Source organism: Hibiscus syriacus, unplaced genomic scaffold (genome assembly GCF_006381635.1).
Source record: "Hibiscus syriacus cultivar Baekdansim isolate YM2019G1 unplaced genomic scaffold, ASM638163v2 tig00111276_pilon, whole genome shotgun sequence".
In the NCBI taxonomy this organism is placed as follows: Eukaryota; Viridiplantae; Streptophyta; class Magnoliopsida; order Malvales; family Malvaceae; genus Hibiscus; species Hibiscus syriacus.
The window spans coordinates 175,100-236,268 of NW_024063043.1; the positions used below are offsets into that span (position 1 = coordinate 175,100).

The window sequence follows — 61,169 nt, forward strand, 5'->3', positions numbered from 1 at the left end:
AACATAAAATTGAAAGACAGCCAATCCTTGTTTGTCGTTTCCCAAATTTAAAGCCCGGCAAATCGACGCACGTAACTTGTCACATCGACGTATATGAGTTTTAGTCTGAACCGGACAAATCTATTTCAAATGGGAGGAGACCTGTTCTTGTTTTGATTCTTCACCTTTTTTTTTCTTTTGTGTTTTTTTTTATCTCGGTTCTGCCTGGTAGTTTCGTTCGCGAAAACCAACTTTACCACATCTAATTCTTGTCCTTATAAACACCGAATTTATATATAAAAAACGCATATCCTATACAGTCGTCTTCATTGGTTTAACGTGTGCAATTATGTCTGTCTGTTAGGCGATCTGCTTTTACGACTGCCCTTATTAAACAGATACCCGAAGTTTTTTTCCCATCTTGAATCTGTTTTTGGAATATTTCCAGGTATTTTTTTTGTTTGATGTGTTTTTTCTTCTTGTTATCAACTCAGGAGAACATGGACAATGGATGTGTTCTTACACAAAAAACATATTCGTGAAGCGGTTTTATTCTGCGACTGTTGAATCTGATTTGATTGCTTATCGTGTCTACTGTTATTGCATGTTTTTCAAGTTGATCTCTTCACCTGTTGTGAATTGGTTTGAGTCGAAATTTTGGAATAGTTTTAGATTGACTGAAGAGCACATGGTTTTTAACATATTGGACTTTGTTTTTATTCTGTCGTATTGACATATATATTCCTTCATTGATAAAGCTTGGACACTAGGATTTCTTCGAGGAAGAAAGAGTTTATTGAGCTGTTTGTTCAGCTCAAAAAGCAAGTATGGCGGAAGACTATAGTGTGCCACTGTTAAAGAAGAAGTACTACAAGGACTGCCCTGGATGTAAGGTTGATCTAATGAAGGAATCTCGGCATGGCATCCCATTTCGGGAACTATTTTCCATATGGATTGTTGTGCTATGCACCGGTAAGGATTCGAGTGCGAGTGTCGAATACGAATACACCCTTTTCCTTTGGTTTCCTTCATCTGTATTAGTCCTAATTTCATACCTTCAAATGTTTGCAGCTCTGCCCATATCATCTCTCTTCCATTCTTGTACTTCATGGTGAGTTAGGACAATTTCTTCTTTACGACTTTTCATCTTTTGTAACCATTGTGATGCTTATTCATGTAGTCTTCCTTTAATTGTTGTGTTTTCAGATTAGGGACTTCCACATTGCAAAAAGAGAGGAAGATATTGGCGCCTATGCTGGTTATGTAGGTGAGCTTATGTTCATTGCTGCATTCTTTTCAATCAAACACATGATCCTAACACAATACTCAAATTCTTTCAAGGCTCTGCATTCATGCTAGGAAGAGCTTAACATCGTACTATGGGGAATATTTTCCGATCGTTACGGCCGAAAGCCTGTTATAATCATGGGAACTATTTCAGTGTTAGTGAGAATTTCATCAAAGTTCATATTTCAAGTTGACATTTCTGGAGTAATTGTGAAAATTTCTCAAACTTCTCATCGCCATTGTATTGCAGAGTTATTTTCAACACTCTCTTTGGCCTTAGTGTAAACTTTTGGATGGCTGTAATACAAGATTTCTTCTAGGAAGTATGAATGGCTTACTTGGACCGATAAAGGTTCGTTTCGAACACAGCATGAATTCTGTTTTCGTTTGTTTCCGGATAACTATTTGATTACTTTGTTCACAATATCCAGGCATATGCAGTCGAAATTTTTCGAACGGAATACCAAGCCTTAGCCCTCTCAAGCGTAAGCCGTTAGCAACCTATATATGTTTTGGCTACGTGGATTTTACTTCAACATCAACTTAACAAGTACTAAAATTTTCAGGTTAGCACAGCTTGGGGCATAGGATTGATCTTTGGCCCTGCTCTGGGAGGTTATCTAGCTCAGGTACTTCTATTTAAGGCTTCCAATACAGTGTTATTCCTCGGACTTAAGATTGAGTGTCGATACGAATAGTGTCTGACACGGTTATATCAACTCTAAAGTATTCATTGAGGTTTTCTAATTTTTGTTATTCAGCCAGCTGAGAAGTATCCGAATATCTTTCCCAAAGGATCACTGTTTGAAAGGTAAGTGAATATATTCTGCTTATGAATCACTGTTAGATTTAAGAACTTTTCATGTTTTGTATTAGCATTTTCTCTGTTAGTTTTTAATATGTTGACATTCAATTGTTGCAGGTTTCCATATTTCTTACCATGCCTCACCATATCACTCTTTGCCTTGGCAGTAACCATCGCTACTTTCTGGCTTCCGGTACGTATTCTAATTGCTGACTCATATCCGGAAATGGTTACAAGGATATTATCTTGCAGACATGGAAATCATGAAAAAAATGAACATATCGTTTCTATTGCAGGAAACGCTTCACAAACACGAGGAGAAGGATAGATCATTGGACGACTCGTATGATGCTTTGGAAGCTGCAACTCATGATCTCAACACAAAAGAAATAACACAGAAAAGGAAGAGGGAAAAGAATCACTAGCCTCCTAAGGAACTGGCCTCTAATGTCATCTATCATAGTTTACTGTGTTTTCTCGCTTCATGATATGGCCTACTCAGAGGTACTAATCATATTCACTTGGATTCATACGAATATGTTGAAAAAGTAATCAATCTGATCGGAATATGTTGCCATTCATCTTCGTGCTGCAGATATTTTCATTATGGGCTGTTAGTCCTAGAAGGTTGGGAGGCTTGAGTTATTCAACCGAGGATGTGGACAAGTTCTTGCAATCACTGGTATTAATTTTGATCACGTTAATATCTGAACACATCTCTTGATCAACTCAATAGAATGGTATGATACGCTAGTAAATACACATATTAGATTGATAAACTCCTGAACATATACAGGTTTCAGCCTTCTCGTCTTTCAATTTTCGACATACCCGTATGTGGAGAGGATGCTAGGACCCGTATTGGTGGCTCGTATCGCAAGTGTAAATATCCGAAACCCTGTAACTTTGCCTTGTGTTTTATCCATTTGTTGGTTTATAATTTTCCCTAATGGTTACATGATTTGCTACTTGCAGCTCTTAAGCATACCTCTGTGCAAAGTTATTCTAGCATGGTCTTGATGTCCGGGTTCGCTCTCGGCTTGGCAATAAAACTGTGCATCCATCTTGAAGAACCTTTTTCAGTAAGTGAATCCTTTTAGTTAGGCATCTGTTATGCACTTGTATGCCTTTTGATAACCATCAAGTTTTTCCGACATGATTAGGTATCGATCATAACCGGATTATTCATTCTGCAAAATCAAGCCGTGGTAAGTCGTCGCTCCGGATTTTTCCTTCTTCTATAGAATTAGAAAACACCTCGTCTTAATACGATTTGAAAATGAAAACAAAAACAGAAACAACACCAGAGAGGAGCTGCCAATGGCATAGCCATGACTGCAATGTCTCTTTTCAAAGCAATCGGTCCTGCAGGAGGTGGTGCATTGTAAGTCTATATTTTATCCCGTATGTGCCTGCTACCAGGCCAGTACTCATCGTTTTCAGTTTCTATAATAGTCGATTTTCTACCTTTTTTCCCACAGGTTTCTTGGGCGGAAAAACGTCAGGATGCTTGGTTCTTCCAGGTATGATAATCAACATAGTTTTGCATCGTGGTTAGAACAGAATCGAAGCGAGTTGGATGAATGATTTTAGCATAGTATGAGATACAAGAAGTTTGAATCCTAGTATTGTAATACTTGCAGGTGTTCAGATGGTATTTTCATGTTGAAGTGGTTCAAGCAATCGGATGTTGATGACATTCGAACCATTCCTAGCTCAACCTCGGCAGTGAAGAAAAGTGATGGCAATCGCCGGGGGATATTTATCAAAAGGAAACGGCTTCAAATCTCGACCTACAAAACATTAAGCTTAATTCGATTTCTTCATTCTTTTTTCAAATATTTATGTCCGACATATATATTTAAACATAGATATGAAGAAGAAATTATAAATATATAAAAAAGAGTAGACCAATGTTGGACAAACACATTAGTATATGCTACTCGTCTTTAAATCCAAATAGCATAGCTTATAAATATAAAATTGCTGTGTGGCGTTTACTCATTTATTACTCCCTCTGATTTTGGCAAATTGCTAACATATAGAAGTTTTTGATGTTTCCTCATATATATATATATATATATATATATATATAGATTGAATAAAATTTAAATTCACTCTTTTCCCACTTGTTTCGTCCTGAACGGAAAAAAAAACAAATATTACGATAAAATATAAAATATCTAAAAAATAAGAAGTGCAATACAAAGACTTACCAAGAGATCACTCGTCTTAGTACTACTCTCGCTCAAAAACACTATACTGCAGAATTCTAATAGGATCCAATGTATTAGTGTTAATATGATGGCATCCATCATATTTTGCACCCTTAGTTTATTTAAAGGCTTTTCTTATCATTTTAGTTCAATTAACTCTTAAAATATTTAATTTTTTTTAAAATAAGTTGTACGTACCAATTTGAAAGGGGAAAAAATCCAATTCAAGTACCTGATAAACAAAACTTAATATAATGTACCGCATTGAACCTTCAACCAATTTCAGGTACCAAAATATACATATATCCTTAAAATATTAAGAAGTGCTAAATCAAACTTTTGTTCAGCCACGTCTACAATATCAATATCTATGGAAGGGTCGAATTACTCATCTTAAATTGAAAATTTAGAAGAGTTTGAACAAAAATAATGAACTTAAAGTTGGCCAAAAATGGGAACCGAACTTCGAGTTTAACATTCAAAACTTGAACTCAAAATCTAACTTAATCCACAACTCTATCCTCCAATGTCTAACTTTGAATGGCCATTAATGGTGGAATCTAATTCACAAGCTTACCTTCCTAAATCTCAGTTTGTTCTTCCTTTTGATAATTTGGAGAGTTCAAATTTTCGACAAGACAAGAAATAAAGGTAGAAAAATCAAACCTAAGGAAAACCGAGAATGATATGCAATTGCAGATACGAAAATCCATCAAAGAAGAGTAATGAGAATGAAAACAAGAAGAGCAGCAATGAAAGAGTACTTGAGAGCAGCTAAAAGAATAGCCCTGAATAAAAAAACAATTGCCACAGAACCTGAACACTGGCCCACGTCAGCAGACCGTCAATCCAAGGGCTACGATATATCAGGATCCGGATCCAGCAAATCACCCAGCCTGAAATTAAAAATGGACCGCCGATCGTCCTTCGAATCCCCATCACTTGCCTTTCTTCTGGTTTCTTGTTAGGTTGTTTGGTTAAATCATCGTTGTTGTTTCCATTTGAGCTAGAGGATGAATCGTGAAGGTCGAGGGTAGTGGAATGTGGATTTGAGGTTGGGAAATAAAGAAGAATATCTGAAAACGGAGTGTAGATTTGGAGAAGTTGAGGGGATTTGGGGATGTAAGCAAGAAACGAACCCTAACATTTCCTTCCCTGATTTTCTTTTCCCTAAATTTAATTTTGCAGGGAGATATATAAACGAAGCCAAATCATGTGTGGATTATAAAAATAAAGGCCCTCCAAGTTTAAAAAAAAAACCCAATGTCACCCTCTATTTTTTTTACACTTAAGTAACCTTTCAAGTAAAAAAATTAATATGACCCTTGACTAAAATTTTTCGTCATTGATTAATGATTTTGTTATTGTGTATTGACGGACACGTTAAACATACAATATTCTATTTTTTTCCTCTAAATATGACCCTTCAACCCAATAAAATAACTCAATGTGACCTTTGACCTATATTTAAGTTTTTATAATTGGGAAATTTGTATCATTCATCACTCAACGCTCTTCTCTCTTCTATTTTGGTCAATAAATTTTTATTAATATTTATGTATGATGTGACATTAGTATTTTTATTTTTATTAATATATAATTAATAATATTATTAAGTTAAAATTTTAAAATTATATTAAAAAATATTCCCAAAATTATAATTAAATTAAAGAATATACCCCACAGCTTTAAAATTATATTGGTGTATAATTAAATTAAATTTTCGCAGTTACAAAACATTAGAAATATGGTCGAGGGTCACATAGGATGTTGGTATGCTTAACGTGCCACATCAACACAAATAATGTAGTTGTTGGTCAACGATATAAAAGTTGGTCAAATGACGACATGAGTGTTTTTTTAATTTGGAGGGTCATTGGGTGTTAAAAAATAGGGACACATTGTTTTTTTAAACGTCGAGGGTCTCAGTAGGGTTATAATGAGACGAGACAGATCGCGAGCTACTCGAGATCGACTCGGTCAAGGCTCGATAATCGAAAAGCTCGTGAGTAACTCGAAAAATATAATTAGATTTTATTTTTTAAAAAATAAATATTAATAATAAACATTTATGTGTTGATTTTTTAAAAAAATACAATAAGGTTTTCAGTATTTAAGGTTCAGGTTCGAGTTTGAATTTGAGGATTCAATCTTGTTAAGTTTAAGATTTTTTTTTCTTTTTGAGCTGCTCATGAGCTTCAGTTCAGGATTTTGAGTTGAGTCGAGCTTAAAAATTTTAAGCTCGCGAGTTTCGAGTCGAGTCGAGCTCCATTTCAGAGTTTTCGAGTCGAGTCGAGCTCAACAATACTCGAGCTCGACTCGGCTTGTTTACACCCTAGGCCTCATGTACCCTATTGCCTTTTTTTATTCAATATAATTTTTAATTTAATTAACATTATTTTAATCATATATTAAAAATAAGAATAATAAATGTCACATCATAAATATTAATAAAAGTTAATGACCAAAATAAAGAGAGAATATAGTTAAGACTAATGAAGATATAATTTTCTAGTTAGAACGGTATTAAACATATGTTAAAGGGTCATATTGAGTTAGAGGGTCAGACTGAGAGAAAAAAATAAGATGTAACTTGTTTAACGTGCCATGTCAACACAAAATAACGGCGACGTGGGTCAACGACGATAAACGTTGGTTAAAGGACCATATTGAGTTTTTTTAACTTGAGGGACCACATTGAGTACAAAAAAGTGAAGACCTATATATTTTCAAAATAAAAAAAAACTTCGAGGACCTCATGTATCCTTTTGCTAAAATAATATAAAATAAAATGTAAAAACACACAAAACTTTCAAACAGAGTGGGTCGAACCCACGACCTCTAATACCGAAGTCAACTCGTTAATCAACTACGCAATGCGGTAATTTGTTCCAAAGGATAACATAAAATATATAAACCTTATAAAAATGTACTTTGACATCAGTTCTTACTTCTTCAAATTTCAATTATGGTTCACTAAGTTGAGTCACTGTGCTATGCAGTCAAGTCGAGTTGATTGCTTAAGAATTAAAAGGTTTTACAGAACTAGTTTTGTGAGGTTAATTTTTTTTTTCAAGTAATCTAAAATATGCGATGTATTGGTGGAGGATAGACTTCTTTTATAACATAAGCAGAAACACACCATTATAGGTCGGTTATATAGATTAACTTAGAACATTGTTTTCTTTATGTAACGTTTTATTAAAAGAATTAGAGAAACAATAATGTTCAGAAAAATTAAATTAATTAGTTCTATTAATTTTGTAGACACCCGTTTCTGTCCGGACTTAAAATAAATATTATTTATTATTATAATAATAAAATTAAATTATATTTTGCAGGCCTAATCTCAACCCAGTTACAAGCCACTAGGAGGCCAACCAATACTTGGAGCCCACAAAGATAACATCCAAGACCCAATTGCAAAACCCGAATCCGGATCCAACCCAAAGCCAGATCAACCCTTATTAGGGTTTCCAGAACTATCAATCGTCGCCTCTTAGGAGAACCATTCGATCTAGACCCATCCAACGGTCCAGATCAAGCCCAGGCCACCGATTCTCCACTACCACCGCTTTATCCACCAACCGACAAACACAACTAGATCCACAATGCAAACACAATAATTTGACTTTAATCATTTTAGAAAAAAAGCAGAAATAAAATAAAAAAATAGAGCAAGCAAAATGTAAAAAAAGCGGGTCTATAAATACCCGAACCATTTCTATAAGAAGGGGACTTTTTCTCCAATTCACGAAAAAGAAGTAAAAGCAAAGTTATTTTGAGGTATATTTTATTTTTTCGGTTTCGAAATATATATATATAATCTTTTTGCATGTAATAAAAAACGAGTCTAAAAAAAAGGTAGGGTAATAGCTTACCTGTGTCGGAGAAAGCCTTCATGGTGGTCGGAGTGAGGAGAAGTCGAAGTGTCAAGGCACATTTGGGGTAGTTTCTAGTGTTTTTTTTAATTTTTAGCCCTAAATAAGTATGGGGTAGATCTACGTTTAGGGTGATTTGGAGATTTCCATCACGTGCACGGCGGCCGGTAGGGCCAGTGGGAGATGCGTCTTAAGGGCTTGTAATCTCTTCATGTTTTTACGTTTTGATCCCTATAGGGACCAAAATTGATATTACACCAATTTAGGATGCATGTGTTAATTATTTGGTAAATTCACCATTTAGTCCTTTAAACTTAGTTGTGTTTTTACACTTTGGTCATTGGACCATTCGTTTTTAATTTATTTAATTTTATTATTCAGTTTGTGTTATTTTAATTTAGTCACTATTAATTTTTGATTTAGCCAATGTTATTTAATTTTGCATTTTGATCTTTGTTTAATTTTTATTTAGGTACTATCTTGTGTTTTCTTGCATTTTAGTCAATATAATTAGATTTTATTGCATTTTAGTCAACATAATTTTATGTTTCACCCACTTAAAGGACTTTTACCTTATTTTATTTTGAGCATTAATGTTTCAATACTTTTATTTTAGTAATGTTCTTACTTATTTGTTATTTTATTAGAATTCGACTTTGGTCATTATATTTTCAAATATTTTATTTTAGTCACTACTTTACATATGCTTTAATTATTATTTGGTCCTTTAACTCTCTATTTTTTCTATTTTAGTCCTTTAAGTTTTATTTTTACTATTTAATCCCTTAAGTTTATGTTTTACTATTTTACTCTTTAAGCTTATAAACGTCAATGTAAAAAGGATTTTTTTTAAATAATTAATTCAAAGTAAATTAACCCGTATTATTAAATGAATCATATTTTAACTTTATATTCAATTCATGATTTTCATCTTTTACGACAATATGTAAGCGACACAATACCAATTTTGGGCGTTGTGGGTGTGCTAATCATTTCCCACACGTAACCGATTCCCGAACCCGTTTTAATCAAATCTTTGTAAGCGCATACCAACTTTTGTCTTAAAAATGATTTTTCTTAAAATTATTTTAAAATACGTTTTTAAGTATTCGACCTACCTAGCTCAAATGCGATGGAGACCTTTCAATTTAATTCCTAATTAATTCCCAATCACCAATTTTTCTAAATAAAAGCCATCATCGTTTTTTAAACTAATATTTAATTGTTTTACGAAAAATGGTTATAACACATGTATACCATATTTATAGTAGCAGTCACTCTATTGATTCTCAAATTTCTTGTACTATACAAATCTAGACGACTTCACTTATTTAATTATTTGATTAAGTTAACGTGATTACAAAATAATATTTTTTATTTCAAATTTAATACTCCTGAACAAAAACTAACCATAAATCCTAAAGATACACAATCTCTAAATATTTACATAAAAATGAACCTAAGATCTCAAGCCTAGACTATCAATATAATATAAGTGGCATGGATGATTGAATAAAAAAAAATTAGTTGACCCTTATTTCTATATATAATGAGGTAAGGGAAGGTAGGATAGTAGGTTGCTCCTAACGCCGGATTGAGAGTAACTTTCGTAGGAGACCTCCAAATTATGAAATGTCCTCCGTGAGACTCGATCTCAAAATCCTAAGATTAAAACCATTATGTTCTATCAACTGAACTGGCATTTCGCATTGATGATTAAATGTTGGATATTAATTATATAAAACTAACTCAATCAGAGGGTTTTGTTGTTCCCTTGAAAACCGAAATGGGCATGAAAATCATAGAAAAGAAGAGGGGGCCCAACACGAAGGGCGTCAAATCCCGCAACAGCAATCCAATGAGGAGGCGTCCGTACAAGATGATTGATGATGTACAGCTGTGATTGTAGGTCCCACTTAACCCTACCATATCTCCCATCTAGGCAAAGACAAACCCCACTTCCCGAAAATCGATCTCCCTGGTCCCCTCCGCCTCTAATATTTTTATTTTGTTTTATAAAAACCAGACAAAATGTATATATTATTTCCGATCAAAATATCAATTACCGAACACATAAATATTCATAATAAAGATGCTGAGAAGTTGGTGAAGGAGTCAGTGATGGGAATGCATGTAGTAGTTTAGGAACTTGTCATGTCACGAAATGACACCACCAACATTTTTAGATTATAATAATAATAAAATTATAACCTATACAAAAAAATCTTGAGATTCTGTTCATGAATCACAGTATAGATTGTGACACCACCGGCCCTTGTGTTGACTTTGGTGTGCTTCACTCGAAAAGAAAATAACTAACGTAAAGCTATTTATTAAGATTTAATTACGTAGTACTTACCATTTACAATATAAAAAAAATATTGAAAAGTAATCAGAATATGAACATATCTAAAATCAATAGGGTAAATTATATGTGATACCACTAAATTATGATAAAAAATTAATATGATCATTGAACTTTCAATTGAATCAATCAGATCATCTAATTATTTAATTGATTCAATCAAATCACTGGTCGTTAATTTTTAACCGAGGTAATGACGTGTCCGTTAATCTTAATTGGCATAATTATATATTGGGTCCTTAATATTTACATATTCTATCAACTTAGTCACTATTTTAATTTAATTAAATAAATTTAACTATCCAATTAGAACATGACACGTGTCAATATATGATTGAAATGTTCTATTTATTAATTTAAAATTATTTAATTAAATAAATTTATATCCAATCAGGTGGTGACATGTGTCACCACCCAATGGAAGTGAAAATTAAAGCGACCAACATGCTCTCAAATGAATTCAAACTAGGGTTTTTTTGTGTGGGAGGATAGAAAATTATTTAATTAAATAATTTCAAATTCATAAATAAAACATTCTAATCATATATTGACACGTGTCATGTTCTAATTGGATATCCTTTAATTTTCATATCCATTGGGTGGTAACAGGTGTCACCATCTGATTGGATAGAAACTTATTTAATTAAATAATTTAAAATTCATAAATAAAACCTTCCAATCATATATTGACATGTGTCACGTTCTAATTGGATATTTAAATTTATTTAAATGAATTAAATAATGACTTAATTGATAGAATATGTAAATATTAAGGACCAAAAATATATAATTATGCCAATTAAATTAATTGACAGTCATCTCTGTTAAAATTAACGACGGGTGGTTTGATTGAATCAATTAAATAGTTAGGTGGTCTGATTGATTCAATTGAAAGTTCGGCGGTCACATTGATATTTTACCATAGTTTAATGATCTCCCGTAGTTATCCAAATAATAATGGAAGACAGCGAAATGATAGTATTAGAAAAGAAGAAGGCGTGGACCACCAGCGTCAATTTAATGTGGAAAACTCCATTGGACACCAATTTTAAATATAAAACAATTAATCTCTCGAAAAAAATAATATAAAACAATTAAAAGTTTATTTATCCATTTAAAATCCGAAAGCGTTAACTAATTTTCCGAATAGGTGTATATATATATATTTTGGGTGTGTAATGGATCGTTTAAGTGCTTAAATTGTTTAAGTGCTTAAATCGTTAATTGCGTTAATTTTTTTTCATAAGTACACGTGTATAATATGATAATTTAAAAAATTATTTTAAAATTATATATTTTAGAAAAAAAACATAAATTTTTGAAATAACTTCAAGACTTTTGAAATCTCCATTTCAACCCTAAACTCATGCTTAACGCATCCCTTTGCTGTCAGTAAAACTCCACCTAACCTTACCTCCCCGACGTCCAAAACCCTCATGAAATCATGATGGATCGAGGGCGAATTAACGTTTTTATACCCCGTTAACCCTAAGATGATAATCATGATCCCATGTGACCCGACATCGATGACAATTATGGGAAGTATGACTAAGAGGATGGAAGAGACTATGTCAACTGCAGTGGTTGTGGTCGAAAATGACGAAGGTGAAAAATTAAATTTATGATTTGAGATTTTGGAATTGTTTTATAAAATAAGAAAAATTAGTTTATTATATAAATGTCATAATATTTTTAATATTTTTTAAAAAATAAATTTTAAAATCACTAAATTGTGGTATGTGTCACTTAAGAGAAATTAAAGCCGTGAGTCTTGAGTACCTAAAATAATATTTGTAAGGTTAGATATCTAGATGAATTAAAAAGTAATTTAAATATTTTAGAAAATTTGATATAGTTTACCAATATTTGATATATAATCCATTTATATAAATTTAATATATAGTCCATTGTAATATAAACGCAAACATGTTTGGTCAGAAGACAATGTTGATGGACACCGCAACACACGTCAAATTTTGAGTTGTCCTATATCCATACGCTCGTGTAATGCTCCCACAAATTGCAAACCATCATTGGCTGGCGGTTTTACCCAAAAAAGCACAAAGAATAATAATTATACGTCAAACACTTATCGACCAAATTTTTAAATCTAACACCTATTACTTGCATAGACTTAAGGCGTGAATCATCAAAGCATTCGATTATATTTTTGTCTGAGTTAGTGTCACTCAGGTAAATCATTAATCACGATCCGCCCCTTTTATAAATACCACTCAATCGTTTGTCGTTCCCTCTAAATTACCACATACTTATCTCCTATAAATACAATTTCATACAACTCTCAAATCACCCAAAAAAATACTCCCATTCTTACTTATCATTCATCTAACAGTTTTAAGTGGGTATATAATTTTTTAGAATGTAAAATTATTTTATTATAATATAATTATTAAATAGTTTATTATTTATTATATTTTATTGTGCTCTATTTTTATGTTTGCAGTTATAAAATGGAATAGGATAACTATGTTTAAGTAGAATCATATCTCGAGTCATTTTACCGATACGATAACAATTTTAAATTGGGTTATGTTAATTATTGTGAATGTTTTATTAATAATAATATATTAAATAGTTTATTATTTTATTATATTTTATTGTGCTATATTTTTTATGTTTTGCAGTTATAAAATGGAATATGGATAACTATGTTTAAGTAGAAATCATATCTCGAGTCATTTTACCGATACGATAACAATTTTAAATTGTGTTATGTTAATTATTGTGAATGTTTTATTTAATATTTTTTAGTATTAATTTATATTTTAATTTGTATACTATTTAGTTAATTAGAGGAATAATCGTATATTAGATCCATTTATTCGTAACACTAAGTTAGAGATACTGAATCGTGTTTGGTCGCATTTAGCTAAGGTTGGATTCGATTACATAGCTAGATATGAAGGGCATTGTAACTTTGAATCCAACTTTATATCTACACTGGTTGAGAAGTGGAGACCGAAGGCTCATATCTCATCTACCGTATGTGGAGTGCACTATTACGATGAAGGATGTTTCCTTACATTTGGGTCTTCCGATAGATAAGGATGTAATTTTTTGAGTGGCGGATTGTGATTCACATTCATTGTGCGAGGAGTATCTTGGAGGTATCCCGCCTAATTTCAACGGTGGTCGAATATAATTATCATGGTTGACCACAAATTTTTGACAGTTGAGCGACAACTGTTCCAAGGAACAAACTAAAATATTTGCTCGGGCTTGCATATTACGACTCATATGAAGGATTTTGATACCCGAAAAAATCGCAACCAAGTGTGTCACCTAATAGATTTTCGAGTTGTCAGCTCATTCAGTTAGGGCTTTACGATTTTGAAATATTTATATAGAGAAATGTGTTGAGCAACTGATTATTAGAAAAATGATATTGGCAGATGTCTCATTCTTCTGCAGTCACGAGGGTAGTATCAGATGCCCTTTTTATGTCCGATCGTGAAAAACTCGTTAGTCTTCCCGTTATCGTTGAGGTAATTTCAATACTGAGTTCGTATATAAATATTTTTTGAGTATATAATAGATTTTTTTACACTTAATAGGTGATCATGTATAAGGAAAGATCATCGTGATATACCAGACGAATTGGAAGATTAGACTACTTATTGATCAAAAGGATGGTACATGGGTATGTCTTTAAATTTTATCACTTACCTTTAATTGTCGTTATATAATTAAAATATTATTTTGATAAGAATTATGTATAATTGTTTAGTTTCAATGGACTCATTATGCAACTGAATAAATGAGACATTGCATCTCACTTCACTTGAGTGGCACATTAGATGTATGGATTGTGGTGGTCCCTATGATATATTATGTTATTGTCGAGTGGCATTCCACTGATTGTGTGTTTCACCAATTTGGTTTCGTACAATCTATTATTGAAGCACATAGGAATCTTGACAAATTGCATAGCATTAATAGACGGGGCAAAAAAGGAGTAAAATGGGTGATGAAACACAGTGAGTGGGTAAAGATCTAGGAGGATCGACGTGAAAGTATTCCCTGTAAAGAATTGAATTATATGGATCATTATTCGATTTTGGATGACTATTATCAATGGTTCAATAAGAATAGGAAATTGTTCCTACTTTTGGAGGAAACACAAGGCGAGAGTATTCATCAGCATTGAGAAAAACATCCACCTTCATAGCATCATCGTCCCTTGACTTGTGAATGAAGAGCAAATGCTTCCGGTTCATGCTCAGATGCAACACCAAAACCATCACATAAACCATCGTCTACACTAGTTTATATTCCATAGTTGTTTCGGATGCCAATACAGTCGGGTCAAACGCTATCGCAACCATTTCAGATGCCACCACAGTTAGTTCATATGGCATCGCTGTAGGGTTTTATGACATATCATGACTGATATTATAGTTCCATACATGTAGATCCAACATGGACTTCATATGTTGTTTATCTGGCGGGTAATACTTCACCACAAACTCAGACACATCCGACCCAATTTCACAGTCATTGATGTCGATGTTTTCATAGTTTTGACGATTTTCTATGAGTCGTTGGATGGTTAGTCATACACCTTTATTGGACTCAAAGAATCCATTGTTTCTTTGATCCCAGCTCCGCGGTCTGAAATGACACAAAATTTACCTCGATACAACATGTAAGCATAAGTTTTTGATGAAAAAACCCAAAAATCTGTATCTTCTCATTTAACAATGGTAAACACAATTTGAAAAATTTTGAGATTACCATCTTAGATAACTGTCAATAGTATAACTTGCTTATATTTTCCACACAAGAGTGTCCCATCAATTTGGACCATAAACTTGCAATATTTCACAACATTAATGCACTGCTGGTAAGTCTAAAAAAGCTGGTAGAATTGACATCTACCGCTAAGAACTCGGTCATTGCGGTATGCATGATAAGTTTCAAAGTTGACTATTATCCCAAGATTCAGTCTGTGTACTACCCTAAACGAACTTCATATTTCATTTTAAGATAAATCTCACTCACTGTGAAGTTTTTTATGGCATTCTACTTTTCCTTGCATGTTTTCCTGTAGGAGACGATGTTCATATATCAAGACTGTATAGCTGAAATTAGTACCACAATAACAATATGAGAGCTTGCTTTGACCATGGGCATGATGACTTGGTAGATAATGTCGAGTCAAAGTTGGGATGGTCTTGGTTGATCCGTCTAGCACAACATGTATGAGGACATATTAGTTCACATATATTATTTTTTTCTTTTCTTCTTTGATACATGAACTATCTAGTTACATCCGTTATCATGTTAGACACAATAGTATACATACTTTTCGGTGGTGGATCGATCGACTTTGTAGTGAACAAAATTACAAATGTTTTAATTCTTAATTGTAATCATCACTTCTTCTTTCTATGGAAACTCTATTCCGATATATCACTCGCCATCATTGACTAATGAGTTAAATCCGTACTCACTAACATTAGACATATCCATAAATTCTGACCCATACATTACACCATAGTCATCTTCATACATGTGTGTTGAAGGTTCGATTTGTATCGTATTTATGGGAACTTCATCTGTATCATCATCATCGGAGTTTATGTTGAACTGCGGTGATTTTGGCTCAACAAATAGTCCAGGCTCAGCACCATATGTACCTGGCTCACGAAGATGTTCTTCTGGTGGAGATGAGAGTTCCTCTGTAATGTCGATATTTAGGTTGAACAAGCTTGTATTTGAATGCCTTCCTTTTGAACTTGAAGGCATCATGTCATACGAGTTTTAAACTGAGTATTGTGTCGCAGACATCTCTACATTAAGGTCTAAGAAGCTCGCATTTGAATGTCCCCCCATGGAACTTGAAGGCATCATGTCAAATGGGTACTGAATAGATTGTTGTGTCGAGGGCATCCCTATATTCAAGTAAAAAAAATTGACAGATGAATGCATTCCCCTTGAACTAGAAGCAGTGTTACCATACGGATTGCTCGTAGAGCCATCTCGATAGAGATCATAAGAAGTTGCTGATGAATTTCTCCCCATTGAACTTGATGGGATGATACGTACTAGGATGTGGATTTTCCATTAACGAGTTAAAATCATTACACATTACTTGAGTTGGGCTATCAACTTGATCACCTTGTTGAGACAATCTATAGTGGGAGCATATTGACATACCACGAACCGCAAACACTTCAACAAATGTCACATACATTTCTGTATCAGAGTCTGAATTTTGATTATAAGAATCAACCATCATAGCAACATCATCTTCAAAGGAGAGTTCAAACGTTGCATAAGTTAACAAATATACTGCAGTTGTAAATTTGTACTAAAGTAAGAATAATCTTTTAGTACTTCCAACATGAATCTTCCATTAAATTTTAATGATGAACTCCTCAAGTATGGTGTTTCTCTTGAATGATATTCTGACATAATGATTTGATGCGAAGACAACGCTGGTTTCATATTCTCGAATTTGTCCATTATAGTAGACTATAACTGAAATACGCCTCATTTTGAGATTTTAAAAGATTGAGAGTCTTATATATGTGAAAACAATAGTTGGAATACGCCAAATTAAATAAATAGTATACAAACTAAAATATAAATTAATTCTGAAAAATTTTAAAAAATACAGTAAATTAAATAACGTAATTTAATATTATTAATGTATCAGCAAAATATCTTGAGATTTGATATCGCCTTTCATTTTACAACTGCAAACAAATACTACGAAATATTTAATAAAAATTGGTCAAATAATTAAATATAAATAAATCTAATATAATAAAAATAATTTACTTTCTAAGAACTATAACAAAATCTACAAAGCTTGATATAAGGAATGATGTAAAAGTAATTTTGATGCGATTTGATGTTTATATTCGAGGGTATTTATAGGGGAGGGGAGTGTGAGTCACCGAACTTTAAAACTTGGGTAATAATGGAGTATCAAATAATTTAAGGTGAATAATAGAAGGCACGAATCACCATTCGTGTCTTCCGTCGTGTGTCAGCTTTACCACGAAGGAGCATATGGTGTTCCGCGATTTGTCGCGTGGTGCCAGCTCGGACGAAAACCCAGGGAAGGTGCTTTTGGTGATTCGTGCCTTCCGTCCAAGTCAGCAAATAGACTCATTATGCAACTGAATAAATGAGACATTGCATCTCACCTCACTTGAGTGACCCATTAGATGTATGGATTGTGATGATCCCTATGATATGTTATGCTATTTTCAAGTGGCATTCTATTGATCACATGTTCCACCATTTGGTTTCGTACAATCTATTATTGAAGCACATAGAAATCTCGACAAATTGTATAACATTGATAGACGGGGCAAAAATGAGTCAACTGGCTGATGAAGCACAACGAGTGGGTAATGATCTGGGAGGATCAACATGGACGTATTCTCTGTAAGGAACTAATTTATGTAGATCATTATTCGGTTTTAGATGATTATTATCAGTGGTTCAATACGAATGGGAAATCGTTCCTACTTTCTGAGGAAACACAAGGTGAAAGAATTCATCAGTGCCGAGAAAAACGTCCACCATCATAGCATCATTGTCCCTTGACTTGTGGATGAAGATCAGGTGTTTCCGGTTCATACTCAGATGCATCACCAAAACCATCACATAAACCATCGTCTACACCATTTCAAATGCCACCACATTCAGTTCACATGGTACAGTCGTGGGGTTTTATGATATATCCTAGCTGATATTATAGTTCCATACATGTAGATCCAGCATAGACTTCATACATTGTTTATTTGGAGGGTAATGCTTCACCACAAACTCAGACACGTCTGACCTAGTTTTCATTGTCATTGATGTCGATGTTTTCGCAGTTTTCATAATTTCTATGAGCCGTTGGAAGGTTAGTCATACAGATTTATTGGACTCAAATAATCTATTGAGTTAATCGATCGATGGAATTGGCCAAGAGGGGGTGAATTGGCAATTAAAATTTTGGTGGAAGCTTTTGCAGAAAATTGAAAAGATTTGCACATCAATTTAGAGTGGTTCGACTTTCTCAACCAAAGTCTACGTCCACAACCTTAGCTATCTACACTAAGGATTTTCCAACAAATTCACTAATTTGTTCTTTCTTTTGAGGCCAAAGATATAACCTTACAACTCCCTCAAGAATATACCCCAATTTTTGAGATCACTCTTTCTCAAAGAGAAGATTACAAATTTGCAAACTTACAAGGAAATCCTCAAAAGGTAGATTATTTGCACAATTCTAGAACAAGAAAATAACTAAAAAATGAATACAATTGAGTACAAGTAGTGTTCTTGAAGAAAAGAGAATATTGAATGAAAATAGGCTTGAAATGCTCAAACTTGAGGTTTGATGCTTCTCTTTGATTCTCTTGTCTTGTTTATTATTTTTCTGTTATGATCAATGGCTTCTAAGCTTGTTTAAATACACCTTCAAATGATTCTGAATGTTGGGGATGATTAGTGGAGTCAATAGAGTTGTTTAAGTGTGAAAATAATTAATTAGATCAGTTGGGAGCGTCAGTGCATCGATGCATACCCAAGGTGCATCGGTGCATCAAGTGTAAAATTCAAATATTTTGACCGTTAGACCCTTAGTGCATCGGTGCACTAAGAGTGCATCGATGCATAAAATGCATTCGATGTTTCAAAATAGCCAAAGTGCATCGATGCATAGCTGGTGCATCGATGCATCAAATGCATTCGATGTTTTCATAAAACTCTGAATGCATCGATGCATAGTATGTGCATCGGTGCATAAAATACATTCGATGTTCAATTTATTCCATGGTGCATCGATGCATGGATTGGTGCATCGGTACATCACTCTGAAAAATTGATTTTAGGCTTGATTTTGGTTCAAAATACTTTGTGAAAATTGTTTTAAAAATATATTAAGTATAAAACACAATTTTACACATTTAGTAAGGTTTGAATTTGATCTTGAAAAGACTTGGAGAAATTGATTTGATATTCGAATAATTGAGTCAAATATACTTATAAAATCATTTGTAAAATCTTAAAATTCATTTAACTTAATTTATTATATCGAAACATCAAAATATTTTAAACATAATCCATTATTGCTTTGATCTTAGCTCCGCAACCTGAAATGATAGAGATTTTTCCCCCGTGACAACATGTAAGTGTAAGTTTTTTAGGAAAAAAACCCAAGAATCTGTATCTTCTCATTCAACAAGGGCAAAAGCAACTTGAAGAATTTTGAGATTACCATATTAGATAACTGCCAATAGTAGAACTTATTTGCATTTTTCATACAAGAATGTCCCATCAATTTGGACCATGAGCTTGCAGTATTTCACAACATTAATGCACTATGGATAAAACTAAAAAAACTGGTAGAATTGGCATTGACTGCGAAGCACTCGATCATTGTGGTATGCATGATAAGTTTTGAAATTGACTTTTATCCCAAGATTTAGTATGTGAACTACCCTAAACGAACTTGGTAGCTCGTTGTAAGATAAATATCACTTACCGTGAAGTTTTGTATGTCATTATACTTTTCCTTCAATGCTTTCCTTTAGGAGATGGTGTACCTATATCAAGATTATATATCTGAAATCAGTGCCGCAATAAATATATGGGAGCTTGCTTTGACCATAAGAATGATAGCTTGGTAGATAATGTCAGATTTCAAGTTGGGATGGTTCTGGTTGATCCATCTAGCACAACATGTATGAGGATCAATTAGTTCTCATATATTATTTTTTCTCTTCCTATTTGATACATGGATCATCTAGTTGCATATGTTATCACGTTAGACACAATAGCAAACATACTTTTCAGTGGTGGATTGATCAACTCTATAGTGAACAGAATTACAAATTTTTAATTCTTAATTGCGATAATTACTTTTTCTTTCGACAAAAACTCCATTCTGATATATAACTCACCATCATTGACTGATGAATTAAATCCGTACTCACCAATATTAGGCATATTTATAAATTTTCGCTCATACATTGCACCATAGACAGCTTCATACATGTGTGTTGAAGGTTCGATTTATATCATATTTTTGGGAACTTCATCTACATCATCATCATCGGAGTTCATATTGAACTGTGATGACTCTGGCTCAATGAATAGTCCAGTCTCAGCACCATCTGCACCTGGCTCACGAAGAGGTTCTTCTGGTGGAGATAAGAGTTCCTCTGTGATGCCATTATTTAGGTTGAACAAGCTTGTATTTGAATATTCCTTTGAACATGAAGGCATCATGTCATACGAGTTTTGAACTGAGTGTTGTGTCACATACATCTCTATATGAGGTCGAAGAAGCTCGCAGTTTAATGTCTCCCCTGAAACTTGAAGGCATCATGTCAAATTTGTACTGATCAGATTGTCTTATCGAGGGCATCCCTATATTCAAGTCAAAAGTTGACAAATGAATGCATTTCCCTTGAACTGGAAGCGATGCTACCATACATATTGTACGTAGAGCCACATCGATAGAGATCATAACAAGTTACTAATGAATGTCTCCCCATTGAACTTAATAGGATGATACGTACCAGGATGTGGATTTCCCATTAACGAGTTAAAATCATTGCACATTACTTGAGTTGGGCTGTCAACTTGATTAGCTTGTTGAGCCAGTCCATAGTGAGAGCATAATGACATACCACGAACCGCAGACACTTCAACAAATATCGCATACATTTATGTTTTAGAGTCTGAATTTTGATTATAAGAATCAACCATCATAACAACATCGTCATCGTTGGAGAGTTCAAACGTTGTATAAGTTAACGGAAATACTGCAGTTGTAAATTTGTACTATAGTGAGAATAGTCTTTTTGTACTTCCAACATTAACCTTCCTTAAAATTTTAGTGATCAGCTCCTCAAGAGTGATGTTTCTCTTGAAGGATATTCTGACATAATGATTTGATGCGAAGACAACGCCTGTTTCATCTTCTCGAATTTGTCCATTATAGTAGATAATAGCTGAAATACACATCATTTTGAGATTTTGAAAGATTGAGAGTCTTATATCTACGAAAATAATTGCTGAAATACGCCTAATTAAATAAATAATAAAATTAGCTGACCATATTTCCATATGTAATGGGGTGAGGGGGAGGTAAGGTAGTAGGCTGACCCTATTTTAGTATACAAACTAAAATATAAATTAATACTAAATATATATATATATAGTAAATTAAATAAAATAATTTAATATTGTTAATGTATCAATAAAATATCTCGAGATTTAATCTCGCCTTTCCTTTTACAATCGTAACAAATAATAGGAAATAGTTAGTAAAAAATATTGGTCAAATAATTAATGCTCTGATACCAATTGTTGAGTTAATCGATCGATGGAATAGACCAAGAAGGGGGTGAATTGATAATTAAAATTTTGGTGGAAGCTTTTGCAGAAAATTGAAAAGATTTGCACATCAATTTAGAGTGGTTCGATTTTCTCAACCAAAGTCTACGTCCACTACCTTAGCTATCCACACTAAGGATTTTCCAACAAATTCACTAATTTGTTCTTTCTTTTGAGGCCAAAGAGATAACCTTACAACTCCCTCAAGAATATACCCCAATTCTTGAGAATAATCTTTCTCAAAGAGAAGATTACAAATTTGCAAACTTACAAGGAAATCTTCACAAGGTAGATTGTTAGCACAATTATAGAAAAAAGAAAGGAACACTAAAAAATGAATACAATTGAGCACAAGCAGTGTTCTTGAAAGCAAAATGAATATTGAATGAAAAATAGGTTTGAAATGCTCAAACTTGAGGTTTGATGCTTTCTCTTTGATTCTCTCTTGATTCTTGTTCTTGTGCTTTCTTGTTATTGATCAATGGCTTCTAAGCTTGTTTAAATACACCTTCAAATGATTTTGAACGTTGGGGATGATTAGTGGAGTCAGTAGAGCCGTTTAAGTGAGAAAACAATTAATTAAATCAGTTGGGAGAGTCAGTACATCGATGCATACCCAAGGTGCATCGGTGCATCAAGTGTAAAATTTAAATATTTTGACCGTTGGACCCTTAGTGCATCAGTGCACTAAGAGTGCAACGATGCATAAAATGCATTCGATGTTTCAAAATAGCCAGAGTGCATCGATGCATAGCTGGTGCATCGATGCGTAGCTGGTGCATCGATGCATGAAATGCATTCGATGTTCAATTTATTCCATGGTGCATCGATGCATGGATTCGTACATCGGTGCATCACTCTGAAAAATTGATTTTAGGCTTGATTTTGGTTCAAAATACTTTGTGAATTTTTTTTAAAAAATATATTAAGTATAAAACACAATTTTACACATTTAGTAAGGTTTGAATTTGATCTTGAAAAGACTTGGAGTAATTGATTTAATATTCGAATAATTGAGTCGAATATACTTATAAAATAATTTAAAAAATCTTAAAATTCATTTAACTTAATTTGTTATATCGAAACATCAAAATGTTTTCAACAATCTCCCCCTTTTTGATATAACAAAACATGTGTGTAATTTTAAGATTTTCTTTGAAAATAAATTTTGAAAAATTAAGTTTGAAATTACTCCCCCTCACTTTAACACTTATCCCATTTAAAACATTTTAACAGTTAACACTTCTCCCCCTTTTTGTTAAATCAAAAAGACTTAAAAATCGATTTAAACAAGGTTTTGAAAAACATAGCCAATTGATTAAATATATATATATATATATATAGCTTTAGCTACTAAGATCAAAGATCAAAAGAGAGATTAGCTATTAGTTTCATAATCAATATTCATGATCAAATGTGAAATGGCATAATTGGTCATAATGAACTAATATGATGCAAAAATTAAGAAACATTAAGCTCAAAATAATAAAGTTAAAATCAAACCAAATATATATAATAAGTTCAATCATCTAAGCATCCAAATCATAACTCTTAACAAATTCAAACATTTAAGGATCCAAAATAAACAATCCAGAAACATCAAAATCAATCCAAGTTTTAGAAAACCAAGAAAGCATAACAAGGAAACAAATCTACTCCATCGGAGGATCAAGAGGAGAAGGATAATGAGCTCGAACTTCAAGAGTGGGAAAGTTCATTTGTTCACGCATCTCCCGCTGAAACTCAGTAATCTGAGACTCCATGGAGGCAAATCTCAGATCAAACGACTCTCAGAAAGATCGAAAATATGGTGACGTTTGATCTTCTTGTCGTGTTGGTTCCGATGCAGGCCGTCTGGTACGTGATCGTCGATATCTTGCATGAGCTACTCAAATTCTGGATCATCGTTAGCAGCCGGAGCTGGATGAAGAGGAGGAGCACGAGAGGAGCTAGGAGCAGCTCATGAAGAACTCGCTCCCAGAGTTTGCTTATCGGGTCGAAAGACCCAAAGACCAGTTTCCTCGTCTTGTTTCCAATCCGCTTTCTTCAACGAGGTGAGATTGATTGGGTTTTGGAGAGGAATATGATTGTCAAGAGAGACATTTAGACCGAGTTTGATAAAAAGGTTACTAAGAAGACATCCATAAACTAATGTTTCGACATGTTTTGAAGGAACAATGTTTATGATATCCACTAGTTGACTAAAAATAATGTGGGGCAGATTTATTTTGTTTTTATTCTTGAGACAGTGCATCCACCATAAATCCCTAGCACAAAGAGTGGAGTACCTACCTCCGGATGGTCTAAACCACCAATAAATCATCAAATAAAGAAAACGATCGTGGTGAGAACGTAGAGTACTAACACTAGCGTTTGGAACATAGGGATAATCCACAGTTTCATTCTCATTAAATAAACCTTCGTCATCTAACCCAAAACGGAAAGCTATAGTCTCGAGGTCAATATTTTAATATATTGTCCTAAAAGATATGATCTAATTGTTATAGTCCCACATTGAGTTTGGTCTTGAATGCATACCGCATTGGAGTAAAAAATGCGGACTAACTTATGATAGACGATAGGTTTGAGGTGAAATATTTTATCAAACTTCCAAGTTTTAAGAATCAGAAGGTATTCGAAGTCAATATCTATCATGGCTTGAATAGAAGGAATACGCTCTTCCCGGATTCTATAGGATTTGAAAGAATTTATGTACCTAGAGTACAAGTCGTCTCTACGACGTTCAGGCATATTAAAACAGGATCCTAAAAGAGATGTAGGTGGAGGAGGAATGAGATTAGGAGGTTGGTTTGAACGAGAACAACTTGATAAAGTTCTAGGGCGTTTGGGATTAGACATGTTTTAGGAATTGAAAAGGACTGAAACCTGCAATTTGAAACACATGTATGCACAATAATCAATCTCAAAACTCAATTGAGTCCTCAATAATTCAAGGTTCTCTAAACTGAATCCTAATGGGCAAGGTTTTGAAAACTATTTGAAAATAATTTTTGAAAAATCATAATATGTATAGTTTTCTTGAAAACAAAATAATTAAATAAAAAACATCAAATTTTTAAAATTAAATTCAGACTTTCGATTTTTTTTAAATTTTGAAAAATCAAAAATTCTTTGAAAATTTGTGAGTTTTTGATGAAATTGGTTGTAAAATCTAGTTTTAAATCATCAAACAATCAATGCCCGATATAATGTTCATCCTAGAACTAGTCCTAAGATCAAAATATGATAAACTAGAAATTTTTAGAAAAATACCTTGAAAAATTTCGGATTGAAGAGAATGAGATGTTGTGTTGCACGATTTAATGATAGTAGCAGGATATAGAGATGAAGAGCTCGAAGATTCCAATAAATTTTTGTTGATTTTGAGCAGATGGAGGATTTAGAGAGGAAGAGAGGCGTACGACTAGAGAGGGTTTAGTTTTAGGGTTTAAAACAAATAAGAAAATAAGCCTTTTAAACCCAAAACCCGACGGATGCATCGATGCATGGCCTTGTGCATCGATGCACATTCAAGGCGTGCATTGGTGCACCTTCATGGTGTATCGATGCACATTCAAAGGGATGCATCGATGCACTGTTAAGTGTATCGATGCATGAAGCACAAAAATGACAAAAATCCATTTTAAACACTAAAAAATGCTAAATTAATTAGCTCTAGTGGTATTGACAACTCATATATTGAAATTAATCATGTTCAATCAATCAAATTAATCCTTAAACAACATTTAAACATAAAATTAATTTTCACCAAAGAACATAAACTCCCCCTAACTAATAGCAATGAATGCAATGAAAAATTACTATTATAAGCATTTTTCATTTATTCTTAAAAATGTTAAAATTATTTTAAACACTAAGTGAAGATAGATCAGTTAAACCTAATTCTCTCCTAAGTGTCCAAAATCTTTCTTTGTCTAAAGGTTTTGTAAAGATATCAAGCTAATTGATGCAAAGTATCAATAAATTCTAGAACTACATCTTCCTTAGCGACATGGTCTCTAATGAAGTGATGTCTTATTTCAATATGCTTAGTTCTAGAGTGTTGAATGGGATTTTTTTAGTGAGACAAATAGCACTAGTATTGTCACACTTGATAGGAATGATACATACTTCAATTCCATAATAAAAAAATTGTTGTTTCATCCATAAAACTTGTGCACAACAACTACCGGCTGAAATATATTTCGCTTCAGTGGTAGATAATGCAACACAATTTTGTTTCTTTGAAAACCAAGAAATCAACATATTTCCAAGGAATTAGCAAGTACCAGAGGTGCTTTTCCTATCTAATTTGCATCCTCCATAATCCGCATCAGAGAAGACATGCAAGCTAAAACTAGAGTCTTTAGAATACCAAAGTCCTAAATTAGGAGTGTCCTTAAGGTATCTAAAGATTCTCTTAACAGCTAGTAAATGTGATTCCTTAGGGAATGATTGAAATCTAGCACATAAGCAAACACTAAACATAATACATGATCTACTTGCAGTTAGATAAAGCAATAAACCAATCATTGACCTATATAATTTAACATCCACACATTTGCCTCCTTCATCTATGTCAAGCTTTGTTGATGAGCTCATTGGAGTGTCATGTGGTTTCCCATTTTCTAGTCAAAACTTCTTGAGCATGTCTTTGACGTACTTAGCTTGATTGATGAAGATACCATCTTTTCTTTGCTTGATTTGGAGTACCAAGAAAAATGAGAGCTCCCCCATCATGCTCATCTCGAATTCACTTTGCATTAGCTTAGAAAATTCTTGGCAAATAACATCATTAGTAGAACCAAATATTATATCATCAACATAAATTTGAACTACTAATAAATATTACCTTTATGCTTTAAAACAATGTAGTGTCAACCTTCACTTTTGAAAAACCTTTTTCAATTAAAAAGTTTGACAATCTTTCATACCAAGCCCTAGGAGTTTGTTTTAAACCGTAAAGCGCTTTTGTCAATTTAAGAACATGATTTGGAAATTTTGAATCTTCAAAACCTGGAGGTTGTTCCACATACACTTCTTCTTATATAAAACCATTTAAAAATGCACTTTTAACATCCATTTGATATAATTTAAATTCATGAAAGCATGCAAATGTTAATAACATTCTAATTGCTTCCATCCTAGCTACGGAAGCATATGTTTCATTATAGTCTATGCCTTATTCTTGAGTATACCCTTGAGCAACAAGTCTAGTCTTGTTTCTCACTATATTACCACTCTCATCAAGATTATTCCTAAATACCCATCTAGTACCTACAGTAGATTTATTACTAGGCCTTTCAACTAATGTCCAAACTTTACTTCTCTCAAATTGATTTAACTCTTCTTGCATAGTCATAATCCAATGTTCATCTTTTAATACATCTTTAATATTCTTAGGCTTTATGCATGAGATAAATGCAACATAATTACAAATATTTCTAAGAGAGGATCGAGTTGTTACGCCTTTGGATGGATCACCTATAATTTCACCATCCTTGACATAGTTGTACTCTCTTGGGTAAGATACTTCCCTTTCTTCAATGGTTGGATTCTCGAGAGGATCATGGGTTTCCTCATCTTTTGTTTCTTTATTTGATGATGGTTCTCCAACGTCATGTCTAACGTCATATGTATTTATAACACCTACATCATCATTCAAACAAGAATCCTTCCTCGGAAGGAGATTATCATCGAAAACAACATGTATATATTCTTCTATAACCAAAGTTCTTTTATTAAATACTCAATAAGCTTTAACATTTAAGGAATAACCCAAAAAAATTCATTCATCACTTTTAGCATCAAATTTGCCAAGGTTGTCTTTACAGTTGTTTAAAACAAAACATTTACATCCAAAAGGATGAAAATAACTAATGTTAGGCTTTTTAGTTTTAAAAAGTTCATATAGAGTTTTCTTTAAAATAGGCCTAATCATTACTCGATTAATAACATAACAAGCGGTATTTGTGGCTTCCGCCCAAAAATATTTTGGCAAATTGTTTTCACAAAGCATGATTCTAGCCATTTCTTCTAAAGTTCGATTTTCCTCTCAACAACTCTATTTTGTTGAGGGGTTCTAGGTGCTGAAAAATTATGGCTAATATCATTTGAATTACAAAATTCAGTAAATCCAAGATTTTCAAATTCAGTTCCATGATCACTCCTAACACTAGTTATAGAGTAACCTTTTTTTTTGGATTACTTTTGAAAATGTGATGAATTTTTCTAATGCTTCATCTTTAGTACTTAAGAATAGAACCCAAGTATATCTAGAATAGTCATCTACCAAGACAAATGCATATTGTTTTCCACCCAAGCTAGTATTTCTAGATGGCCTAAAAAGATCTAAGTGTATCAATTATAATACTCTACTAGTTGATACATCGTTAATGAATTTAAAAGGAACTCGCTTCTGTTTTCCTTTAGCACAAGCATCACAGATTTTATCATTATCAAATTTTAGTTCAGGCAACCCTCGAACTAAATCACCTTGAATTAGCCGTTGCAAAACACTCATACTAGCATGTCCTAGTCTCCTATGCCATAACCAACTATCATGCTCATCCTTAGCAACTAGACATAAATTAGTCATATCAATAGAATCTAAATGCACCATGTAAATGTTCTATGACCAACAAGCATATTCCGATTAGATGCAATGTCAATGACTTTACAATCATTAGTTTCAAACATGACATTGAATCCCTTATCACATAATTGACTAATACTCAAAAGATTATGCTTTAACTCATTCACATATAAAACATTTTTAATTTGTATGGAAGAGGTATTACCTATTGTACCTATACCTTCAATGTGACCTTTTGAATTATCACCAAAAGTCACTTCTCCTCCATTTTTGGTGTTAAGCTCTATGAACCGGCTTTTGTCCCCGGTCATGTGTCTTGAGCATCCACTATCAATGTACCATGAGTTTGAATTTGTTTCCCGTGCCTTGTAGCAATGCTCATTTTCCTATAAACATAGATTAATTTCTAATTTTTGGTACCCAAATTCTTTTGGGTCCATATTCATTAGTTTCCAAAATCCTAGTCCCCTTAGGTATCCATTTATGTAGGATATCCTTATCTTTAGTAGTAATGAGTCCTTTAGGAACCCATATACTTCTAACGATTTTTCCATTATGACATACCACGAACTGCAAACACTTCAACAAATATCGCATACATTTATGTTTTAGAGTTTGAATTTTGATTATAAGAATCAACCATCATAGCAACATCGTCATCGTTGGAGAGTTCAAACGTTGTATAAGTTAACGAAAATACTGCAGTTGTAAATTTGTACTATAGTGAGAATAGTTTTTTGTACTTCCAACATTAACATTCCTTTAAATTTTAGTGATCAGCTCCTCAAGAGTGATGTTTCTCTTGAAGGATATTCTGACATAATGATTTGATGCGAAGACAACGCCTGTTTCATCTTCCCGAATTTGCCCATTATAGTAGATAATAGCTGAAATACACCTCATTTTGAGATTTTGAAAGATTGAGTCTTATATCTTCGAAAATAATTGTTGAAATACGCCTAATTAAATAAATAGTATACAAACTAAAATATAAATTAATGCTAAATATATATATATATAAATAATATATAGTAAATTAAATAATATAATTTAATATTGTTAATGTATTAGCAAAATATCTCAAGATTTAATCTCGCCTTTCATTTTACAATCGTAACAAATAATACGAAATAGTTAGTAAAAAATATTGGTCAAATAATTAAATATAAAATAAATATAATATAATATAATAAAAAATAATTTTGCCTTCTATGAACTATAACAAAATCTACACAGCTTAATAGAAGGAATGATGTAAAAGTAATTTGGGTGTGGTTTGATGTTTGCGTTCGAGGATACTTATATGGGAGGGGATGTGTGAGTCATCGAAATTTAAGACTCGGGTAAGAATGAAGTACCAAATAATTTAAGGTGAATAATAGAAGGAATGAATCACCATCTGTGCCTTCTGTCGTGTGTCATCTTTACCACGAAGGCACATATGGTGTTCTGCACTTTGCCACGTGGTGTCAACTCGAACAAAAACTCAAGGAAGGTGTGTTTGGTGATCTACGCCTTCCGTTTATGTCAATAAATAGATGTTAGATCGGTAAAATTTGATCAATATGTGACTCACATATAATAATTTGATTATTTCGGTTATTTTTGAGTAAAAACGCCTCAAGGTCTTCATTACGTTAGTCTTTTGTATTGTAGTTTACGCAGACAGACGCGAGAAAAGTTGAGCATAAATTATTTAGTGTCGAAACTTGCGGTAGGCTCGGACCTGTCCCCCTTTTAAACTGGTCCATACAAACTCCTCATACAATCAAACATTTTGACTCTTATTTCACTCTTCAAGGGAAAAAAATAAATAACTGATGGAAATGGGTGACCAGTACGGCCTGCCTGATCTCCAGCGGCTTTTAACGAGTAGTACCCATTTCCCGGTATCCCTGCCGCTGCCTTCTGACCCGTACTTTGCTCATAGGAACATGACTCCGTCAATTCCTTACCATGATGCAGCGGCCTACATGCTCAGCAATGGGATTGCAATGCCTAGCGGTTTGCTTAGGTTTGGCCCCAGCTCCACCACCGCTTTTACTGCTTCAGCTTCTTCTGGTGGTGGTGGTGGGTGGAGTATGGGAAGTTTCGAAGGCGGAAACAGCCGGTGGCCGAGGCAAGAACTCTCTTGAGATCAGATCTAGACTTGATTCCATGTTCAAAGGGGCTAACCAGAAAGGACCCTTGTGGGATGAAGTCTCTAGGTATATTTTTATACATATATCATCATTACACTAAACTAAACTGACTGCAATCTTCTTTTTCTTCTTCTTCTTGTTTCAGTTATATGATATATGCTTAATCAAGAAACCCTATTCAGCTTTGCTGAGTGAAACCCTTTTGTCTTTCTACTTATACGAAAAGTCCCACATAAGCTTTGAATCAAATGATTTTTTTTTCTTCATCTCAAATGGATTTTTAATAAGTTTCTGTTTGAAAGCAACAGATCTGTGAGTTAACACGGAGATGCAGGTGTTCTTTCTTCTGTAAAAAATAGAAATGGAAAATTTTTCTTGTTTTCTCGATAGCAGTGAACCAACGGCATTCCTTTACTTCCACAAAACAGAAACTTAGTGAACCCTAAACTATAGTAATTAATTTAATATTTTATCTATAATTTTTAATTATTTTATGTTTAACTTGTTTATCATGATATAGAATAATGGCGGAGGAATATGGATACATGAGAAGTGGGAAGAAATGTAGAGAGAAGTTTGAAAACCTATACAAATACTACAAAAAGACCAAGGAAGGTAAAGCTGGGAGACAAGATGGGAAAAATTACAGGTTCTTTAAACAGCTGGAGGCCATCTGTGGTGAAACAAGCAATCCTCCAAGTTCAGTCCCAGAAACCAGCACTAATGTCCCGAGCAACCCTCAACAAGAAGAATCCATTCAGGAACGAAAGATAAGTGAGAGCCTCGGTTTCTCCGAATTCGATAATTCGTTGTCCGAGGACGAAGATGGTGGCCAACGTTCGGCTTTTGCTTTCACGGAGAATCAAAAGAGGGTAAAGAAGGGGTGGAAGAAGTGGAAGGTGAAGGACTTTGTGGATTCGCAAATGAAGAAGTTGCTCGATTCACAAGATGTTTGGATGGAGAGAATGTTGAAGGTCATTGAAGAGAAAGAGCAAGAAAGATCGTCGAAAGAGGAGTGGAGGAGACGGAAGGCTGCTCGTTTCGACGCAGCGCACGAGCTCTGGGTTAAGGAAAGAGCTTGGATTGAAGTTCGAGATGCTGCGTTAATGGAGGCCGTGAGGAAATTAAGTAAAACCCAGAACGAGATCAACAGAAACAGACCGAATGAGCATGAAATCTCAACCTTGGGACGAAGGTTCCAGGAAAATAATGGGTATTCGAATCAAAACACGTGGGAAGAAATAGAAGCGAAAATGATGAGTTCGGGGTATGAACGTGAAACGAACAACGCCGAGTGTTACAAGAAGCATAAAGAGGGCCATTTTCAGCAGCTTGAGTCCTCCATTGATGGTGAAGAAAATAAGAGCGTTTACGGTGCAAAACATATGGATTCATCATCGCCACCTTCGAGTTCTTACGACATCAATTCATTTCATATTTCTGCAGTGAGCCAAGGAGATCAATGGGACAGAAACGGATTGAAGATGATGAGTGAGGGAAAGAATCAACAAAGTTAGTTCTCCGTCTGTCTATTCTCTCATTATTAGCACTCACGTATATAAAAGAGCTTAAACTAGTCCCTTAAGCAAGTTTCTGCAGGAGAATTTATGGATCTTTATGACTTAATATTAAAGATTCAGGATTCTAAAATCTCAAGAACATGAAATCTGATCTTTTTAAAAAATTATAAAGAAAATACCTGAATGCTTGATATTTTCAAATCTCAAGAATAAATTACATGTTATCAACCTTAAATAAATAAAAAAAATGTTTGTTAAGTGCCGTATTTTATAGTGTTGAATTGAATCTAGAAAATTATTAAATATATTAAATAATATTTTATATCCAAATATTGGATAAAATTTAAAAGCATAATTTAATATTTCATTCTAAAGAGAGAATTATTTTAAATATACATAAATAGAATGATTTAACATATCTTACTGTACTTCGTTACCTACTTTTTGTTATCCAACACTTTTAAACAACCAAATACTTCTCCATGAAATTGCCTTCGCGTTATCTTAAATTTTAAATATATAAATCATTTAATATTCGCAAAATAATATTATATTTGATATTAATTATTAATTAATTATTAATTTATGCATCCAATACAGCTAGGGTTTGCTGGGCTTAAGGTTGGGCTTGACAGGCCCATTTTACTTGTTGATTTATTTTGCCTAAGTTTTTTGGGCCTTTGTTGTACCATGCTATTTCTAAATGAAATTTCATTGAAGAAAACAACTAAATAAATAAACCAGAAAGGGAATATTTTAATTGAAAAATAAAATAATTAACAAATAATATAATAATAATTATGTTTCATTTTTGCTTCTCATCTATATGTTTCGTTTGACAATCTGTTACATAAATTGTACGGGTCTATTTTTTTATTAAATATCTTATTATTTTTTATTATTATCTAATCGCCCATTTTTACTCATCAGCTATTCTAAATCTAAAATTAAAACTTCACATAATATAATTAGATCATATCTTTTATTATTTTTTTGTTTAAAGAGAATAAATAAGCATTTTAATTTTGTGGACTTAAATAAAACCCTATTTATTTGTTTAAAGAGAATAAATAAGCATTTTAATTTTGTGGACTTAAATAAACCCTTTTAAATTAAAATATTTTAATGAAAATAATACGCTGGTACTGTCCCCTAACCTATTGGGCTATTTTCTATTTTAGCCTCACATTGGCATTTAGACACTAATGGGGCGAATCGATTGACACGTGGTCTCAACTATCTTTCGGCTATGGTAATCGTACTGGCTAGCTTTTAGCCAACAACAGAATGATAATTGGACTAGTCAATTTTGTCGGTAATACAACTAAGATTCTTTAGTGACGCTTGAAATGTCACTAGTTTAACACATACGTGCTTCTTTAAATAAAGCATGCGGAAAACAAAGAAAACGGATAATTACACAAAAACAACCAAACTTTCGAAATATTTACAATAACCCACCAAAAAAAAACAAAGGGAAACTAATCCCTTCACAACCAGGAGACCTTTACAATCAACAAACAAGGATAATTCAAGGGTTTGAAGGGCATTCCACAAGCTTCTTTCTCGACTCTTTAATGGCGTTTTCATCGTCTCGTTCGTACGGGACATGGTTTCTCCTGCTTCTGGATTTCCATTTCTTCCCACACTTGCAAAAGAATTCTCTTGAATCTGTTCCATTGCGGGGTTGTCGCGGGTTCTCAATGAAAAACCCTGCCCTCTCAACAAACAGTTGTACGCGTGTGTGTCGAAAGACTCCAGGCCGAAATGCGATCGAATGGAGGAACTGAACAACGGTTGCATCAACCGTTTCTTCTCGGGGAATTCGCGTAATGACACTCGGCAAACAGGGCACGTGGAATGCTGTTGCAGCCATATATCGATGCATGTTACATGGAAGGAGTGGCCACAATAGGGGAGGATTCGCAAGGTGTCTTCGCAGCGGTATTCCGAAAGGCAAACTGGGCACCTGCGGCACATAGCAATTCAACATTTTTATTAGCTGCGTCCGGATTAAGGATTCCATAAGCAATCCAACTGAACAAAATACGTAAAAACATCTAAAAACAGACGAATTATTGATGAAACAAATAAGAATCCCAGAATGCAGGAACACTTCAAAATGCATTATTAAAGAACAATATTCTGTCATGTACAATCATAAGTTACATAATCAGAAGAACCAAAATCCCAAATCAACTAGCATCAATAAGAAAAGAAAGCAGCATTGTTAACATTCCCAAACCAAAGTAAATGTGGAGGTTGGCTGTTTCATCGAATCCAACTCGAGTAGCTTGAGAGCATAAATGTCTCATTTACACCCCTAGTTTACACAAACCAAACCCGGAATTAACCACACATAAAACGGTCTAAAATCCGAAATGAACCAAACCTAGAATACTTGAAATTGAAATACCTTACATTTGAAATGATTCGAACTCAAATCATCTCGACATGATCTGAAATCAAACCCTTCCAATTGCCACCTGTATCCCTTATCTAGTCATTCCAGATTTAGTGGGAGCAAATAAAGAAACAACTGCCTCCATTTTTTATTTGATGGAACAACCAACCTCCACTTAACATGATAATCAGGAACATCTTAATCCAATAAAAGTGGAGAATGCCTTAGGTCAACCTCAAGGTAGTGAGCTTTGCAATTAGTGTTATGAAAAAATCTTAAAACCAAACTTTTTTGTATAGCAGGTCGATGACCACTTAAAAAGGTTAGATCTATGAATAAAGAAAATATAGGGGCAATACAAAGAATACGCTATTCACCACTCTTTTAATGAAGATGGTAACTTTATCAATGAAGAAACCAGAAGTTTTATAATCGAAGAAAAAGGGAAACAGAAGTTTGCTTGAACAACGTTTTTCCAAGCGGTACTCATTGTGAGTAAAGCATCTTTCATCATTTTTGCCCAGCAAGTCTCTATCAGAACGTTTCAAAAGAATAATTAATATTGGCTATGATCACTAAAATGCCAGACGCATCAAATCATAATTGAAAATGTGGCATGTTCATAGCACGAAAAGTAAGATGATAGAAAACGGAAAGGCAGCCTATATCTAGGCATGTGAGATGAAGATAACACTTCGCATCTGTGCTGTCAGCGCAAAAAATGCAAACCTTTAATAATAAAAATCCCCAAAAATGTTATGCAAAATTAGAAGGCCTCAAATTATTGTGCTTTACTCTTCCTTTATTGGGACCCAAATGCACCTTGGCATCGGAAACTAGCTCATGAAGCAAATATGACAGGCCATAGCTCACGCCTACATCTTCGAAACTTGGCAAGGAGAAGAAAACGAGAAAAAAAGAGGGAAATTTCAAGCACGGAGAACTGCAGCTAACTTCAGAAATCTACCACTACTGCGCTAGCACACTCTGTTGCTCTGTCCATTTTTATTAAGTATATGTGCCCAAAACTCATGTCTTGAGCATATCTAGACACGAGAATGGGGTTTTGATTCTCCAAGAAACCTCAAAATACATAGAAAACTTTAAAAGGCTGAACATTCCTATCAGCAAATACCTATACCCGATACTTCCACCAAAATCCTAGTAACATAGTTAGCATAGGTGAGAAACATTATTTGGAAACAGTAAACAACAAGGGACAGCTATAAAGATAAGTATCTATGTTTTCCTACTAGAAACATCTGTTTCCCAAATAGTTTTTAGTCAATGAGCATTAAGAGTAAAAGATTTATATTTTTCAAGTCAATATTCCTCCCTTTTGTTCAATCTCTCTTCTTCTTTCCCATGAATTTCCTCTTTTTCACCCTAAATATCTTTCCCTCTCCCTCATATCCCTGATCTTCGTTTATCCCTACTTCCCTGCCTCTTGTGCATAAAGTGTACAGCACACAAGAAGCAAAATTTTCTCATTGATATCTCATTCATTGCTTTCCTATGCTAGTTGCACGCCGGTATGATTGTCGAATGTATGTTACCGACTCGGGTATGTTTAAATTTTTTCTAAGTTTTCCATTCATTTGGAGGATATATAGGGTCATCTTCCAACCATACCCATATCTGAAAGTGTTGGACACAGTTGTTGAACATGGGCACTCCAAGGAAAATGAAGAGCCAGAGCAACATAATCTCCACCTCTTCCCTCGTTATTTTAAATTACTGGGGGAAATTATTAAAGCCAAAACAGACTAATTCCCATATAAAAACGTTTACGGACAAAAACCAGGAAGAAATACTCAATTTGCCCTCACAGAAACAGCATCAATATCTGAACAACCGTCCATAGTCTATCACATTTGTGACTTGATGATGCATTGATGCTTCATGGCCTTAAAGTAAAACCTTTCAGTTTGCCAAACCACTTCATTGGGCATTCATCTCAATACTATGAAAAGAAAATTGCATACACCAAAATGTAATAACTAACCTGCAAATCCTAGGCATCTAGCACTTTTTCATGGAAAAGTTACCTTCATGATATAATGTAAAATATTAAATAGTAAAGAAACGTGCAATAATTTCCTAAACAAAGCTAGGTTCCAAGCACGTACTGAGCATCTTTGTTAGCTGAGAAGCACTCCTCACAGAAATTCTTCGTCGGGAAATTTGCAACAACAACAGGCTCAAGACCGTGTGTACCCCTTTCGAGCTGCATATACGAAATTCAATATCGATAATGAATGAGGATCACTCCATAAAGAATGAACGAGACAATTGAAAAGATAATAAACATGATAATGATTCAGGTTTACTTCTATTACTTTCTGATTTTCATTTTTGTCCGGTTGGTTTTAGCAGAATGTCTGACTATGTTGCTATAGTCTTCAATTTTTTTCTAGGAATATTTATGTCCAACACATACTTTCCAAGAACACTCTAAATACATGTAAATTTTGGGAATATTGAACATGTCAATGGGACACATCCCGATCCGAGACTCTCACCCAAGTCTGAATCTACCTAAAATGACAAATATTTTCTCCTTCCCGCCCCCCCTCCTTTTCTCATGTACCTTTTAGTTCACATATCAACAAAGGCATTGGAGCCTAAAAGCCAAAAATCCTCCAAAATCATTACAATACATCTAAGAAATTTAAGAAAAACTTGTGAATCACCCAAAGAAAACCATAAATAAAATTTCTGTGGAAACCATTTTAGAAGTTTAAATGCAGAAGTAAACAATATCAACTATAATCCATACATAAAATCAAATTTCCACATAAGAAATGCCCAAAAGGGGAAAAAAATCAAAATTACTAAACATAAGGGGGGGAAACCCTTTAATCTTCTCTTCAGTGCCCTCAATATTCATCCTTTCATTGCTAATGTTGAATAACCACTAGCAATCAGATTCCAAAATTTAAAAAACCTATTATTATAGAAAAAAATTCGAAATTGACCAGAAATATATATATATATAAAGAAATGTTAGGAAACAATTGTTTTCCATCAGGCATCAGTATAGTTGAACATCCAACCAAACCAGAATTGTTAATAATAGTAAAAAAAGAAAGAAAAGAACACAACCCGGTTCTGGAAATTTAAGAATTAAGACCCCCAAAAAACTTTTCTTAAAAAAGAAAAGAAAAAAAAGCTTACCATACTAAGATCAGATCTTGAAGAAACAAAGAAGGATCTCCGAGAAGCTCTGAGCTGAATCCGAGCACAAATCAGACGTGTACAAATAAACACTATGAACATAATACTCACTGTGAAGCCTATTACTGTCATCACCAAATTCATCCCTCCCGATATCATTTCCTAATTATATATTTGTTCCACGAAAAACAAACATAAGAAAGAAAGAAATCAACTTCTCAAGCTCATTCCAAACAGAAGAAACAGACGTGAAGCGGTTCCAAGACAACTCATTTTCGATTTACACGAGCATCATAGAAATTGAAGGCTTTAGTGACGAAGTGAAAGAGTTTGAGCTTTGTCGCCGACTGTTTCATTGTTGGAAACGGAGAGGGGATCCATTTTATAAAAGAAGAAGCGCTTAAAGCTGATCTGTTGCTCAGTGTACTAACGTTGGTTTATTTGCTGATTTGTTTGGGTTAGTATGTAATTTGCTTCAACTTTCATGGTTAAAATATTTGGAGTAACACATGTGGTTGGACTTTGGGGTGATGACATAAATTTCTCTTTCAATTTTGCTTGTTGGGATTGTCTCAGGAAAGGCGGGTTAATATACGGCTAATATATAGCATTATCGGATACATTAAAATATTTAATAAATTCGGTTTAGCGGTACCTATTATGTTGACAACTATAATATTTAGGTAGAAAATATGAAAAACTATTAAAAAATTTGGTAACCGGTAAACTTTGGTTATCGGTAAGTATCTATCCTTTTTATAAAAGTGTCCATACGTTACATATCAAGTAAATTTACCGGTTTTGTCATAATGAATCTGGTTTTGTCATATTTTTACTGTTATATGTAAATTATCTATCTTTTTATAAAAGTGTCCATACTTATTCACTGTGAAAATATATTTATTATTATCTTTAGTTAATATTGTTAAATTTAAATCTAAATATATTTTATAAAATATCAAAACAATTAAATAATTTTTTGTAAATGAATTATTAAATTAATATTTAGGTGGAAAACATGAAAACTATTAAAAAAATTGAAACTAAATTACATAACTTTCAAAAAAGTATATATCATTTTTATAAAGTGTCCATACTTATTTCACTGTTGAAAACATATTTATTATTATTTGGTTAATATGTTAAATTTAAATTCTAAATAATATTTTATAAAATATCAAAACAATCAAATAAAATTTTGTGTAAATTAAATTATTAAATTAATATTGTAGGTGGGAAAACATGAAACACTATTAAATAAATTGAAACATAAATTACATAACTTTAAAAGCAGTTTTAAATCCTAAAAAGTGTCGATACTTTTAAAATATCGATCCAAAACGATATACCAGGTAAAATATGATAAAACCGGTAACAAAATGATAAAACGGTAAATTTAAAAGTGTCGATACGTTATATAAGGATCGACACTTTGTGAATTTAAAAGAGAAGCAGTTATAGCGCCTATATGTGTCGATACTTTAAAAAATATCGATCCACAACGATATAACAGGTAAAAATATGATAAAACCGGTAACAAAATGATAAAACCGGTAAAATGATACCGGATATATTGAAGTGTCGATACTTCGTAGTACGTGTAATAAATTATCGACACTTTCAAAGAAATAGGTAATTATCCTTTCGAAAGTATCGACACCTGACATAAAAGTATCGACACTTTTGTATTTGTATCGATTAAATATAAATAACATATCCGATGAAAATATAAAGGCCATAGCTAAATATCCTCTGAAAAAAGATAGAACGGACGAGTTTTTGAAATCGAAGAGTAATTGTTGCTGCATTTCAGAAGGCGTTTCTAAAGCGAAGTTTGTTTGTTTGTTGCTGCAGTCGGATCGAAAAGTATGTTGTCGAAACCCTAATTTTTTATTATTACAGTAATCGCGATAGGGTTTTTTATGTGTTGTTTGGGGTTTTGGAGTAAGGAAGCATTGGGACCGATGCAGGTAGAAATAGATATTCAAGGAAAATATAAATGTCGATACTTTTATTAATATTAGGTAGAAAATGATATAGGTTGTATAATGTGCCGACACATTTTGTGGCCATTCAAATTCTTTTGAAGAAAACCGTTTTACCACAAGAGTAGTTATCTATATTGTATATTGAAAGTGTATGTAACAAATAATTTGATTTGCGTAAACTGATATATGAAGGAAAAATGGAGTCAATGGGTTGGAAAATTGTTGGTGGAGCAGATGACTTTGAAATGAGGCCGAGACTCGAAAGCAACCAAATGGTGGAATATGTACTTCTAGTAAGTATCAATGTCTTTTGTTATTGTTGAAATGGTAATTAGATTAAAGTATCGATAAACTTTAAATGATTACAAATTTTAATGTTAACAGTATGGCTGAATGCAAAAGGATGAGGGAGATGGCACACAGAGCGGTTCGGTATGTAAAATGAAATTGACATTGAGTAGTATTAGTATTAGTGTTAATGTATTGATTAAGAAACGTTTATGTTTAATATTAGGTGAAAAAAGATGTGAGGTCCAAATGGAATTCAATGAGTGATGTGAAAAGGAACCTTACATCACACAGTCAAGGAATGATAGTAAAGAATACAAAGAACGGAGGAAAGCATGAAATAGGTATTCATTAAACTTGTAAATACGTTGATACAAAATATATAAGAACTATAACATTATATATTGTTAAAAAATGTAGGAAGTGTCGACAAGATGCAGCATTAAAAGGGTGAATTTATTAATTAAACACCTTAAGGAGAAGGGTCAGTTGAATGTGCTGGGAGAATAGGTTTGGATCGTGTGGATCTTACTTGGGGGATGAGCTGAAGGGAGTTCTATTGTACCTTGTCGGGATATTTCTTTGTCCAACGGGTGATACGTCAACGAACAAGGAATATATGAAGCTCATTTGCGATGAAGGCTTGAAGGGTGAATTCAATTGGGCTGATATATCCATCGAGATGATTGCACCTTTAAAAAGGGCAGCCAGAGATACCTCAAAGGTGCATAGCAATCTTAGAGGTAAATGAGTTGAATCACTTTTTGTGTTTTTATATAAAAATATAAATTTATTATAAATGCAGGTTGCATGTTCGATTTTTGGTCGGGCTGTGAGGCAGTGCCGGCATATGAAAGAACGGAGTGGCACGCATCCGTGCATGGGGGAGGAAGAGGTGGTTAGAGTGATGGTGAAGTTGAAGTTGGATAGAGGGAAGAAGCAAGAAATGGTAATAAATGTAATTAAATAATATTAAGAATATAATCAATGTCTTATTGTAATTTAATTTTTTGAAGGTTATTGCAAGGATGTAGAGGAGGCAGTGGAGGCAGAGGAGAAGAAAGGAGGGATGGTTGTATTGGGGGATGAAGGTGGTGGGACGACGGTGAAGCAAAACAGAGTAACTTCGACATTTTGATGTCTGAATTGGCTGATATCAAAAAAATCCAATTTGAAATCATGCAAAGACAATCAAGAGTCGAAGAGAAACTTGATCAAGTCGTAGAGAAACTCGAGAGAGTCGAAGATACACTCGAGAGGCATAAGGGGGTAGTGGAAGGAAAATAGATGAGTGGTGAAAGAAGTAGAGGTGTTGAGGGTGAAGTGGTGAAAGAAGTTGGGGTGTTAAGGGGTGATATTAAGATGGTGACGGGAGAAAAATTTGAGGGAGTGGTGAAGGAGGTTGTTGATTTGAGGAGTGAACTTACGGGGGGTGAAGGGGTGGTTGATAAATACTCGGATGAAGGAGCTCAATTGAAGGGTGAAATAAAAGATATGAAGAGCTATGTAGAAAAAAAAGTACGATGAACTGAAAAAATATGAAGAAGAAAAGAGGGAGGAGGAAGAAGAAGAAGAGATGGAAGAAATGGGAGGAAGGAGTCGATGTCATTTATACACCGGAGAGTGTTATAGCAGCAGTTTTGGATTCGGAATGTCCTGCACCCCAGAAGAAGAAGCAGAAGGTAAGTTTAATAAAAAAAATAATTTGATTTTTATTATGTTGTTGTGACAAAAATTTGTATGCAAAATTGTAGGTTGAAAAAGCGGATATTCCAACCGGAATTGATGACATCGAAGCTGCAATTTGTGATTATTTATGGAATAGCGAGTTAGAATCGGGGTAAGTGAAATATATTGTTTGTGAGTGATATTTAAATATTTCATGACAATATATTAATCCTAATGATTCATACAGATATTCTGTAATATCAATGGGAAATCAATTCGCTACTGTATACGACGTTGCAAACGTTGAAGCCTACGGAATGGGTGGTGGTGTGGTAAGTAGAAAGTAGAAAATAAATAAAACTTATTGATATGTTCTGATTGTGTATTAATTTTGTTAGGTTATCGATTTGCTCGCCTGGACCATATGCTACGATTCTCAAAAGTCACACCGGAGGATTGGCTACCTTCCATACCTCTTAGTGTGAGTTAAATGAAAATATTGAAAAGTAGTGTTATAGATGGTAAATTAATAATGTTTGTTGCGTAATTACAGCAACAGGCGTTGGAAGCCAACAACAAAGAAAGTGTTGAGATATTTCTACCTTCTGGGGTGTCCATATTGGATAACTATGTGAAATTCACGACTGTGAGAAGGTAAGACACCATACCAATTGCAAATGATGTTTTCGGATATAGAATGTTGAATTTTGTCAAATGGGTGTGAAATTTGTTGCAGATAATGATCACAATAAACTACCATAATTCACATTGGGTTTTTGGTGGATATGTAGATCATGTTAACAATATATGATAGTATGTTTACAACTGAAGCAGCTAAACAGAGAGTGAAGGGATGCTAAGAGATGGTATGTATGTATGTATGAAAGGACATTATGTAAATTATAATGCATAATTTTTTGGTGTGCATAACTTCTATTTTAATGCAGATTAAAATATTAGATTCTTATAATAAGAAACGCATTTGGGTTGAGTCATGTGGATCTCTAGGAAAGTATCCCTTGAAAATTTCAAATTGGAGCATAAGAAGAATAAGCAATTGAATGGGTATGAGATGTTATCACAAATAGAAAGCTTAATTTATGCAGTTCATCATAATTGACATGTGTGGTTTTCAAATTTTGTAACAGATATGATTGCGGCATGTATGTGATGATGTGGATGGAATCGATCGGTTTACAGGGCAACTGGTGATTTTGTAAGTGGATAGAAAAAATTGTTTGTGGTAAAATTGTTAAAGTCGTAGATGAATGCTGTAGTTGACAATACTTAACGTTCTGACAATTTGAATATAGGTTGTTGGAGACTGGGATCGATCGCGAGTATTAAACGATCTCGTAAGCCACAATCAAAATGAACGAAGACAGGAGATAACAAAAGCTGCAATATTACATAAGAATAACAAAGGATGCAATGATGTAAATGTCGAGTTAATTTTGTATAAGATTTATAATTTTGTATACGATTATATTTTTGTATGTGAATAATTATGAATGAGATGAGAAAAGTTAGCAGTATGTTGTTGTACATGTTTCTTATACACATTAAGGGTCATGTCGATACTTGGAAGTAAAAGGCAAATTTACAATATGGCCAACAGGGTGCACCCTAAAGTGTCGATCCATATATAAAAAGTGTCAATCCCAAAATCGAAAACCAAAAGTATAATGTAATATGTAATTTTCAATCTAACGGTACAATTATACCGGTTTTATGAGAGATTGTCTAAATATGTGTCGACACTAATATAGTTGTGTCGATATTTTTTTCCCAGAATGAATGGAAAACAGGGTGCACCCATAAAGTGTCGATCCATATATAAAAAGTGTCGATCCCAAAATCATCGAACCCAAAGTATAATGTTAATATGTAATTTTTCAATCTAACCGGTACAATATACGGTTTTATGAGAGAATGTCTAAATAATGTGTCGACACTAATATAGTTTGTGTCGATATTTTTTTCCCAGAATGAATGGAAAACAAGGTGCACCCATAAAGTGTCGATCCATATATAAATAGTGTCGATCCCAAAATCATCGAACCCAAAGTATAATGTAATATGTAATTTTTCAATCTAACCGGTACAATTATACGGTTTTATGAGAGAATATGTCTAAATAATGTGTCGACACTAATATAGTTGTGGCGATATTTTTTCCCAGAATGGAAAACAAGGTGCAACCCATAAAGTGTCGATCCATATATAAAAAAGTGTCGATCCAAAATCATCGAACCCAAAAGTATATTTAATATGTAATTTTTCAATCTAACCGGTACAATTATACCGGTTTTATGAGGAATATGTCTAAATAATGTGTCGACATAATATAGTTTGTGTCGATATTTTTTTCCAGATGATGGAAAACAGGGTGCACCCATAAAGTGTCGATCCATATATAAAAAGTGTCGATCCAAAATCATCGAACCCAAAAGTATAATGTAATATGTAATTTTTCAATCTAAACCGGTACAATTATACCGGTTTTATGAGAGAATATGTCTAAATAAGTGTCGACACTAATATAGTTTGTGTCGATATTTTTCCGAGAATGAATGGAAAACAAGGTGCACCCATAAAGTGTCGATCCAATATAAAAAGTGTCGATCCCAAAATCATCGAACCCAAAAGTATAAGTAATATGTAATTTTCAATCTAACCGGTACAATTATACGGTTTATATGAGAGCAATATGTCTAAATAATGTGTCGACACTATATAGTTTGTGTCGATATTTTTTTTCCAGAATGAATGGAAAACAGGGTGCACCCATAAAGTGTCGATCCATATAAAAAGTGTCGATCCCAAAATCATCGAACCCAAAAGTATAATGTAATATGTAATTTTTCAATCTAACCGGTACAATTATACCGGTTTATGAGAGAATATGTCAATAATGTGTCGACATAATATAGTTGTGTCGATATTTTTTTCCCAATGTGTCGACACTAATATAGTTTGTGTCGATATTTTTTTTCCAGAATGAATGGAAAACAGGGTGCACCCATAAAGTGTCGATCCATATATAAAAGTGTCGATCCCAAATCATCGAACCCAAAAGTATAATGTAATATGTAATTTTTCAATCTAACCGGTACAATTATACCGGTTTTATGAGAGAATGTCTAAATAATGTGTCGACACTAATATAGTTTGTGTCGATATTTTTTTCCCAGAATGAATGGAAAACAAGGTGCACCCATAAAGTGTCGATCCATATATAAAAAGTGTCGATCCCAAAATCATCGAACCCAAAGTATAATGTATATGTAATTTTTCAATCTAACCGTACAATTATACCGGTTTTATGAGAGAATATGTCTAAATAATGTGTCGACACTAATATAGTTTGTGTCGATATTTTTTTTCCCAGAATGAATGGAAAACAAGGTGCACCCATAAAGTGTCGATCCATATAAATAGTGTCGATCCCAAATCATCGAACCCAAAAAGTATAATGTAATATGTAATTTTTCAATCTAACCGGTACAATTAACCGGTTTATGAGAGAATATGTCTAAATAATGTGTCGACACTAATATAGTTTGTCGATACTAATTTAAATATCAAGTGTTTTCCACCGTTTACGATATATAGTACTCTTAATCGAGAAACCCTAAACATAAATGCAAGCAAGCAGATCTCCTCTTTCTTCTACCGTTATCATAAGTGACGATCAGATATTCAGGTAAATTTATCGATATTTTATGGGTTTGATTGATTTCTATATTGGAGTTTTTATCCTGAATGTGTTTGTGTTCCATTGTAATAGGGGTAGCATCCAACCAAAATGGCTCCAAAACGTCAGCGTCAGAAGCGAGGTCTTTCTCAAAGCTCTTCTCAACCCAGTTCTTCTCAACCACCTCCTTCTGTAACAACGATTCTTCTGAGGAAATCAGGTCCTTCGAAACTCTGAACTTAGATCCGACATGGAGAAAAAAAGATGGCAGACGAGTTTTAAAGTAAGGAAGATTCGTCCCGAACGTGTCATTGACCTAGTTTCTTGTTTGATGATAAATATGCATTTAGTTTTAAATCCACATTTACATCTTGGGGTTGGCTTGAATTCCTTGGTGTAGAACCAAGATATTATCCCAACCTAGTTAGAGTCTTCTACAACAATGCTTCCTTACAGCACGAGCCTAATAAGACTAATATAATAGGAATTAATACACATGTCATGGGGAAGGATATATATATATCTCCAGAAACTATTGCGGAGGGTTTAGGTGTAGCGAATACAGGGGATTCAGATGAAAATGGTGTAGATTGGTCTACAATTAAACGGGTTACTAGAAATAGCCCAATTCACCTCGATGTAGAGTCGAGAGTGTTTCACAAAATGCTCACATGGTATATCCGGCCTAGTGGGGGAAACATTCAACGCTTCGAGACAACGATTATTGTGGATAGCAAAGTATAAATCCAAAACGGCTCCAAACATTGCAAAACTCATATTTAATACAATTGTATATATGGTCACAAAGGGAGCAACAATTTCAACTACACTACCATATGGATGTGTCATCACCATCTGTTGAAGAAGAAGGAAGTTGATTTTTCGCATGACGCCCCTGTTCGATTAACCCGCAAGATTGACATGGTATTTATTAAAAAAGCCGGATATGATTTGTTGAAAAACTCGGTTGGAAGCGTGTCAAGGAGGTCGGATTAGATCAAGAGAGGGAGGAAATGGACCCCGTTGGCCATGAAGAAGAGCAACCAAGTGGAGACGCAATGATGGAAGAAGCTCCAGTTGCAGAGGATGTCACAATTAAGACCGTGATGGAATACATGGTCAATTTTCGGGAGCATATTGATTCCCTTGTGAGTGGAATGCGATCCGATATTTCATCATTGCAACGTGAAGTCTCCATGTTGCGTAACGAATTACGTCAACGATCAAACGAGTTAGGTAATTCATTATCTATGTTTCTTAACATTTACCGTTCTGAACTTTATTTTTTTCTTTTAACAGATGTGGACAAACAAGCGGTCGCAGAAGATGAAGCTGACGATGAAGATGACGATGATGATGATGATGACGATGAAGCTGGCGATGAAGATGATGACGATGATGATGATGATGGAAGATGATGATCCAAACAAGTATATGTGTCTGCAACGCCGCCTTCAAGAAAACTTTTAATTTTGATCTCAATGGTGTCCTTGCCTACATCCCAAGACTGCGGCAGGTTTTAATTCTATTCTTTGTATCCATTATTTTAACATATAAGCGTAGAACTTTAATCTCATTTTCTTCATGTGTAGATGTTGTCCTCAGAAGAGGATTATTTGAATTTATGCAATTTTGTGTCGACAATTTTGTTGTTGCCCTTTGGTCTTCAAAGATGAGGTTAGAACATGTTTGAGGCAATTGAATTCTGTAGTCAAAATCGTTAATATACATTGAATGTTAACATTCAAACTTGACAATCTCAGGCATAACGTCGACCGTGTACTTGAGAAACTACCTGTATTTTCCCGAGCATTTTCTATTCGTGTGGTAAGATGAATGTCATTACAGTTTGCTGACTTTTCGTTGTCTATGATTCCTACATATTTATGTTCGATGTTTGTGAACAGGATCAAAAAAAATGCAAAACATACGATTCTGTTACCTACTGTAAGATCTCAATGATGTTTGGAACGCGTGTCCAGATTTTAACGAGCTAAATACTTTTGGTCGATGATCAGCGGAAAAAATGATTATAATCCGGTAAGTTGCATTATGCAATATGTTTTTCCAGTGAACAGGTGTTCAGACATTGATTATTTTAACACTTATGTGTTTATATAGAAATACAATTACATATGTCCACATACCTTTGACGCTGCTTCCCATTCGAACGACAAAGCTCTAGGTATGACACAAATTTTTCATGCTTATGCGAATTTAATTTATTGTTAGTAAAAATTGCACCTCATTAGTTTGATAATTGAAATTATTTATGTATGTCCTCAGAAAAGGCGGAAACATACGAGAGTATTTGGAAAATTGTTGAAGGCCTCTAATGTTCCGGACTTCATTAGAAACAACCCTTTTCACGGATTAATTTTGTTTGTCGGTACATATTTGAACATTCTTGTGTATTTATTTTGGTGTGATTATATGTGTGATATTTTCATTAATTATTCCATATTTGCTTCTATGTGTACATATACATTGAGTGTCTATACTTTTTAATATATTGTAAGTATCTTTTATAAAAGTGTCTATACTTTTTTCACTGTGGAAACATTAATTAAGGTTTTGAGTGAGTTTTAAGATATTAATTAGTAATTATAGGCGTCTAATGATTTTTTACGTTACGGTATATATTATTATTAAATTAAAATTCTTAATATTATTTTATAAATATCAAAACAATCAACTAATTTTTGGCAAATGAAATTATTAAATTAATATTGTAGGTGGAAAACATGAAACATACTTAAAAAATATTGAAACATAAATTATATCTTTAAAAAAGTATCGATCCTTTTTATAAAAAGTATGGACACTTTCAACTATTATAATAAAATAGGTAAATTTGCAATATAACGGTATAAAATACCGGTCTTATGCGCGAATAGGTATACAACCTATATCGACACTTTTTAATATTGTGCGGTACTTTATGTCCATATTGGAAGAAAATGTGTCGAATACGATTTAAAAAAGTGTCGACATTTTACACATCGGAACCATAATTTATAATGTAATAGATAATTTTGTAATATAACCGGTATAAATATACCGGTTTTATGAGCGAATAGGTCTACAACCTATATCGACACTTATATATTGTGTCGGTACTTTATGTCCAGATTGGAATTGAATGTGTCGATACCATTTAAAAAAGTGTCGGTAATTTGAAGTAACGCGGTTTTTCTTCCTTCATTCAAAATATTATTGTACATACAATAGGAGTCATGTTGATACTTACGATATTATATGGAGATCGTTGTCATTCCATTCCGTCTTCGAAAAAATCAGTTGATGTAGGCTGTGTGCTTGTACTCAACTAAGCTTGACTTGAGGACATGTTAGTTGTTATGCCCCTCACCGTTGCAGTACCCACATGCCTAATTTTCTTCTCGACCTTGTTCTTCGGCACTTTCTTTCGCTTGCGTTGTTTTCGTTGAGGGTCACGAACATGTTTACTACAATGCTCTGGTTGACTGAATGATTCAAACCAAACGAGTTTTCTAATTCTTCTATTAGTTTTCATCTCATCTCTTGCGGTTTGAAAGACTCGTCTGTCTTTGATGCAATGTAGCATAACCTACTTGAGTTGAACGTAGAGCAGCGAACCTTGCCATTTGCATCACTTCTGGAGACACATTCAAATCAACATAGCTGGGTGCAGAAGCCTTCGCATCATTAGTCCACCTACTTTGAATCAAAGTCCGGGCAAATATGTGTAGTCCAATTGCTTCAAATGTGAAGTTGATGGCGAACGGAAGTCCAACGGTCTCGAATTTTTTGCAGGAGCAAATTAGAGTTTTCGTACGAGAATCAAAAACTAATTTCAAATTTCCTATTTTTTTCTGCGTACTTTGACAAAATATAATGTGACATTCATCTGATAAGGACTAATCTCTGCCTCAATCCGGTACAATGTCTCCCGTATAAGTTCATCTTGGAACACACGAAAAGATTCGCGGGTAAAAATCGCAGCGGCATGGCTTTCAAGGTCGACCAGTTTTGTGATCTGGAAGGGCTTCGTATGGGAACTTAAGTAATCCGCTTTCAACCGTTCATACGCATTCTACTAATTCCATCTTCAATTGCACGAACAACATCTAAATATGTCTTCTGTGTTTCAGTGCAATAGCTAGTGAAGCATTCATAGACTCGCACCTTTGTGTTTGAGCGAATATTGGCAAGAAATGACCGGTTAGATATGCTTGTGCCCATAAGTGTCGTGTATTCCCTTCTCAATCACCCATGGATGCTTTTGGACGTTGAATTCTGAAACAATCGAACGCCATTGAATATCAAATTCCTGGTTGTCCACCAGGAAGCCATGCATTTTGAGAATGCTGCTGTAAACTTTGGGTCACCAATGTTAGCTTGTGCATTGCGAGAAAGATGCCAAGAACATAATCTGTTCTTAGCATAAGGGATAACAGATTTGATAGCCCTCTGCATTGCCCTATCCCCATCGTTACAACAGAAATAGGTGATTTATTCATCATGGCTTCTAAAAAATTCTGTAGCACCCACTCGAAAGATTGAACGTTTCGTCAGCGATTTTGGCAGTGGCAAACACAATTGTGTTATGGTGATGATGACACCAACAATAGGCATAATTGGTCGACCATACAAATTATCTTTGTACGTTGTGTCGAACGCAATTACATCACCGAAGCATGTGTAATCCGATCTCGATGTAGAATCCGACCAAATAAGATTATACAATGCCCCGATTCGTCTACCGAGTATGTCATAAAAAACCCGGGATCATCATGTTTCTTATAATCAAAGTAGGCAATAAGCGCATTCACATCCCCATCGATGATTTCCTTTGCTTTACCTCTTTGAAGTGCATTGTAGAGGTCTTTATGTGTAAATCCAACATTATGATAGCCCCCTGCCTGCTGCGTTAAATAGTTCATTACTTGTGACGTGCCAACACCGACCTCTTTCAATGTTGTTGCCTCATCGATATCAGCCTTACTTACAGCTCTATTAGAACGCATAATGGTGTCATAGCAGATGTGCACAATGCATGATTATGTTTCTGATCAGACTTACTTATAACCCACTGATCGTTTGTATTTGTGCTGTAACTACGACTCTAGCCTTACATCCTGTTCTTGTGACTGGCGATGAGCACGTTGACGATCAACAGTATTGACTTTTGATACTCGAAACCCTTCTTTGGAACAACAAAATTCTTGTGTCTTCACATTCCCTTCCACGTCAAGCCGTGTTGTTCCCTTACGTGCACTAAACCCATGTTCCCGTGCGAATCCCTTGTAAAAGTGCCAAGCTGATCACGTGAACAGAAGAGCTGACCAACCAATCTGTCAGATTCATCAACATTATGTACTCATGGCATTCCTCGGTTGGCTTAACATTGTCTCATCAGTATTATCCATGGCAAAAATTTGTTGTGCAAGTTCAGTGCTCCAGGAGTTGATGGATATGTAAACAAAGGTTCATTTTGAACATGTTTCTGTCGTGCTGCTTTCAATAGGATGTGGCATTGGTAGTGTAGTTAAAGGGTGGGTACAACATTAAATTCGCAGTACATATTAGGTATGTACAATAACTACAAGTATATTATCATTAAATTTAGGTATGTACAATAACTACATATTTAGGTATGTTTGTTAACTACATATTTAGGTATATACATCTTTGAGTGAGTTTTAAGATATTAATTAGTAATTATAGGCGTCTAATGATTTATTTTTTACGTTACGGTATATATTATTATTAAATTAAAAATTCTAAATAATATTTTATAAAATATCAAAACAATCAACTAATTTTTTGTGCAAATGAAATTATTAAATCAATATTGTAGGTGGAAAACATGAAACACTGTTAAAAAAATTGAAACATAAATTACATAACTTTTAAAAAAAGTATCGATCCTTTTTATAAAAAGTATGGACACTTTCAATAATAGGTAAACATATGATGTAATAGGTACCCTTATATAATGTATAGGTATCGTTTATATAATGTAATAGGTAGTGGTTATTGTAAAGTGTCTATCCTTTTTATAAAGTGTCCATACTTTTTTCACTGTGGAAAACATTAATTTAAGGTTATCTTTTGAGTGAGTTTAAGATATTAATTTAGTAATTATAGGCGTATAATGATTTATTTTACGTTACGATATATATATTATTAAATTAAAATTCTAAATATTATTTTATAAAATATCAAAACAATCAACTAATTTTTTGTGCAAATGAAATTATTAAATCATATTGTAGGTGGAAAACATGAAACACTGTTAAAAAAATTGAAACATAAATTACAAACTTTTAAAAAAGTATCGATCCTTTTTATAAAAAGTATGGACACTTTCAATATATAGGTAAACATATGATGTAATAGGTAGCCCTTATATAATGTAATAGGTATCGTTTATATAATGTAATAGGTAGTGGTTATATTGTAAAGTTTCTATCCTTTTTATAAAAGTGTCCATACTTTTTTCACTGTGGAAAACATTAATTTAAGGTTATCTTTTGAGTGAGTTTTAAGATATTAATTTAGTAATTATAGGCGTATAATGATTTATTTTTTACGTTACGATATATTATTATTAAATTAAAAATTCTTAATATTATTTTATAAAATATCAAAACAATCAAATAATTTTTGTGCAAATGAAATTATTAAATCAATAATTCAAATTGAAAATTAAACAACAAATCAATTAAACATTGTTGTGGGTACATTAATTGAACATTGTTATGGGTACATTATTTGGAAAATAATGTTCCGGACTTTGTTAGAAATAACTCTTTTCATTGGATTAATTTCGTTGAGATGGGTTATGTATAACAAAACAATCTATCTCGCATGTGAGTACTTTATTCCAACCATGTGACAAGTGTGACAACTCCATCAACTCACAACTCAGCTTTGAACTCAATCAATATTGTCTTTTAGCTTGATGTTCATAAAGCATGTTACTTGAACAGTATGAATCAATTATGCAATTTTCATGTTCAATTAGCACTGCATTTCAAATTCATTTCATATGTAATTGGAGTTTGAATTTAAATTCAATTTGAGTTTGAATTTCAATATATATTTCGGCTCCACTATAAATATTAGCCCAAGCCAATATGCATGTTATCATTGATTATTCCTAATTTCCATGTTTTTTTTCCAACGTATAAACGCGAGGGAAATCCCGACCATTTTATTTTTGGTCAACTTTAAAGCGTCAGAAACGTTTTCGGGCGTATGATCTGGTGGTATACAAGAAATGTAACAAATAGCAACTAAAATCATAAGTTGAGTACCACCCAAATCATAAGTCTGAAATACTTCCGATGCTCATCAAAATCCAAAGCTCATATGGTGCCAAGCAAAAGGAAATCAAAATCCAAATCTCATATGATGCCAAGCAAAAGGAAATCAAAATCTACAACTTGAGTTTGAACATTGATATGATATGTTCAGTTGTTATCATGTTGGGATTTCTCGTTTTTGATGCTTGGATAGTTGTTCTCTTGCTTCTTCAAGTGTTCTTAAGGTTATCCTTTGAGTGAGTTTTAAGATATTAATTTAGTAATTATAGGCGTCTAATGATTTATTTCTTACGTTACGATATATATTATTATTAAATTAAAAATTCTAAATATATTTTATAAAATATAAAATAATCAAATATTTTTTGTGCAAATGAAATTATTAAATTAATTTGTAGGTGAAAACATGAAACACTGTTAAAAAAATTGAAACATAATTACATAACTTTTAAAAAAAGTATCGATCCTTTTTATAAAAGTATGGACACTTTCAATATAATAGGTAAACATATGATGTAATAGGTAGCCCTTATATAATGTAATAGGTATCGTTTATATAATGTAATAGGTAGTGGTTATATTGTAAAGTGTCTATCCTTTTTATAAAAGTGTCCATACTTTTTCACTGTGGAAAACATTAATTTAAGGTTATTTTGAGTGAGTTTTAAGATATTAATTTAGTAATTATAGGCGTCTAATGATTAATTTTTACGTTACGGTATATATTATTATTAAATTAAAAATTCTTAATATTATTTTATAAAATATCAAAACAATCAAATAATTTTTTGTGCAAATGAAATTATTAAATTAATATTGTAGGTGGAAAACATGAAACATACTTAAAGTATCGATCCTTTTTACAAAAAGTATGGACACTTTCAATATAATATAATGTAATAGGTAAATTTGTAATGCTATCGTATAATATATCGGTTTACTTATAAAATAGGTAAATATAAGCGCTACCTATTACATTATATAAGCTCTACCTAGTATGTTATTGTACTTTATAATATTTCCGGTTAAATAATATAACATAACCGGTCTAAATTTTAACCGGTCACTTGTTTAACCGGTCACGCCGTATATTAGCCGTTTTTTAGGCGCCGCACCGCAGAACTACCCTGATTAAATGCCTCGTATATCACGACACTAGTTCGCATTGTTGACTCTAATCCAAGAACAATCTACATACTTCACTCTAATTATATCCGTAAACGCAAAACCAGTTTTGATCCTGGTTATCGATTATTGTTTATCTTTTCTTTAAATTTTTTAATTTTTTAATAGGAATAATTCAATTTTCGTGACATATTTATCTTTATCTTTTGATAGTTTTTTGATTTTTTTATAATTATTTTCGTTTATCTTTTTTTTCTTCTTATGGTTGAATTTGATATTGTCACGGCAGATCAAGATGACGCTTATCTGTTATCATGTTGATATTCCCTACTTTGGACTCTCAGATTATTTGGATACATATTTTGCATTCGTGAATAGTTTTCTCACGTCGCTCGACTCTGATTTACGAATTGTCGGTGGTATTTCATTAGCTTCATCCCTTTTTGTGGTTCGTTTGGCGATACAGTCAGATTTGTTCGTATCTTTATTTTGTTCGAACTTTTTGGTTAAGTCTTTAAACATTTTCCTTATTTGGTCCTTATTGATATAGGTGATTAGTTTTTGTCTTTTATATTTTAGGTTTGCGGTTATACTTGTAAATCTTTATTATAATTTTGGATATTTTCTATATTCAATAAAATTAGTGACTTTCTATATATATATATATATATTCAAGTGATTTCAATTGTAAAAATATAATTTTATAAAAAATTAAAGTTGAATATTTACATTTATAAAATGTACGGGTTATTAATTTAATTAAAATAATTTTAAATAGATATTAACTATTATAATATATATATATATATATATATATATATATATATATATATATATATGTTTATTGTTATTTTTTTACTTAAAACAAAAATTAATATTTATTTAGCAGCCATAGATAAACAATAGACAGTGGCATAACGGAGAATAGAGACTCAGTTAAGGACTGATTATGATATGATTTTGTGAAAGCATCCCCCACGTGGTTCTGTTTGGACGTAATTTAATTGATAAGTATATTTTAAATCAAACTTCAGATTAAGTCCGCTATAACATGATCATAAAGAATGTTCAAAGTCCCAATACTTTACAACATGCTTAATTCGTAAAGAGTTCAAAGTTTCCAAAGTATTGTAGAATATTTTCTTATGTTTTTGGAGAATTCAAAGATCTAATGTCTTTCATGTCTAAATTGATGACATAGGTTGAGTATATTTGAATTTAGTCAAAAATATTTTAAAATAACAATAAACGAAATTATAAAGACATTTTCAATTTTAATATCTTTTTATAATTTTAAGTAAAATAACAATAAAATAATTACTTTAAAAAAGTAAATGTACAGGAATCGACTTCATAAAATGTATTTTCTTATAAAAAAAATTTAATATGAGAGGTTCTCTTTCATCCACATCATAATCTACTGATTTTCTTTATAAAGTTTGTATATCTTTACTGTTTTCTATAAAAACAACTAATTTTATTTAAAATAAAAAATATCTCAAATTATAATAAATATTTACAATCATAATAGTAAATTAAACATATAATTAGAAAAAAATATTATAATCATTGAAACAAAATTAGTAATTTAAGATCATATGAGGACCATACAAAGAAAAATTAAATATAATTAAAAAAACTCGAACAAAGATAGATACAAAATATCTGACCGCATCGGTAAACGAACAACAAAAAATGATCAAGCTATTGAAAAGACCATCGACAAACCGCAAATCAGACTCGAGTGATGTGAAAAACTATCTACGAACGTAAATTGTGTATCCAAATCTAATATGAGAGTCCAAAGCAAAGAAGATCACAAAATATCATATAAACGTCATCTTGATAAGTCGTGATAATGTCAAATCAACCCTTAAAAAAATAAATAAAAACGGCTAAATAACTGCACAAATGCAAAAAAAATACTATGAAGGTAGATAAAAACGTGCAACATAAGCAAATTTATTGAAAATAAAAAATAAAATAAAATAAATATATAATATAGAAAAAAAATAAAAATAAAAAATACTGACTGTCGACAACCAACATAAATTTAGTACCATCGATTAACAAAGATGAAAAAAAAGATATATATATCTTTATTGTTTGTTGCTTCAATCTTATAATATATATATATATATATATATATATATATATATATATATATTTCTATATTGATTTTTTATTTTTTATTTTGGACAAATTATATTGATCTATTTTAAAATCATATACAGTAGATAATAAATTTTTTTATAATAAATTATTAAAATGATGTAATTATCGCAGCTTGAAAAGTAAAAATACTGTCCATAATTAAAATCTAAAAGCAATCTGAAATTAAATTTAAAAATATTGATTCTTACGTCGTATGAGAATATTTAATATATTGTATAACGTAATACGGTAATAGTTAATTTATTTAAACAATTTAAATTTGTTCTATTGAACTGTTAGTTGTTTATAAAGTAGGGGCACACACACAATATTATAGCATGCATTTTAAGTGAATTTTAAAATTATTCATACAAATTTTATCCAAAAAAATATCATACAATTGTACGGGAATAACTCAATAATTTTTGCATGTAAATAAATAACAGGGTAAATTAAGCATTTAGTACCTAAACTATTAGTTTTTATCCGTTTTAGTACCTAAACTTTTAAAAATTTCAAATTATAACTAACGTTTAGTTTTTGTTTCATTTTAGTACCTGCTAAAAAACTTAAAGTTAAGTTTAGAAAAAAAATTGAATGTTTAGATACTAAAAAGGACAAAAAAATGATAATTTAGATATTAAAAGTATTAAGTTTTTAACTAACAACATATACTAAAATAAAACAAAAAATTAAAGGTTGGGTATGAGTTTGAAAAAATTGAAAGAAAAGGTACTTAAAGCGGACAAAAACTGATAATTCATGTACTAAACATGTAGTTTACCCTAAATAATATTAGGATATCCTATTAAATTTTGAAATTTCTATCGTGATTCAAATAATATAAGAAAGGTTATTTTTTTACAAACAAATGGTCTTTTTAGATGCGCTGTTATTTTATTATAAATTAAATTAAATTTATATGTCCATGTATTAGAATGAAAATATAATGAATTTTTAGCTAATGTCCAAAGATGGGATATTCATCCAAAATTTGAAAATTAAACCTATGTAAAATGTTGAATTCGAAAATAAATGTAAACAAAAGAGATTTATTTAGAAAATGAATCGACTATAGGGTGGGTTTTATTTTTATATTGAAAGAACAATTGTTTTGTATTTATTTTTTAATCAGCTATAGATAAACAAATAAAGTATTAACAATATAATTTTTAATCATATATATGGGGACAAAATCCAATTACATTGGTTAAAAATATTTAGTTTTACACTTTTTAGGATCATTGAAAGATGTTCATTGAAAAAAAATAAAGAGTTAGTTTCACTCATTGATCTCTCTCAATCCAGTGGTCTTAAAAATGTATAAAATTAAAATTTTATTGTGTAAATGACCAAAAATGTCTTATAATATACGAATTTAACTAATTTTTTTTGGATTTGCCAAAATGACCAACAAATTCGCAACGCGAACTCCAATTTCGCAACCCAGTTTCCAATTTCGCAACGCGAATATGTAAATCGCATTGCGATTTTCCAAATTCGCGTTGTAATTTTCTAAATTCGCAACGCGATAGTCAAATTTGCAACACAAAGTCAAATTCGCAAATTCGCAACGCGAATTTGTAAATCGTAACACAGAAGTCAAATTCGCAACGCGAAAGTCAAATGTTTTTACGCTAAACACATTATTAATTTCGTAACACAAATGTAAACAGTATTATCGGAAATCATCTCTAACCTAAAACACTAAATCACAACTCAGTCCCATTTTGATCTCTCACTCTCTACGGCGACATCCGTCCCCATCTCCGACGAAATCCGTCTATCTTCATCTCTTAGAGCAACCCTCACAACCATTCACGGTCAGAAATGGAAAATCAACCACCGAGGGTTAGTTTTTTTAATCTTTTATTTTTATTTTGAAAATTTTGTATTATTATTAGATTTTTTTTATATTGATGATAAATTTACTGGTAATTTCAATATATATAGATTAACCATTTCACTGAGATTGCTTAGTAAATTCATTCGGTTGCTGCCAATACTGCTAAACTGTTTAGTCTTTAACCCTGTGAAGTTAGTATTTGTCTTTGTTTTGTCTTTTTGTTGAAGAAACCCTAAATCGCAACACCAAATTCACAATGTGAAAATGAAAATCGTAACGCGATTTTAGTTTCGCGTTGCGATTTTCATTTTCGCGTTACAAATTTAAGTTTCAGAAACTTCTTTTATTCTGCAAATTGAAACTTAAATGAATTGCATTACTTCAACCAAAAAACAAAGACAAATACTAACTTCACAGTGTTGCTAATTTAAGTTTCAAGAATAAACGACTACTCTTTATGTTGTCCTTGAACCTGCACTAAACCTATATGTTGTCCTTTTAAATGTTTATATAAGTGCTTACTTCTGGAATGTTATCTGATGCATTTTGTGAACTATGATGGAATAATGACTTGGGTAAATACCGTGCTAGTTTGAAACATATTTGGCTTTATTTTCACTGTTTAATATCATATATGTTTATAGTGTATAATTTGTAGTTTTTGGTATATCTAACTGTATGTTTATTATTTTTGTAGAAATTTTTTTCGACTGCATTGACCTTAAGGAATAAATTAAGCCTAGACACTAAAATTGCGTCGACGCTGACACCTCTACAAAGAAAATTGTTTGAGGATACTTGCTTCGGGTCATGGCTGAAAGTGAAACATACGGGTGGAGATGCTATGTTGACACATTTGTTTCTTCAGACTATGACTAACGATCTACCCGAGGGGATACAACGTGGTGATGAGGAGATATGGTTTCATTCTCCTCCGGCACATACTTGTTTTGGGCGGGAGGAGTTTTGCTTAATCACTGGTCTACGCTTCGGACACGATGATGTAGGTCGGTACATTAGTCATATCGCCCGCCCATCATGGTTATCTCGGGTTTTTCCTGAGCTGGCAAAGTCGAAGCCGAGTTTACACGTCGATGACTTGAAGAGATTATTTGATAAAGATGGTTTTACTCAGATGGATGACTTTGATGTTGTCCGAGTATGCCATTTATTACTTTTGCATGCCGACTTTTTAGGCAAAGAGGGCAGACAACCTATCTCCGAGGACCTAATATTATTGATAGAGGACCTAAATGCATGGAACATGTTTCCGTGGGGTTCATATCTATGGAAAGCTACCTGGAAGAAGTTGTCATCTGCCTTTGAGGACCGAAAAAGTTTACGGGGCGGTGGTTCTAAATATACTTTGACAAGCTTTACTTGGGCCTTTAAGGTAAGAATTTCTATATAATGTTTCCAAAATTATAATTAATTATTTAAAAATTACTAATGTTTGTGTATTATATTGTTTGTAGATTTGGATATTTGAGGCTTTCCCCAGCATGCGGACATATGCGATAAAAAGATCAAATGATATTCCTAGGGCTATTACCTGGAAGAGGATCCACATGTTGGATTGGGAAGAGTTACTCCCATATACAACGATGAATGATGTAAGTTAACACACAAATAATACCATATATAAACAAGTTATTACTAGTACAAGTTTAACTTTGTTTGAGTTTTTTATATTGTTAGGAGGCCAACTATCCATTACAGAGGCTGAAACCCACAGAGGCTGAGCTTGCCACTGATTGGTGGCAAGCTAGTAAGCGGTTTTTTGATGGGACGGATGATGAGCACCCCCACCTTAAGAGCCATCACCTGATCGAGGCGATTCTACAGCTCGACACCCGGAGCCATCACCTGATCGAGCCTCTTCTCCACCTCCACCATCACATATTCCATCACATCATCGAGCCTCTTCTCCACCATCACCTCATGATAGGCGACCGGCAAAGAGGCCACAACATTTATCTCCATGTTCTCTACCTCCACGGGATGAGTTAGGAGATTTACGTGATGAGGTCGGTGCTTTACGTCATGAGGTCGGTACTTTATGTAAAGATAATGGTGCATGGCGTGATGAGGTTCGATCTTTACGTGGTGAGGTGGATTTTTTACGCGATGACAATGGTGCGCTACGCGGTGAGGTATATACTTTACGTGATGAGGTTGCCGCTCTACGCGAGATTATTTCATTGTTGCAGAATAAGGTTCATACTCTACGCAATGAGGTAAATTTGTTTAATACTATACTAAAAATACAAATAACCTTTTTTCGGCATTATTTATTTATTTATTTACTATTTATGTATTAATTTATTTTCAGCGGCCCGATAAGGTAGATGCTTTACGTCCGGTTTTTCTTGCACGACGAGGTTCACGCATCAGACGTCGTGCACGTGCCATTACGTCTCCGTTCACCCCACTAGTGCCAAGACTCCGTAAGAATAAGCCCGATGCATCTATCATCATTCAAAAGGCGCCTCCTATCGTTCAAGAGGCCCCTCTCATCATCGAAGAAGCCCCTCCCACCGTTCAAGAGGCCCCTGTCATCGTTCAAGAGGTCCCGCCCGCCGTTCAAGAGCCCGATTCACATGGCTTCATATGTCGACATATTGATAAACCCCCTCTTGTGCCCGATATGATGGATGCGAGTTGGCTTTCGTATGTGTTATCGGCCAGTACCATTCCTCAGCAGGAGAGGGAAACACTACCGGACACAATTACGGATAATCACCTTTGGGCTAAGACCGCAGTTTATTTTTATCTATATGAGCGGAGCAAGGGGTGTTATTCTGACCTATATCAAATCGACGATGCTATTCATTTGTTTCTTGATCGGTCTTGGTGGGGTATTTTATTAGGGGTTGGAGATAATGGCTATCTCGAAGGGGTGGTAAGTCTTATATTTTTCTTATATTGCATTTTGATTAATTTTTTTAAATTATTAATAAATTCACTAATATATTTATTTTTTTATAAAACAACATATTGATGCATGGGTGTCACGTCTTTTAATAATAAGGAAATTGAGGAAAAGAAATACTCGATGGACTATTATGCCGACATCTTTTCACGCAGCTCACTTGAAGGATCAGAGAGATGCTTCATATACGCTGGGTAATGGAAAAGCTAAACTTTATCCTGCGTGGTGAGAGGTCGATAAGGTTAGTATTTTTTTTTTGAATATTTTAAGCGTTTTCATAAATTTTATTTGATGTGCATAATTATTTATGATTACAGGTATTTATCCATGTTTTGGAACGTTGTCATTGGCTTCTCGTCGAGCTTCAGCTCCCATCCATGAAGACAATGGTATATGACAGCATGTTGAATTACAT

The 61,169-nt window shown here is 33.1% G+C and overlaps 1 protein-coding gene, 1 long non-coding RNA gene and 2 pseudogenes across 2 annotated transcripts; 2 read left to right on the forward strand and 2 right to left on the reverse strand.

Annotated features, from left to right (window-relative positions):
- The first annotated feature begins 313 nt into the window (after window positions 1-313).
- Window positions 314-3,459, forward strand: LOC120157783 (annotated as a pseudogene).
- A 98-nt stretch (window positions 3,460-3,557) lies between these two features.
- LOC120157784 lies at window positions 3,558-18,672 on the reverse strand. The gene is made up of 3 exons (XR_005519165.1): window positions 18,640-18,672; window positions 5,104-5,450; window positions 3,558-3,864 (listed from the first exon to the last, which is right to left on the reverse strand). It is a non-coding gene; the product is annotated as an uncharacterized LOC120157784 (long non-coding RNA).
- Window positions 18,673-30,241: 11,569 nt separating this feature from the next.
- LOC120157787 lies at window positions 30,242-32,234 on the forward strand (annotated as a pseudogene).
- A 1,322-nt stretch (window positions 32,235-33,556) lies between these two features.
- On the reverse strand, window positions 33,557-38,128 carry LOC120157822 (E3 ubiquitin-protein ligase ATL4-like). Its single transcript, XM_039168832.1, has 3 exons — window positions 37,744-38,128; window positions 36,696-36,793; window positions 33,557-34,131 (listed from the first exon to the last, which is right to left on the reverse strand). Exons 1-3 carry the CDS (start codon window positions 37,900-37,902, stop codon window positions 33,579-33,581), a joined length of 810 nt encoding a protein of 269 aa, XP_039024763.1. The 5' UTR covers window positions 37,903-38,128; the 3' UTR covers window positions 33,557-33,578.
- Window positions 38,129-61,169: the final 23,041 nt, after the last annotated feature.

Coding starts and splice junctions, on each gene's coding strand:
- LOC120157822 (XM_039168832.1), bottom strand. CDS start 37,902: ATGATATCGGGAGGGATGAATTTGGTGATGACAGTAATAGGCTTCACA. Junction 36,794..37,743: donor CAAGATCTGATCTTAGTATG/GTAAGCTTTTTT, acceptor TCGTATATGCAG/CTCGAAAGGGGTACACACGG. Junction 34,132..36,695: donor TCAGCTAACAAAGATGCTCA/GTACGTGCTTGG, acceptor TATGTGCCGCAG/GTGCCCAGTTTGCCTTTCGG.